The sequence below is a fragment of the Mobula hypostoma genome, chromosome 6, assembly GCF_963921235.1.
Source record: "Mobula hypostoma chromosome 6, sMobHyp1.1, whole genome shotgun sequence".
NCBI lineage: Eukaryota > Metazoa > Chordata > Chondrichthyes > Myliobatiformes > Myliobatidae > Mobula > Mobula hypostoma.
Window position 1 is genome coordinate 73131982 of NC_086102.1, and position 72089 is coordinate 73204070.

At 41.1% G+C, this 72089-nt stretch overlaps 1 protein-coding gene across 4 annotated transcripts; it reads left to right on the forward strand.

Annotated features, from left to right (window-relative positions):
* Positions 1-2677: 2677 nt before the first annotated feature.
* Positions 2678-38616, forward strand: LOC134348110 (male-specific lethal 3 homolog). 4 transcript variants are annotated; one of them, XM_063050996.1, is made up of 13 exons: positions 2678-3090; positions 11951-12033; positions 17651-17746; positions 18713-18813; positions 20755-20882; positions 24092-24214; positions 25738-25898; positions 26264-26419; positions 28695-28960; positions 33932-34032; positions 34260-34359; positions 37379-37463; positions 37898-38616. In XM_063050996.1, the coding sequence occupies exons 1-13, from the start codon at positions 2992-2994 to the stop codon at positions 37995-37997; spliced, it is 1599 nt and encodes a 532-aa protein (XP_062907066.1). In that variant the 5' UTR covers positions 2678-2991; the 3' UTR covers positions 37998-38616. The 4 variants fall into 4 exon arrangements, with proteins under 4 accessions (XP_062907066.1, XP_062907067.1, XP_062907068.1 ...); XM_063050997.1 differs by lacking the exon at positions 2678-3090 and adding an exon at positions 3310-3359; XM_063050998.1 differs by lacking the exon at positions 2678-3090 and having other exon boundaries at positions 11962-12033; positions 17651-17766.
* The last annotated feature ends 33473 nt before the right edge of the window (positions 38617-72089 follow it).

The following is a 72089-nucleotide window of genomic DNA, read 5'->3' on the forward strand; positions in this document are numbered from 1 at the left end:
TTCATCATTACCAAAACAAAACATACTGTACAGTCCTTATCACAATGCAATTCATCTGCACTTGTTGCACATCAGGTCTGTGTTCCACTTCTCTGTTTCTGGGCTGGCCTCATCTCAAAAGTACACCATTAGCTTAGGAGTGTTTTGGGACATTGAGAGGTTGTGAATTTAAATCTTTTTTTAAAAATCCTTTCTGTGAGAATGATTCTGGGGAGTTTACTCTTACTAGCTCTTTTTTCAGTTAGTCCTGACAAAGGGTCTCGGCCCGAAACGTCGACTGTACCTCTTCCTAGAGATGCTGCCTGGCCTGCTGTGTTCACCAGCAACTTTGATGTGTGTTGCTTGAATTTCCAGCATCTACAGAATTCCTCGTGTTTGCCTTTTTAAACAGTAGGTCAGATCATTACACAGTGCCTTGAGGTAGTTCAAGGGAAAACAGTAACAGGATGCAGAATGAGGAACACACACACATACTGCTGGAGGAACTCGGCAGGTCAGTCAGCACATGAGGAGAGGAATGAGCAGTCAACGAATCAGGCTGAAATCTGTCATCAGTCCACGTCTTGGCACAAAAAAAAAGACTCTTTATTCCTCTCCAGGGATGCTGTCTTGCCTGTTGGCACTTTGTGTGTTTTCCTCAAGATTTGCAGCATCTGCAGAATTTCTCGTGTTTACAGAATGCAGGAGAAAATGTAACAGCTATAGAAAAAGTGCAGTGCTGATAAACAGTAAGGTGCAAGATCATAACAAGGTAGATTGTGAGGTGAAGAGTCCAATTTATTGTATGAGATAATCCTTCAATAATCTTTTAAGAGCAGATTTAGAAACTGTCTTTTGTAAAGTGAACATTAGTGTTTCTATTCATTTGTACAGGGGAACTAGATACTAGTAGGCCAGCGCTCATGTTTAACTGACAGATGACTAGGCTGGCATGGACTAGAAGGGCTGAAGGGCTGGTTTCTGTGGTGTACTGCTGCTCTATGACTCTAACAGAAATGAGGAGCAAGTTATTTAGGCAGCGGGTGGTGAACCTGTGGTATTCATTGCCATAAACAGCTATAGAAGCCCAGTCATTGGGTATATTTAAAGTGGAGACTGGGAGGTTCCCCTTTATACTTTATTGTCGCCAAACAATTGATACTAGAGCGTACAATCATCACAGCGATTTTTGATTCTGCGCTTCCCGCTCCCTGGAGTACAAATCGATTTAGTAAGTGTGTCAAAGATGATGTGGGAGAAGGCAGACATCCCACCTTTCCTGGAAGTTCTGGGAGTCTCCCGCTTATTAATAGTGGCTCCCTGATGCCCGCAAATTATATAAAATGTCCCAGGGAGAGAGAGAGAGAGAGAGAGAGATAATGACAGTGTTGCTTACTGCACTGTTTGCAACAGTAACTTTTCTATTGCCCATGGTGGGTTAAGACTGTAAAAGACATGTTGAGGTGAGTTTAACAGGTGTCATTCATTCATTAGCATAGCTAACGTTATTAAGCTAGCTGGCTAGCTGCTAAGGAGCTACTCTGTTGCAGACATCCCACCTCTCCCGGGAGTCTCCTGCAAATTGATAGTGCTACCTCCCTGAAATGAGCTTTTGCAGGTTGGGATGTCTGAGAAAGCAGGAGATTGAGCTTGAGAGGGAAAAGTAAATCAGTCACCATTGATTAGGCCATTCAGTGGGCCAATTGGCCCAGTTCTGCTCCTATATCTAATGATTTTTCAAACTTGAGATGTTAGGTGAAGGAAACATTATATCCATCTTGTTCTGTAGAGCCTCCAGCTGCTCAGGGCTTCCTGTCTGTGGCTCCGTGATGTCTGCTTAGCTCTGTGCTGAACTGGGGCCATGGCTGCAGCCTACTCTGGGCTTTGGCTGTAGATTCACTTTGTGCTGAGTACTATTTGCTTTCTTTTATTGTTTGGATGATTTGCTTTTTTTTCCTCTCTGGGTGTTTGAGTATTTTTTTAATGGGTTATTTTGGGTTTCTGTTTTGTGGCTGTAAGGAGATAAATCTCAAGGTTGTATAATGTATACATACTTTGATAGTAAATGTACTTTGAAGTTTGAGTTATTGACTATTACAGCACAGAAACAGGCTCTTCGGGACATCTAGTCTGTGCTGAACTATTAATCTGCTCATAATTGATAACAAGTGGCTGAGCAACTCCCGGGTTGATAATCGGTTTCTTATTGTCCCATGTCCGAAGTACAGTGACTTGCCATCTGTACCAATCATTTCAGGACATCAATACATCAAGTTTTTACAGGGGGAAAGCAGTAACAGAATATCGCGTTATAGCTACAGAGGAAGTGCTGTATAGGTAGACGATACTCAAGTGTCCATCTCACCCCGTTACTTTCAAAGAAAGTAAAGCCAATTGCCTTCTTTTGTGATAAGTTTTGTTGTCGAGTTATTGAGATTTGGGGCAACTGTGGTGGAAGCAGCAGTAAGGTGAATTGTTTCTTACTGGGAGGGAGTTCAAGCACTGAACCTCTCCGCCAACAGTTCTGTCAGTACTTTGATGCAGAGGAACGACAAAAGCGCTTCACTAACACGAGGAAGTCCGCAGATGCTGCGTATCCAAAGCAACCGGAACAAAGAGCTGGCGGACACACCGGGGCACTTCGCGGGATCTGGAGGTGGCTGGGTCTCGTCCAATCAGCTTCAAAAGCCAGGAAGACTACAACTCCCAGAACCGCGCGGGCGGCCGCCGTCGCCGCTGCTGTTGGCTAATTTTTTTATACCGAAAACTGCAAATAGCATAACCGGTTGGCCGAATACCGTCTCAAAAGGGAGGCGGAGTGCGTGGGCCGCGGATCGGATTGGCGGAGCAGCCGTGGGATGAGTCGCTGCCGGTGTGAGGCCTGGGGCGGGTCGGCTACGCCTTTGTCTGTCGGACGGTCCCGCTGAGGCAGAGTTGTCCGGTCAGGTGCCGGCCTAGCGCGGCTGTGACGGCAGGGTTAAACGGCTTCACCTCGAGCTTCATCATGACCAAATGAACACACGGGGAATGAAATTTAAATTCCGAAAAGGGGAACGAGTTCTTTGCTTCGAGCCAGACCCGACAAAAGCCAAGGTCCTATATGATGCCAAGGTAGGGGTCCGGCCTCGAACCGCGGCCCCGACCCCGGAGACGGTGGGAGGCCCGGCCCGCGGCCCACGGGGGATCGGGAGAGCCGGCCAAGGGGGCTGAGGTTGGGGGCACACGCAAGCCTGTGGAGAAGCCTGGCGGGGGCTGGAGATGGAAATTTGGCCCGCGTTGTATGCGGGGGGGGGGGTTTAAACGCTGTGGGTTTTGAGCTTCATGCTGTTGGAGTTCAGGATCCCTCTGGGAGATGATTCTCATTCGGGGCCTCAGGCATGGTGAGTGAGGGAAGTGAGTAAAAGGTAATTTGACATTAAGCTTATTGTATGATTTTCGTTGTTTCTGCCCTTGTGCTTTGTTTCCAACGTGACCGGCAATAACACGCAATGATCGTGACTTCGAAGCCTGCCTGTGCAACAGGATTTTGGGTTAAGTATTAGAAAAGGGTTGAAAGAAGATTGAGGTTCCTTGCAAAATTTGCCTCTCAGGCTAATGCCGACAGGATTTGACTTTTAACATATTTATGGCTAAAATACCTTTATCATTGATTAATGATTATTTAAGATCGATGAACGATGAGTCAGCATACAGAGAGGAGGTGCAGCAGCTAACAGACTGGTGCAGAGCCGACAACCTGTCTCTTAATGTGAACAAAACAAAAGCGATGGTTGTTGACTTCAGGAGGACACGGAGCGACCATCCTCTGCTGAACATCGATGACTCCTCTGTAGAGATCGTTAAGACCACCAAATTTCTTGGTGTTCACCTGGCGGAGAATCTCACCTGGTCCCTCGGCACCAGCTTCAGAAGCATAGAAAGCCCAGCAGCGTGTCTCTGCGAAGGCTGAGAAAAGTCCATCCCCCCCCCCCACCCCCACCCCCACCCCCATCCTCACCACATTCTACAGAGGTTGTATTGAGAGCATCCTGAGCAGCTGCATCACTGCCTGGTTTGGAAATTGCACCATCTCAGATTGCAAGACCCTGCAGCGGATAGTGAGGTCAGCTGAGAAGATCATAGGGGTCTCTCTTCCCACCATTACAGACATTTACACCACATGCTGCATCCACAAAGCAAACAGCATTATGAAGGACTACACGCACCCCTCATACAAACTCTTCTCCCTCCTGCCATCTGGCAAAAGGCACCGAAGCATTTGGGCTGTCACGACCAGACAATGTAACAGTTTCTTCCCCCAAGCCATCAGGCTGCTCAATACCCAGAGCCTGGACTGACACCAACCTACTGCCCTCTACTGTGCCTATTGTCTTGTTTATTATTTATTGTAATGCCTGCACTGTTTTGTGCACTTTATGCAGTCCTGGGTAGGTCTATAGTCTAGTGTATTTTTGTGGTGTTTTACGTAGTTCAGTGTAGTTTTTGTATTGTTTCATGTAGCACCATGGTCCTGAAAACCATTGTCTTGTTTTTACTATGTACTGTACCAGCAGTTATGGTTGAAATGACAATAAAAAATGACTTGATTAATAAATTAGTAATAATTATGAAAACATCCCACTGCTTTGTTTAATAAAGAATCCCTACTACATTTGGCAGTGAAGATGGCAATAATATGCCTTTTTATTATGGGTAGGGTGTAATGAGTCGAGGGGTGGCACTGCATGCCATGTGCCAACAGAAGTTTTGTGTTCCATCTTGGGCACACATGCCATAGGTTTGCCAACCTGATTTGTACACTATACCACCGCTACCACCACTTTGGATTTCGATTCCTTTCAGCATCCAGTATGGATGGGAAAGAATTTCCTCCAATTGACCCTAATCATGGTGTTTTTGTTCCCTGTAACGCAGTCCATTTCTTTTGCAGTCATCTCAATTAAAGCCTAATTATTTTTTTTGCGAACCTTTTTTTTTTTACCTATGCTGACCTCCTAATGACACATCTGCTGCATTTGCTTACACAGAACTAAGTTTATCTCCAAGTGTGGCTTTCCAATATCCTGTCACCCTGTGTGACCATGCACTTACCTGTACAATGACTGTGAGCATCTTAGTACTGCCCATATCACATTCACCTTTTGCTCGTACCTTCACCCTCTATTGGTTGGTCTGACAGCTAAATTTTAAAACTCCTTTCTGATCTCACTCTTTATCTTTCTAAACAATGCAATGTGTGGATATTGGTCCTCCTTCGACTCTGGAGCTTGTAATAGTGTGTTTGTTTCGGTGTCAAATGCTGGCCCTTTCAGCTATGTGGCCTGCAGTTTGGAACCAAAGGAATTGGTGCTGAGGTTGTTAAGCCTGGTGAGAGTTTGTGTATTCTTCAGAGGATTTTGTGGAGATTGATTTGGTGGCATCTCTCCAGTGTTTGGACATGTCATGTCATCTGTAGATTATCCATGACAAAAGATGGTGGTCACTGCTGCCTAGTAGAGTGAGCTGTGTAAGAATTGATCAGGCTGTGTGCTAGGGCACTGAAAGTGACAATGAATTTTTATAATTGACATCTGCATTCTCTGAGGGATGACTCCAGAAAAATAGGAGGTGGTTGAAATTTTCAATATCTTGAAAATTTGTCTTGTGAATTACTACTTTTGGTGGAGTACATTGCCCAACTGGTGATCCTTGTTTTCTGAATTAAGCATAAAGCCCATTCTTTTAACTGCTGAAAGAATCTGAAGATGTCGTGGAGCTTGTCCTCTGACTGTGTACATGTTCGAGTCTTGGTGATTCAGTGATTGAAGTTGGGTTGATCTCTGCTCTGGAATGGAGGCAACATGGACTGCGCAGTTTCTCATTTGTTCCACTCCAGTGGGAAGCTCATTGGATGTGTCGTGTAACATTGAAGTGAAAAATATTCTGAAAATTGTTTGCATGGTGATGATATTTAGCTAGATGTCTGCTGTGTGATGGGGTCTATTGTGTGTTGTGATCTTACATGGAGGTGATTTTCTTTGACAACAATGTTTGTGACAGTCTACCAGCCCCTTGGTTTTTGTTTCTGTGATTAGTAAAGGTCATACATGATGGTTTATGGTGCTGCCTGTATTTCCTTTAGAAGTGATGAGCAGTGAATATTGTGCCTGTAGATGGATGGATTCTACACTGATTTGGTGGGCAGCTCTAGGGCTGCAGGGAGAGGATTTTTTTTATTGCTGACTGTACTTTCTTTCATCAGGTAATAGCAGAACTGGCATGAGGAATGTGGAGTGAGAAACAAGCGCATGTTTCAGGGCAGTGCCCCTGTTTCAGACCTGGTCTGATGAAAGAGCACTGAGTAAAGATAGTACTTCTCTCCACTGGTGCTGTTGGAGCATTTTTTTGCTTTTTGCTTTATTTTGTGAATTTGGCCACATTGTGTTTGAGTTTTGAATTCTCCCTCAACCTTTCTGGCCTACTCTATTTCAGATGTTGCTGAAGCCATCCGTTCCCATTTTACTGCTGATGCTTTTGATAATCATGTTGCAGTGGTTTACTTCATTGAAGGCCCAATGAAACTGCATTGTTAGCTTTGTTTTATGATGCACCAAAATACTAAATCAGCAGGCCTTCTTGCTCTCGCTGCCCTGTTGGGAGGTGGGGAGAAGTTAAGTATTGTGGCGATCCACTTTCTGGCACACACGAACCGGCTCACAACAGCGCGCGTAGGCAGAGGGCCGGCCCCAAAAAGGGCGCCAGGCCATCTTCACCAGCAGGGGGAAAATCCCACGCGCGGAAAGGGTCTGGGAATATGCATTCCCCACAGCAGTCCCGCCCCAGGGAGGGCGGGAACGGGAAGGCTTTAAAGCAGGCCGCGAAGATTGAATAAATCTCTTTCATCGCAACTCTAACTCACTGACTCTGTGTGGTTATTTTAGCGCTGTGTGTAGCACACCGCTACAATTGGTGACCCCGACGGCCCAAACGATATTTGGACCAGAGATGACCGACGCTGCATCTGTTCACACAGTTTTGTTAAAACTGCCAAGCTTCTGGACGCTGTGATCCCAATTATGGTTCAAACAAGCAGAAGCACAATTCCACATTCGGCAGATAACCTCGGAGTCCACTCGCTACTACTACGTGCTGAGCTCCCTTGACCAGGAGACTGCTGTACAAGTTGAGGAGTTTATACAGTCGCCCCCGGAGGACGGCAAATACACAGCATTCAAAGCCCTGCTCATAAGGACTTTCGGACTCTCACGGCGCGAATGAGCACGCCGCTTAATGCACCTGGATGGTTTGGGAGACAGGCCGCCGTCAGCATTAATGAACGAGATGCTGGCCCTGGCTGAAGGACACAAACCCTGCCTCATGTTTGAGCAGGCGTTCCTAGAGCAACTGCCCGAGGACATATGCCTGCTGCTGTCCGACGCAGATTTCACCAACCCCCGGGAGGTGGCGGCCCGAGCAGATGTGCTGTGGAATGCCAGGAAAGAGAGAGAGGGGCATCCGTCGCACAGTTCACCAAGCCGCGTCCCCAACGACAGACCAGACCAGGCCCGGCAGCAGAGCCTACAAAACCCGGCAACGGGAGTGAAGAGCCCAATGAACAATGGTGTTTCTACCACCAGCGGTGGGGCACAGAGGCCCACCGCTGCAGACCACCCTGCAAATTCCCAGGAAACGCCAGGGCCAGCCACCGCTGATGGCTACGGCGGCTGGCCATCAGGACAGCCTCCTATACATCTGGGACAAGCAGTCGGGACGCCGCTTTTTGGTCGACACCGGAGCGGAGATCAGCGTCTTACCTCCAACGAGTTATGACACCCGCAACAGAGAACTGGGACCCACCCTGAGGGCCGCTAATGGCAGCACAATACGAACCTACGGCACCCGCACGGTGCGGCTACAGTTCAGCTCCAGCCAGTTCATGTGGGACTTCACACTGGCCACCGTGGCCCAACCACTGCTGGGGGCAGATTTTCTACGAGCCCACAGCCTGCTGGTCGACCCGCAAGGGAAGCGATTAGTCCACGCTGAGACTTTTCAGACGTTCTCCCTGGGTGAAGCACAGTTGCCAGCCCCACACCTGGACTCCATCACACTGTCCGACGATGAATTCACCAGGGTCCTGGCGGATTTCCCATCAGTGCTGACACCGCAGTTCACGGCAGCCATGCCCAGACACGGAATACAGCACCACATCCCGACCCAGGGACCACCCCTCCACACCCGTGCTCGAAGGCTTCCCCTGGACAAGCTCCGACTGGCGAAGGAGGAGTTCAAGAAGATGGAGGAATTAGGGATCATACGACAGTCCGACAGCCCATGGGCCCCCCTCCTTCACATGGTGCCCAAGGCAACGGGGGGGCTGGAGACCATGCGGTGACTACCGCAGACTGAACGAGGCTACAACGCCAGACCGCTACACGGCGCAAGGATCTTTTCCAAGGTAGACCTCGTCCGGGGATACTATCAAATCCCTGTACATCCGGACGACATCCCCAAAACAGCACTTAATCACCCCGTTCGGACTTTTTGAATTCCTCCGAATGCCGTTTGGTCTAAAGAATGCCGCACAGACTTTCCAGCAGCTAATGGACACAGTGGGACGTGACCTGGACTTTGCATTCATCTATTTGGACGACATCCTCATAGCCAGCAGTAGTCGGCAGGAGCATCTGTCCCACCTCCGCCAGCTCTACTCCCGCCTGAGCGAATTTGACCTTACAATCAATCCAGCCAAATGCCAGTTCGGACTCGACACCATTGACTTCCTGGGCCACAGGATTACTAAAGACGGGGCAACCCTGCTGCCTGCCAAGGTAGACGCGGTCCGCCACTTCCCCCGACCCAACACAATCAAAGGCTTGCAGGAATTCGTGGGTATGGTGAATTTTTACCACCGTTTCCTCCCCTCAGCAGCCCGAACCATGCGCCCCCTGTTCACCCTGATGTCGGGTAAGGGCAAGGACATTACCTGGGACGAAGAGGCTGCAACCGCTGTCGTTAAAACCAAAGAAGCCTTAGCAAACGCCGCGATGCTAGTGCACCCCAGAACGGATGTTCCTACTGCCCTCACGGTGGACGCATCCAACACAGTGGTCGGTGGAGTGCTGGAACAACTCATCGAGGGTCGCTGGCAACCCCTGGCGTTCTTCAGCAAACACCTACGACCACCCGAACTCAAATACAGTGCTTTCGACCGGGAGCTATTGGCACTATACCTGGCAATCCGACATTTCATGTACTTCTTAGAAGGTAGGCCCTTCACCGATTTCACAGACCACAAACCGCTTACCTTTGCGCTCACGAAGGTGTCCGACCCCTGGTCGTCCCGCCAGCAGCGACATCTGTCCTACATCTCCGAGTACACGACGGACATCCGGCATGTCTCTGGAAAGAACAACGTCGTGGCGGACGCACTTTCCAGACCTACCATACAGGCCCTGTCCCAGGGGGTGGACTACGCAGCGCTGGCAGAGGCACAGCAGGGAGACACCGAGATCCCCAGTTACAGGACTGCAGTCTCCGGTTTACAGCTTCAAGACCTCCCTGTAGGCCCAGGTGAGAGAACCCTACTATGTGACGTAGCTACCGGCCAACCCCGCCCCGTCGTCCCAGCAGCCTGGCGCCGGCGAGTTTTCAAGTCCATTCACAACTTAGCGCACCCCTCCATCAGGACAACCATCCGGCTGGTCGCCAACAGGTTCGTGTGGCATGGACTGCGTAAACAGATCAGTGAATGGGCCAAAACGTGCATGCAGTGCCAAATGGCCAAGGTGCAGCGGCATACCAAGGCTCCGCCGCAGCGGTTCGAACCCACCCGCCGGAGGTTCGACCACATCCATGTGGATATCATGGGGCCCCTGCCAGTATCGCAAGGAGCACGGTACCTCCTAACTATGATAGACCGGTTCACCAGATGGCCAGAGGCAGTCCCGCTCACCGACACCACCTCCGAATCCTGTGCCCGAGCACTGATCGCAACCTGGGTAGCACGCTTTGGGGTACCGGCCCACATTACCTCCGACAGGGGCGCCCAGTTCACCTCCAGCCTGTGGTCAGATATGGCCAACCTTGTAGGATCGCAGCTACACCACACAACTGCCTACCACCCACAGTCGAACGGACTAGTGGAGTGCTTCCACCGTCACCTGAAATCGGCTCTCATGGCCCACCTGAAGGGGCCTAACTGGGTGGACGAACTTCCCTGGGTCCTGCTCGGAATCTGCACGGCGCCCAAGGAGGATCTGCACACCTCGTCGGCCGAGTTGGTGTACGGCGCGCCCCTGGTCGTCCCAGGAGAGTTCATACCAGCCCCAAGGGGGCAAGAGGAAGAACCCACAGCAGTCCTGGACAGACTACGGGAGAGACTCGGTAACCTGGCCCCCATACCCACTTCACAGCACAGACAGAGCCCGACCTGCGTACCCAAAGACCTGCAGAACTGTAAGTTTCTTTTTGTACGACGGGGCGGACACTGGGCACCGCTACAGCGGCCCTACGAGGGACCGTTAAGGTGATCAGGAACAACGGGTCCACGTTCGTGCTGGACATTGGGGGGAGAGAGGTGGTTTTCACGGTGGACCGACTCAAACCGGCCCATGTGGACTTGGCGCAACCGGTCCAGGCTCAGGCACCGCGGCGCAGGGGCAGACCTCCCAAACAGAGGCCGATCCAGACTGTGGACACTGGGGGAGGTATCGCCGGTTCTGGGGGGCGGTTATGTGGCGATCCACTTTCTGGCACACACGAACCGGCTCACAACAGTGCGCGCAGGCAGAGGGCCGGCCCCAAAAAGGGCGCCAGGCCATCTTCACCAGCAGGGGGAAGATCCCACGCGCGGAAAGGGTCTGGGAATATGCATTCCCCACAGCAATCCCGCCCAAGGAGGGCGGGAATGGGAAGGCTTTAAAGCAGGCCGCGAAGATTGAATAAATCTCTTTCATCGCAACTCTCTCACTGACTCCGTGTGGTTATTCTAGCGCTGTGTGTAGCACACCGCTACAGTATATTAATTATCGTATGCATAACCTAGATTTGAACTTCACTTTTTTTGCCTCTAGGTTTCATTGTATAGACTAGGTGAGCAGTAAGGTATAAACATTGGTTAAAAATTACATATTTAGGCCAGATAATCAGTTATACTATGCAAACTATTCAAAATGGTCAACTATATTTAAACCAATGAAACAGGCTTCTTTTTTAAAGCCAGATGGGTAAAGATTCAAAATATCAATAAAATCAATTCACTAAATGGATAGATTTTTTTGAGTGTATTTTAAGAATTATGTGATAAATGGACAGACTTGATGAGTTGAATGACCTAACTCTGCTCCTATGTCTTATGGTCTTACGGCCTTATGTTCTATTCCACTTATTCCTTCTGACCTTCTTGTTTATCTAACTTCCGCTGAATAACTTGTAAATTTGTATTATGTTCACTCCCACTGCTGTTTTTGCTGTAAACATCCCATAAGGAAATTACTCCCTGGTGCTTTTCTCTGTAAGTGGGTACATGATATTATTTAAATGTTGCAGTTATTTCTAATACATGCTTGTCACTGAATAGTTTCTGTATTGTCCAAATTTGCGGGCAAAGATGGCACTGACCCCAAATTAATTGTTCCAAGGCAAAGTTCTTTTTAAACTATTATTACATTTTTTACTGGGGGTGATGCTCAGTATGACATAGTTCTGTCTTTTAGTTTCTTTGCAGATTATTTTGAATCATTTGCTGAGCTTTTTCTTCCTGGTTGAACTTCTCTTTAAACTTCCATCAAAGAAGTATCTAACCATTGGGTCATTGAGAACTGAAATCTGAAAATTCAGCATGGAGCATCAGCAGATCTATTGTGACTTTTTAAAAAAAAATATTGAAGTGGGGAAATGACCTTTATTATGTATGTGTCTTTTAAAACATATAGAATGGTATTATTTTTTGTTTAAACTGTTTCTGAATATTTTCTGATTTCTCTTACAGATCGTTGATGTTGAAGTTGGTAGAGATGAGAAAGGTCGAAAAATCCCAGAATATCTGATTCATTTCAATGGTTGGAACAGAAGGTAGAAAATTCTTTATTTCTCAAATAAACGTCTTACTATGTGTTTGTGTGAATGAATAAAGGGCTCTGCAAATGTTTCGCCAAATTTCAAAACATATAGAAGCCACAGTACACATCATAAATACATCATGGCATACACAGCCATGGAACTGAACGATTAAACATTCCACAAGTACAAGGGCAAACCAAGTTAATTGTGTAGAATTTCATGGTCTCTTGCTTTTTGACAAAGAAATAATGTAACACAAAAAAATAAGAGCAGGATTTGGCCGTAAGGCCCCTTAATGCAGCTGCATTCAGTATGATCATGCTTGATTTATGTTGGCCTCAGCTCTTCTTCTGTGCTTGTTCATCCATTCCCTGATCTTTATCTATTTATTTATTTATTTATCTAGCTCCACCTTTCATCTGTTTATCTGAAAACCACCACCTGCCGTAGCAGAGAATTCTGGAGTTCTAGAGATGCATTATTCTCTGAGAGAAGACATTTCCACGCGTCACTATTTTATATTGTTGGCCTGTTATTCTGTTGCCGTATCTCCTTATGGTCCTGCTGCAATACTCCCAGGATGTCAACATCAAACCTGTCAAGCTTTCTTTGGATTTTGTTTGTTTCAATAGGGTGGCCCCTTATTTTTCTGAACTGTCCTATGGTATTGTGCCTTTTATCTTCCTCCCTTTTATTTAAACAAGGGAAGCTTGTTAGCAAGTCTTTGGGTAGCCACCTGAAATTTGGAGAGTTTTGAAGGACCAATAGGTCCACGGCCTCTGCAAATACATTCTTAACTCCTTTGCTTTCAGGCTATTTGAATCCTGGCAATTTGCAGAGGTAAATTTGAGTCTCTAAGTTGCCGTTTCCTCCATGTTGTTTGAAATTAGCCCATCTGTTATTTTAAGGGTATTTCCAACCTGCTCCACAGAGAAGACCGATACAAAAGATTAACATGTCTGTGAACATGTTTTATTTCCTGTTATTAATTCATTGGCCTTATTGTCTAGTGTTTCCAAACTTAGCTGCCTTCTTCCTATCTATATAATCATAGAAACTCTTATTGTGTGTTTGATATTACAGCAAGTTTCCTTTCAATCAATTTTCTTCATCTTATCAATTTTAAAAATTTTTGCTCCCAGATTCCAACGTTTTCCAGTCCGTGCCAAATTGTATGCCCCACTTTCCATTTAAATTTATCTGTGACCTTCTTTGTTAATTATAGATTACGCCTCTTTCTCATAGAATCACATTTTCTAATTTCTGCTGAGTGTTATGTACCAACTCTTTGAATATCTTCTACTCTTCATCTACTGACCTGGCTCATTCAAGTTGTTGCATGTAGCGTTCACCCTCAATCTGAAGTTTTATCATATTGTGACCACAAATTCCTAGGAAATTTTTAACCACAATATCTCTTACTAATTTTTCTGCCTTGCTTGCTGTTCTAAGAAGTAATCCTTGATGTACACTGTACAGTTTTCTATGGTACACAAGTGCTTTGTTACTTCAGGATTAAGTTCTTCTGTTACTAAGTGAAGTTTAGAAATTCTAAACAGCCACTTGCTTTATCTCCCTTTTAAAGTAGAAAAAATCTCAAGTTCAGAGAGGGGTGATGAGGGGTAAAAGGAATTTTGAATCAAAGTAAAATAACCATCACAAAGATTCAGGAATAGGGTTTGTAAAAGTAAAAAAGAAACAAATTTAAATAGAAGAGAAAAAGGGATAGGAAAACAAAAGTTGAATAAATTGGCTAATTATCACATTAGCAGCAAGGGAAAACAGTGTCATGGAAGTGAAACAAAGATTACTGGATTAGATTGCTTTTAAACTGTGTGAATTCTGATTGTATACTATAAAATAAATTCTTTATTAGAAGATTTTTTTAAAAAAGTGGTGTGATGTTTTGCAATTGCCTTTTTCTGCTGCATGCATTAGTTTAAAACCTCCTTCCACATCAGTTACCATGTGTTGCATTTGATGAAACTTCACCAGATGGTTTACATTGCTGGTTATATGTGTCTGGTGTTGTTGAGTTCCAAGATTAACTGTTTCTTAGCCATTTTGGAAATGCCCTGGATGATTGTAGTGGCAGCAAATCCCTATTACCTGCAATGTGATGTCTTAACAGTGTATATATAGTTACGCATTAGTAAATATTACTTCCTGGTGCAGATTGCTGGTATTTTCCTGAGCAGTCATTATAATTGCATGATGCATTTTCTCTTTAAGGTTTTATTATCCTTTTGCATAATATAGAGATGTCTTCAAAAAAATAAATATTGTGTACAAGAGGTCTGAGTAAGCAAAAAGGCAACAATTTGAGTAACCTTCTTGTATTGCTGCTTATTAACATTTAACAAAAATCTACCTTGAACTCTTTCTTAATCCAAACTTTTCCTGCTCTACTACTACATTATTTCAGTCTATTTGCTGAAGTGATTCAGCTGATCCTTCTCAGTTTCCACCATTTATTGAAACATGAATTGTGACTTCCTATTTTAGTTTAATTCTGCCTTTCTTTCCTCTGGTAATTTATGAAGAAACTTTGATTTTGTACTTGTCTGATTATTACTGCTTATATAGTAATTTTTTTAATTCGCATTGTCTGTGATGCCTCTGCATCTTTTTATGTGTGTGTCTGTATCTCCTTAGAATTATATATTAAAAAAATGTTAAATGAATCTTGCTGTATTTCAAACATCGCGTATCGCGTTGAGACCAACCAAAATAAAACTGGTATGAATACATTTTATTTGTAGCTGTATTTTTCAGGACTATTGTGATAAGAATTTGGACTTAAAATAGCCAAGGGCTACGTAACATTTGTTTGGCATACTGTTAATCAAATTCCATTGATGACATCTGCTCTTCATTTTTTAAGGGCCTCCAGAAACAATGCATAAAGATGGTGTTTGAATCCCATCTATACATCCATTGTTTATATGTAGCATCTGAACACTTTTTCATATTGAGTCAAACAGTGCTGAGATATGCTTTAACATGTTCACTGGTAACCATCCTTGGTGTATGTTTGAAGCAGAGTTCATAGCTTTTTTTTTGATACATTTTCCAATTTCTTCAGATGTTTCTCTTGTGTTTCAGTTTATCAAAAGCTCAAACTTTTGAGAATAGAAACATATAATCAAATTTTCAGGTTTGTGCCAAAACTTTCCAGCTGTTGAGTCATGAATTGACGATAACTGGACTACTTAACAATTTGAAGAACAAAACTCTTCAGTATATCATCTGTATTGCTGAATTCTCATGTGCTTGGAAATCCCTGAATATGAACTATCTTAATTTCTTTATAATTTTTTTTCATAATTATTTTATAATAAAAGTAAAAAGTTTATAAGCTTGTGGGCTTTTAAACTTCTGTCCTTAAATAGCTTGGTATTATTGTGTACAGATATATTAATGTCACAAATAATTTTGAATCTTGTGAAATTCTAGTTGTCCTGATTAAATTGGGATTGTCATCTCCAGCACTAGCTTGTGAGTTATATTTGCACAGTTCTTTTAAGATTTGTAGATGGCCGAGATTAGGAATTGTGTGTATTTTGGTGATTGAAGTTCATGTAATTGTATCTGGCGTTGTTTATTTTGTTCTTAATTGAAGATGTGTTCCCTTTTTTTGGGTAAATACAGCATTCAATTGACGGTGGGCGGGGGAGGGTTGATTGTAGCTGGTTAATCAATGGATAGTTGAGATTTAAATTGTTTTAAGCATCTGGTCTTGCTGTAAGCAACAGAATTATAATAGCTCTTTACTTCTAATAAGAGGACTTTGTATGAATTCCAATAATTTTAATTTTATGATTATGATGATTAATGGTGTTGCCATTAAAGACTTGCAAACATTTACTTTTTTTGATTGGTTCTGTTTGGCTTAGATTTGTGTGAGTAAGATTTGGAGAATTTGTACCATGAATCTAAAAATATAATGAATTTTTAGACTGATAGAATGACAAATGTTTATAAACTGCAGTTGAATGTTTTCAGTAGATAAATAGATACTTTAATTGAGCCCGAAGGAAATTAGTGTCCTAGTAGCATTACAAGTGCGCAGAATTCAAATATACAAATATTAGAAGTGAAGAAAGAATAAAAATAAGTAGCCTCAAACAGTCTTAACAGGAGGATCATCACTTCTCCGGCTATAGGTTGGACACATTATAGAGCCTAATGGCCATAGGTAAGAATGACCTCATAGAGCGCTCTTTGGAGCAGCTCTGTTTTCTTAGTCTATTACTAAAAGTGCTCTCTGTTCAGCCAACATGGCATGCAGAGGGTGAGGAAACACTGTCCAGAGTTGCCAAGATTTTCCGTAGGCTCCTTTGTTCTACCACAGCCTCCAGTGTGTTCAGTTTGACTCCTATAACAGAGCCAACCTTTCTAATCAGTTTATTGAGCCTGTTGCCATCATCTGTGTTGATGCCATTGCCCCAGCATAGCATAGAAGATTGTACTGGTGACAACAGACTGGTAGGATATGTGAAGGAGAGGCCTACATACTCCAAATTACCTCAGTCTCCTCAGGAAGTAGTGGTGACACTAGCCCTTCCTGTACACAGCCTGTGTTGGTGCTTCATTCAAGTCTGTCATCCAGGTGCACCCCCAGGTACTTGTAGGTTCTCACCACATCCTCGTCCTCACCATCTCCTTTGTCTTACTGGTGTAGAGCTGCAGATGATTCAGCTTACACCATTTGACAAAGTTCTCCACCAGGGCATTGTATTCATCCTCTTGTCTTCACTTCTATACACCCAACTGGACAGAAAATGAATTATTTATCTCAGCCATGTTATACAATTCAAAACTGATATTTAACAAATCTAATCTGGAGATTGTGGTGGCTTTTTATTCAGTAATTTTACTCTAAATAATTTATTTTTAATATTTTACTTTTGGATAAATTTCAGCCATTCAAATTTTGTATTCATTTCGGTGCTTCATTATGATAGGAAATAAGTGGAAATGTCTGATTCGTGTATTTTGTTTGTAAGTTTCCTTAGTGCAGTTTGGTGTTCTTTTCATTAAGCATCTCCAAAATTGTGACTTGGAGTAATGTAACCTTCTAATACACCTGAAAAAAACTAAAAATGATATTATAAACATTGTAAATTAATGAGAATCTGGAACTATTAGTATGGCTGCTTTGAAGGCTAAATGTTATATTGTATTACTAAGAGTACTGCAGGGTTTTGTGTGAACAAGACATTCTGAACTTTTGGCCAAGATTTGTTCTGTTGTGTTATTTTTGAATATCCCATTTGCTTTTATTTGGGATTGTTCCAAGCATACTTTTCAAAATGTTAAATCCAGTGCTTTCCATTTTTCTACACTTGGCTGCACCATGCTAAATTGACATTTTCTTAGTTGTATCGCAAATTTTTTTCCTTCAGAAGTTGCTGTATATTGCTTTAACGTTTTAAACCAAATGATCTGCCCTTTACCTAAAAGCTCTTTTAATCCTTTTACTGACCAATGCAATTTTACATTTGAAAATATACTTGTGCTATTGAATAGGTTAATTACCTTATTTTGCTTTTGTAACTTCCTTTGATTTTTCATTTTGTTTTTTTTTGCCTTTTATTTTTACCTGTCTTTATCCTCCTGTCTTTAGCTGGGATAGATGGGCAGCAGAAGATCATGTACTTCGTGACACGGATGAGAATCGCAGATTACAACGTAAATTGGCCAAGAAAGCTGTGGCTCGCATGTAAGAATAATTTACGTGATGTAAGCATCATTACATACCCCAAAGTATATGCAAAATAATTATATAAAAGTACTTGGCTGCTTGGTCAGATAACTACATAAACCTTTCACCTGAAACCTGGTGTGAAGTTCGGAAGCTCAGTCTCCAGGATAGATGAACTGAAGTTTGAGAAACAAATGAACTATTACGTGCTTATTTCCAGTACAATATGCTGCCAGCCACATAGATAAAGTGCACACTGGACTTGGTCCCCAATAAGTACAGGCTTAAAAGGTGAGTACATGTGCTCTTTGTAGCAACTACAGTTAGTGCAAAGCCACAACAGGAGTTCTCCAAAGTATTTAGTGCACGTTCTTATGTTGATTGTGGCTGAAGGTATTCAAACAAAGAATGCTTTTGGTTATAATTTGTGTTCCAAATTTAATGGTTTAAAAATAGTACAATCAATACAGTGATAGACAGAGACTTCAGTGATACCTTGATTGAAATTGTCTCAGAGATTCCTATCTACAGAGCTGTGAAAAGGGTACCACGGACCACTTGCAACTTTCCCAAAGTTTTCATCACTACTGTGTCCAACAATACAAGTGTTCACCAAAAAGAAATAACATTTATGTAGCTTTCTTTGTGCTGGAATCAAACTGTTGTTAACTGCTAACTATATTAACAAAATTCAAATTGTTGAAAGTAATAGTCTTAACTGCTGTCTTGGAGGGTAAAAACATGGTTTGTATAACAAATGCAGTTTATTCTGAAAAGTTACTGTTTTTTTTAAAAAACAAACTTATTGCCATAAAAGGCTAAGTATTTTGTTATTCAGAGTTGTATTTTTTGTGAGCTTTTCAGTTTCTTTGGAAATATTGTCATAAAAGCTTTTCTCCTTCTGGCGACTTTTCAAATTGTAGCCTAGAAATAAATACATAATGGATTGACTTTTTTTTCAAATGTTAACTTTCATATGATTAGGAAAAACAAAGGGAAAAAGAAACGTCGTTGCCGGCTCCCTGGTGTTGACTCGGTTCTAAAATGTCTTCCTGTTGATGAAAAAGAAGAGAATGATGAAAACTGTGAGTATGTTTGTCAAAAGGTATTCCATTTTCTTGTTTGAATTTAACGAAAGTGTCTTGTGTAGATTATTAGGATGCCTTTCTCAGGAAAGGCTGGGCAAACATGCCCCATGTCTGCTAGAAATTAGTGTGAGTGGATTGAAGTGTAAAAGATTGAGCAGTTTTGACAGGATGGATGTGGAAAGGATGCTTTATCATGAACTAAGGTGATTGTTTATTTTTGAAAAGGGTCACACATTTAATGGGGAGTATCTGCAGGGAGAAAATTAACAAATAACGTTAAGTGAATGACCTACTAGGTGTTTCTTACATTTTCTGTTTTTATTGTGGATGTCCTGTACTGTAGTGTTCTTTGAAATGTTATGGTGTGCATGTACTACTAAATGGAGCGAAGTGCTTAACTGACCAAACGTTTTTGCTAGCTCTCATTATTTGTTGCCAAATTCCTGACTGATGATATGTTTTTTACTTTTATCTGCTGCTTGTACTTTTTCTTCTCCCTACACGGTAAACATTGTAAACTTGGAAACAGAAATTGGAATAGTATGATATCCAACATACTAGAGCTTAATGGAACATTTTTGTATCTATTCATTTCATATCATAAAAATTCTGTGGTGAATTGTTGCACTACTTTGAGAAATATTAAAGTAGCCTTGTAGTTTAGAGAGAGGCAAATGTACATTTACCCCTTGATAGGTATTTGCACATATGAATCAATTTCACAAGCACTATGGATGATGTTTTAGTCAGTTTAAATTAAATCAACCTGTATGCATTTCAGCCAAGTGGCACAACAGCAAAAACATATTTCTTGGAGTTTAATGTTCTGATTTAAATACTGACGGCAACTATGAAAGTGATTAGTTGTTAGTTTCAGTCTCATCGATGCATGTATGATAAAATGGGAGATGCTGATTTAGTGATTAATATGTGTGAATTTCTATTGTCATTTTTTTTCCAAGGGTGGAAATCAACATCTCGTACTACTTGATGAAAATTACAAATCTTGTCACAGCTTTTGTAATAGTGGTGTAAGGATCCAAGAATTTCATGTCTTAAGTATTATAAATTGAAATCACCGTCTCATAACTACAAACATTTAAAGTTGAATCTTTTTTCTAACTAACATCCCTGAGATGAGATAATTGTGTAGAAAATGGTGTTTTCACAATTGACATTGCATCGAAAGATGCTGTCCTATTCTCTTGGTTCTAGCCCTTTCACCTTTATTGCATCAAACCGTTAGGATACAGCAAGGTAAAGGTTCAAAAGCTAATGATTTTTGTTTTAACTCCTGGAGTTAAGGGTTTTTGAAAATCAGTTTCACTCAAAATCACTTCCACTAAGCTGCTGAGAAGTAACTTTTCAAGCATAAATTTAAATACAATGAAGTTGAAGGATAAGTTACTGTGTAAGATTGTGCATTTACTTCAGTGAACTATCAGTGTTTTAAAGTCTATACAGTAAGGAGAATCACATGGAAGTAATATTTCAAATTTTTGGTTCAGTGATCTCTTTCAATGCATACAGTAAGAAGAGGCAGTAACATTGAACTTGTGTGAGGTAGTGGGAGATGAAGGGTTGCTTCTTTGTGTTCTATTAGCACAGTGCTATTCTTTCAACGAAAATGAGGAATGGGCATGTCTAGCAGAAACTTTGTTTATGCAATATAAAGGAATCGTAAATCTGAACTTTAAGTCACTGTTAGAGCATTTCTGAAGAATGAAATGAAATCATTAGCCTTTGTGACCAGTGAATATTTTTCTTTTCATCTTAGTGTTTTTTTCAAAAGGTGCATTTTCTTAAAAGTAGTATTAAGTTTTTAATGTGCAGTTTCTTTGTCATTTTTCAGGTTTTTGTTTGGCTTTGAGCTGGAGTTCACTTACAACATGTTTGCAGTTGCCATTTTCATAAAACTGTTTCTTTTTCCCTTTGAAGCTTTAAGTGCTACTTCTAATGATGACATTGATGACGATGATGATGATGATGAAGATGATGTAGATGGTTCGGATGAAGAGTTATTAGACTGCGAAGATGACAGTGAACCAGAAGAGATAGTAGAAATGGTAAATAAAATAGAAAATACTGAAAACACACAGTAGGTCGTACCATTTCTATGGAATGGGAGACTAAGTAACTAATATGCAGATTTTATCTGTCCCGGAAGGGGTTAAGTTTGGTAGAGTTATGGAGAAAACAAAGCAGAGTTGTCAAGAATTAGATCAAGACCCCGCTCTGGTCTTCTGCCTGCTCTGGATCTCTTTATTGCCAACTGCCGACGGGACATCAACCGTCTCGACTTCACCGCACCTTGTCCCCATTCCAACCTCACTCCTTCGGAACGCTCTGCTCTCCACTCCCTCCGCACTAATCCTAACCTTATTATTAAACCTGCTGATAAAGGGGGTGCTGTTGTAGTCTGGCGTACTGACCTCTACCTTGCCGAGGCACAGCGACAACTCGCGGATACCTCCTCTTATTTACCCCTCGATCGTGACCCCACTAAGGAGCACCAGGCCATTGTCTCCCACACTATCAGCGACTTTATCCGCTCAGGGGATCTCCCATCCACTGCTACCAACCTTATAGTTCCCACACCCCGCACTTCCCGTTTCTACCTCCTACCCAAGATCCACAAACCTGCCTGTCCTGGCCGACCTATTGTCTCAGCTTGCTCCTGCCCCACCGAACTCGTTTCTGCATACCTCGACACTGTTTTATCACCCCTTGTTCAATCCCTTCCGACCTATGTTCGTGACACTTCTCATGCTCTTAAACTTTTCGATGATTTTAAGTTCCCTGGCCCCCACCGCTTTATTTTCACCATGGATGTCCAGTCCTTATATACTTCCATCCCCCATCAGGAAGGTCTCAAAGCTCTACGCTTCTTTTTGGATTCCAGACCTAATCAGTTCCCCTCTACCACCACTCTGCTCCGTCTAGCGGAATTAGTCCTTACTCTTAATAATTTCTCCTTTTGCTCCTCCCATTTCCTCCAAACTAAAGGTATAGCTATGGGCACCTGTATGGGTCCTAGCTATGCCTGCTTTTTTGTTGGGTTTGTGGAACAATCTATGTTCCGTGCCTATTCTGGTATCTGTCCCCCACTTTTCCTTCGCTATATCGACGACTGCATTGGCGCTGCTTCCTGCACGCATGCAGAACTCGTTGACTTTATTAACTTTGCCTCCAACTTTCACCCTGCCCTCAAGTTTACCTGGTCTATTTCCGACACCTCCCTCCCCTTTCTAGATCTTTCTGTCTCTGTCTCTGGAGACAGCTTATCCACTGATATCTACTATAAGCCTACTGACTCTCACAGCTATCTGGACTATTCCTCTTCTCACCCTGTCTCTTGCAAAAACGCCATCCCCTTCTCGCAATTCCTCCGTCTCCGCCGCATCTGCTCTCAGGATGAGGCTTTTCATTCTAGGACGAGGGAGATGTCTTCATTTTTTAAAGAAAGGGGCTTCCCTTCCTCCACTATCAACTCTGCTCTTAAACGCATCTCCTCCATTTCACGTACATCTGCTCTCACTCCATCCTCCCACCACCCCACTAGGAATAGGGTTCCCCTGGTCCTCACCTACCACCCCACCAGCCTCCGGGTCCAACATATTATTCTCCGTAACTTCCGCCACCTCCAACGGGATCCCACCACTAAGCACATCTTTCCCTCCCCCACTCTCTCTGCATTCCGCAGGGATCGCTCCCTACACAACTCCCTTGTCCATTCGTCCCCCCCATCCCTCCCCACTGATCTCCCTCCTGGCACTTATCCGTGTACGCGGAACAAGTGCTACACATGCCCTTACACTTCCTCCCTTACCACCATTCAGGGCCCCAAACAGTCCTTCCAGGTGAGGCATCACTTCACCTGTGAGTCGACTGGGGTGATATAGTGCGTCCGGTGCTCCCGATGTGGCCTTTTATATATTGGTGAGACCCGACGCAGACTGGGAGACCGCTTTGCTGAACATCTACGCTCTGTCCGCCAGAGAAAGCAGGATCTCCCAGTGGCCACACATTTTAATTCCACATCCCATTCCCATTCTGACATGTCTATCCACGGCCTCCTCTACTGTAAAGATGAAGCCACACTCAGGTTGGAGGAACAACACCTTATATTCCGTCTGGGTAGCCTCCAACCTGATGGCATGAACATTGACTTCTCTAACTTCCGCTAGGCCCCACCTCCCCCTCGTACCCCAGCTGTTACTCTTTTTTATGCACACATTCTTTCTCTCACTCTCCTTTTTCTCCCTCTGTCCCTCTGAATATACCTCTTGCCCATCCTCTGGGTCACCCCCCCCCCGTCTTTCTCCCTAGGCCTCCTGTCCCATGATCCTCTCGTATCCCCTTTTGCCTATCACCTGTCCAGCTCTCGGCTCTATCCCTCCCCCTCCTGTCTTCTCCTATCATTTTGCATCTCCCCCTCCCCCTCCAGCTTTCAAATCCCTTACTCACTCTTCCTTCAGTTAGTCCTGACGAAGGGTCTCGGCCTGAAACGTCGACTGCGCCTCTTCCTATAGATGCTGCTTGGCCTGCTGCGTTCACCAGCAACTTTGATGTATGTTGCTTGAATTTCCAGCATCTGCAGAATTCCTGTTGTTTATTGTCAAGAATTAGTAGTTTTTAAAGATTCTTGAATGTTATTGTCAAGTAACATCAGTAGCGAAATGCTTGTTCATTTGTAAAAGATGGTATACTGGAAGTCTATCCACTTCAGAAAACTTCAATATACTTGCAAATTTTATTTTTAATCTCCATATGCATGTTTCTCCATCTGGTTGGAAGTTGTTGAGTGCATTTTTTAAATGTATTTTCGATTACATGCTTGAAAGGGATTCAGTTCTGTAACTTGTGTTATTTTGGTTAAATCCAACACGATCTTACATAGGCAACGCACACAAACTGCTGAAGGAATTCAGCAGGCCAGGTAGCATCGATGGAAAAGGATAAGCAGTCGACGTTTCGGGCAGTGACCCTTTACCCGTCCTGATGAAGACTTTCGGCCTGAAATGTTGATTATATACTCTCTTCCGTAAAAGCTGCTTGGCATGCTGTGTTCCTCCAGCATTTTGTGTGTGTTGCTTGGTTTTCCAGCATCTGCAGATTTTCTCTTGTTTATGATCTTTCATAAATTCTTTTGGCTGTTACCAGTAAACTGAAGCTCAGATACTGATGGAAATCATTGAAATTTTATTACTGTAGTAGTATCATGAAGTTGTGAGAACCCTATTAAAATCATGCAAATTGCTTCTTGATAATCTAGAAGGAAGATCAAGAGACTTGCTCGAAGAAGGAAATGGAAGAGAAAAGTATAAACATAGAAATTCCTGAAATTCTAAAAAAGAAATTAGAGGATGATTGCTATTATATCAACAAAAGGAAAAAGGTGTGACTTGATCTGTAAAATATGGTTTTTATTATTTGCAACTTTTAGATTGAAATGTATCATATTTGTGAATGCTGAAAGTATGTGTTTAAATTGTGGTTTCTTCCTCACTTAGCTGTTATAAGTAAGTGATCTGAGCACTTTCTAAAATGAGAATCACTACCTACTATCCTATATCTAGTTTGAAGTGAGTTTTATGTATACTTGTGCATTGTAAAATAGCTCAAATTCTAGGCTATTTATTTTAAAAAAAAGATGAATTACCAGTTCGAGGGTATTTGCAGGTTGTCCTCTGCAAGATTCTAAAAGAATGCCTCACCTGCTTTTTGACTTCTACCCTATCCCTCTTCCAGGAATGAAGCATTCTTTCCAGAGTGAAATGTTTTACTGGTACTATTTCCATTTTAGTACATTTACATTTGTTGCTGATAATGTAGGCAGATACAAGATAATAAAATCAGCAATTATAATATAATAGAGGCAGGGCAGATACATTTGGGACATTTGAGATAGGCACCTGGTGGAAAAATGGAGAGTTAATTTAGGAGGGAAGGGTTAGATTGATCTTAAGTAGGTTAAAAGGTCAGCACAGCATTGTGTGCTGAAGGGCCTGTACTGCACTCTAATGTTCTCTGTAGTCCCTCTGTTGGGGAAAAATGAATGCAAATGGATCACCATATAACAGAACATTGCTGTTCATTCTAAGCTTAATGCTAAAGTTTTTCTGTCTCTCTGACCTCTGACTTTCACCACCTACATTGTTCTGGTGACACATTGCAAGCTCCTAGATGTACAATTTCAGCTAATTGCTATTTCCAGCACTTATTCTGTTTTGCATCTGCTACTGTTATTCACTTTTCCTCCAACTTGATCTTGTGTTCACTTGCTCTTTTATCATCGGCTTATTTTTCTCCCTCTTCTTTTGTCAATAAATCACACATGCCTCTAATCTGTCAGAGTTGCTCTTGGTTTTTCTTTTAAAATCTTGATGTTCTCAACATATTTATTCATTTTGTTGTCACCTCTTCCAGGTTGGATGAAAAATAATTGACCTGAAACATGAACTCCTCTTCTCCTTTTTAGAGATACTCGTTGACCTGCTGAGAGCATTTGGCATTTTCTATTTTTTTAAATTTCAGATTTGCAGTACCTTCAGTGTTTTGTTCTAAAAGGTATAATTGGATAATCAAAAGCATTTAGGATTGTTGATAAATTTGATTTTCAGAAAAATATAAAACTATACTAGCAATAATATATTACAGGTGATTTTCTATCATTTGTGTTGTCCATCTTTTCAGGTTTTTATTCTTTTTGACTTCAAAGTTAACAGCTAGTGAATCCAGAACCTTGCATAAGGGGCATGTAGACATGTCGTGTATTTTGATTGGTGTATTGTTAAAATCAAAATCGATTTTGTGGTAATATATTTTCAAGCTGTGAACTTGCATCTACATTTGTTTGCATTTTCAAGAACTTGAGTTCTGCATTTCATTAGAATAAAACAAATGGTATTGTTTTGACAGCTGGTGAAACTTCCATGCAAGACAAACATTATTAATATTTTGGAATCCTACGTGAAACATTTTGCAATTAATGCAGCTTTCTCAGCCAACGAAAGATCTCGACATCATCAGAGCAACTCGCAGATTCCAATGAATCCTCATTACATTCCACCTGAGAAGAAGTAAGTTTTTGCAGATGATGTTTGAAATCGATCTGTGGTGGATTTTATTTTTCTGTCATGAAAGAATAGTGCTAGCCGTTCATTGCCCTTAACTTGTCCAGTCTTCAAATGGGCTTTTGCATTGAAGGTTTTGTTTAGAAATCCAAACCAATGTATCACCCTGTATGGTATTAGAGTAGAATAACCAACTCTGCATCGTGTTCACTAGTCAAACTTGTGAAACCATTCTAAGGTATATGGAATCTGATACAGAAACTGAGTTAGATTAATTTAGTATCAGATTAAAAAAAAGTAATGGATCTGTGACCATTGTATAAGTCAGACCCTTAAGTCATTTACACATTTTTCTTTCTTCCCCCATATAGTGTTGAACTTTGTAAAGAAATGGTGGATGGTTTAAGAATTACATTTGACTTTACTTTGCCTATGATTTTGCTCTATCAGTATGAGCATGCCCAGTTCAAGAAGATAACTTCATCCAAATTTTTTGTTCCAATCAAAGAAACATTGTCACATATTAGGTAAGGAAAATAGATTACATCTCTAGTTGATGCTCTTACTAAAACCATCCTTTCTTTTCCCAAAGCTATCTAGAGTAAATTAACTTTGTACGTATAGTGCCTTGGAACAGTATTCAGACCCCGCAACTATTTTCATGTTTTACTGTCTCATTTTCAAAATTGAAAATGTATTGCTTTAGGATTTTTTTGAACTACTCTACAAAATGTTATGCATCATGTCAAATCAGAAGAAAAATTCCAAAACCTGTCAACACTTTACTGGAAATCAAAAACCAAAATTATGAAGCTGAAAAAATGTTATTCGCTGCGCTGACATTCCCAGGGTGCAATGTATTGCCTTAACAACTCACCCAATTTGTTGATGTAGGAAATTGGAGGATCACCTGTTTTCAATGAATTCATGAGAATAAATAATCCCCTCTCTCTATAAGGTCCAAAAGTATGGTAGAGTTTCAACAGACCAAGTTAAAATGAAGACAAAAGAGCATTCTTGATAGTCGGGAAAATTATAGTAGAGAAGCACTAACCTGAGGAAGAATACAAGATCACCTCAAAGGCACTGAAGATATTTCAGAGCTCAGTGTAGTCCGTCGTGAAAAAGTGGAAATAGGAAGCTATAGCCACACTGCCTAGATCAGTCTTCCCTTCTAAACTTAGTCAGTGGAGAAGAATGACACTCAAAAAAGAGGCTATTGTGACGCTAATAGTCACTGAGTGAGCTGTAGAAGTCAGTGGCTCTACTGTGAAAAAAGGAGCATATGATTCAAAATTTAAAAAAATGTAGTTAAAATGATTAAAACCTGTGGTGGTAATATTTGTGAACAAAGGTTTGGGAGTTGAATACTTTTCCAAGGTATTATAGAATCAATGTCCAGCATTTATATTTGAGCTACATTCCAAGGTTTCCTGGGGAAAATACTATATATATTTAAAAAAAGGAAGGGCTTTACTTGTATATTTTCTCTTTAAAATACTTTACAGTTGGCCATCTGATCCTCTCCATGTTGTTTTGTTTCATAATTCCATGATCTGCAGTATTGGTATACAAAAATGTGTTACAGAATGAAATACAGCAGCATGGAAAAATACAAATAAGATTAATTTGTGCAGCCAAGTGTAGAAGTGGTATCACTTGCAGTCTGCATAAGTGTTCATTCACTTTCGGTGAAAGTAAACGATTAATGTGGCAAATATGTTGAAATTTGCCACTGGCATAATCATAGACTTTATAGAAAAGCTTGACATCGCTCTTTAAAAGAGTCAAGAAGCCATAGACAATGAAAGATACTGATGAATGGAAGAACTTAGGCATAATTATCTGCAGATGCAAAAAAAATCAACATTCAAGGGTATATTCTTCTTTAGATTTAATGACCGAGACATGTCAAATATGGTATAATTATGGTTATTAAGCAATATTTCATTCGAAGACAAAATGTAGAACGTTTTATTCAAAGTGAAATATTTTGTTAACGTGTGTAGGACGCATTGGTTTTTCTGTTTAGGCTGACCATGAGAAGGACTCTTTAACATTTTTAAAAAAGATGCCCATCTTCTGATTGTTTGAGAGTTGTATGTTCTATTACACTAGCTCAAACAAAAATTGTCAGATTGTTTAAGAGAAAATTGCATAAATATTTCAAGCTAGGAAGCAGTAGAATTTCTAGAGTAAGAGGTAGGGCAGCAGAAATATTAAGTTCTGATTAGCAGGAACTGGCATGATTTGTTGTTAGACTTGTGTTTACGGTGTATGTATTTATATTATGTTAAATTCAAAATTATTTTCAAGTTTATTTTTTAAACCGGGTTAAACCATGCTGGGATTAGTATGACCAGTTATAGCAATTTTGTTTTAAAAGCTGGATACTTAGGTTCGTAGTTTAATGGATTTAGAGGGGAAGTGGATGAGTTTAAGCATTGAAAATCTCTAACCCTGTAATTGGATGTTGGAGAGAGGGCCAGTATCAAAGGTCAGAATTGGAGAATACTGATGCAAATTCAATAGGTTAACAGTTATTCTGCCTATTGGTAATCCATTTTTAGTATGGTTTAGATAAAGAACAATGGTTCTTTAATCCTGTACCTTTTTCTGAACTCTTCAGATATTGAATAGTTCCTTGTCTGGATTACTTTGGATAACTACGATCAAGTGCAGTTCATTTGTTCACTTTCAATATTAATATGTACACCTTTTTTATTTTGTACTTGGTGAGTTTTTAATTATTGATATTTACAAAGAATTGTAAATAATTTACTATTTGTTAATTTTTAATAGACCTCATAAGGAACATTCACCAAGTCCTCCTCCTCTTCTGAACCCATCAACCCCTCAGTCCACAGACAGCCAGCCATTGTCAGGTGACCCTTCAACACCGAAGCGACGTAGGATTGATCCTGAATCCGTTCAATCGTTGAGGCGGTCTATGCGGCATGTGTCAGGCTGTGATAGATTATCTGAAAGCAATGCATCTCCTCAGTCAAAGCGCCGGTTTTATGAAACTGCCACCCAAATGCCCAAGTTACTTTTACACTTGGAGAAAAGTAAGTGTTTGAATTCCCATTGAACAAATCCTTTTCTGGGTTGCATTGAACACTGCACATCAGTACAAGCCCTTTGGCCCTCAGTAATGTGCCGACCTTTTACCCTACTCCAAGATCAATCTAACCCTTCCTTCACACTTAGCCTTCCTTTTGTCTTTCATCTATATGCCTCTCAAAGGCTCTTAAATGCCCTTAATGTATTTGCTTCTACCAGCACCCATGGCAGTACGTTCTATGCAGTTATTGTCCTTTGTGTTTTTAAAAATAAAATTATATTTTACATCACCCCTTATTTTCTTGCCTTAAAATTATGTCCTCTCATATTAGCCATGGCCATCCTGTGAAAAAGGCACTGGCGGTTCACTCTTTTCAAAACCTCTTATAATCTTGTTTAACTCCTTTATTAAGTCATCTCTCATCATCCTCCACTCTAAAGGGTAAATCTTGTCTGCACCCTCTCTGAAGCTTCCATATCCTTCCGATAATGAGGTGACCAGAACTGAACATGAATACTCGGTGTAGTCTAACCAGAGTTTTGTAGTGCTGCAACATTTCTCACAGCTCTTGAAGTCAGTACCCTGACTGATGAAGGCCAGTGCATCATATACTCTTTTTAGCGACAACTTTGAGGGATCTCTATGGATGTGGACCCCAAGATCCCTCTGTTCCTCTGCACTGCTGAGAATCCTGCCATTAACCTTGTACTCTGCCTTCAAGTTCAACGTTCCACTTCTCATTTTACAAGATTGAGCTCCGTCTGCCACTTCTCAGCCCAGTTCTGCATCCTAAAAGTGTCCCGTTGTAACCTGCAATAATCTATATTATCTACAACACCAGCAACCATCATGTCATCTGCACTGTAACAGAGGGACATTTTTCTGTTAGCCAAAGATTGCAATTTTAACTATGAAATGTTGCCATTGGTGCCAGGGGCGTAATGATATTAAAATCTGAAGCATTGTAATGAGTTACTGTTTTAGGCTGGGTCACATCCAAACAATAGAATTAGTGAATTGGAATCAGACTGATGCAAGCACAACTGCTATTTCTGTTGTAGAACTCTGAATTAAAGTCTGCTTGATTACTTAAGACTGGCATTGTCCCAGGGCACTATATTGATGATAAATCTTAATTGGGATGGTTTTCCAAAAGTATCTCAAATTTTCAGATAAGAGCTTTTCAGTTGTAACAGCCAGAGCAGTAAAGGGGAGGAACCCGCAGCTTTTTTTGAAAGTTATTTCTGAATCGTTGAATCATTAATGGAAGATAGGGTAAAGGATTGGGGCAGTGTAAGAATGGGAAGCTGATGCTTTGGCTTGAGGCTTTAGAACTGAGGCACAGATGAAGAGCAGATTTTTAAAAATTTTCCTGTTAATCTGTGACCTTTTGACCTGGTGAAGATAAATTGGTTGTCAAAGCAGAGGAATGCACCTCTTGCTAGATATGGGAAGTTTAAAAAAAGACTTCGTACTCTCTGACTACATCTGAGGGAAATGCACACAGCTGAGCATCTGACAGACCAGGTCAAGGAATTGCAGGCACATTTGGATGTACCCTGGATCATTTGTGGAAGCTGTGGGTTTCAGTCAGGCACCCAAGGTCCAGGCCAATAGGTGACCACCAGGAAAAGTAAAGTGGGGGTGCCAGATAGTATTGTTCTCCTGTGGCCCATTCCTCTGATTAACAGGTCTACACCTTTGGAAACTTGAGGGCATTGCTCTTTCCGAGGCTGGCAGCAGTGGCCAGGTCAGTGGCACCATGCCCGATTCTAAGGCAAAGAGGAAAACGGTGAAGTCAAGCAGAATGATAATGATAAGGGCACCATAGCAGGAGGTGAAAATAAGTATTTCTGTGGCTGCATGTTGCCTCCCTGGTGCTAGGGTCGAGGGTGTCTTGCAGTGGGTACAGCACATGCTGAGGGAGGGGAGTGAGCAGCCAGAGGTCTTACTCCATGTAGGTATCAATGGCCTAGGCAGGAGCAGAGTTGAAGTCCTGCCAAGTGATTTTACAAGCTAGGTAGAAAATACAAAAAGAACTTCCAGGGTTGTAATCCCAGGGTTACCACCCATGCCATGTGCTAGTGAGATGAGAAATAAACATCCAGTACATGGCTAAGCAATGATGCAGAAAGGAGGCCTTCAAACTTTATGGATCATTGGTCATTCCAGGCAGTTGGGACCTGTGCAAAGGAGAGAGTTTGCCTCTGAACTGGAAGGGAACATATCCTCACTGGGCAATTTACTAGTGATACTTGGAATGGTGTAAAATTAAGTGGCAGGAGGATGGGAACCACAACAGTAGAGCAATAACCGGTAGGATTGAAGGTAAGAAAGATGGTATGACAAGTAAGACTAAAAGGGATAGGCTGATAAACCTGATGAGGCTGATGGGCTGAAATGTATTTCATTGCTGGTTGTAATAGGGGTAAGGAGAATGAACTTAAAGTCTGGATCAGTACATGGAATTATGGTGCTGTTGCTATTAGTGACCTGGTTAAATAAGGGACAGAACTGGTGGCTGAACATTCCTGGGTTCTTTCGTTTTAAAAGTCATAGAGAAGATGGAAAAAGATTGAGGGGTTGCACGACTATTAAGGGAGAACGTCACAGGACACACTGGAAGGCTCATCCACAGAGGAACTCAGAAATAAGAAAGATGAAATTACGCTGGTAGATTTATTCTATAGGCTCCCCAATAGCTACCAAGAGGTGTTGGAACAAATTGTAATCAGATTATGGGAAGGTAGATAAACAAGAGGGCTGCCCTAATTGTGGACATTGCCTTCCCTAGTGTTAATTGGAACTACCTAATAAGTTTAGATGGGATAGGGTTAGACCATCCAAGAGGGATTCTTGAAATAGATAGTGAACCATCCAGATAGATAAGAATTTACCAGAACTGGTTTTGGGAAATGAGCAAGGCCAGGTGACAAACTATAGTGGGTGAATACTTTGGGAATAATGAGTTTTAAGATGGTTATGAGTAATGGTACAATTGTGTTTTGTGGGAAAGTAATGAATTGGGGGAGTGCAAATTATGACAGGATAAAACAGGAACTAAGGGGTGTTGAGTGGGAGCAGCTTCTGTTGGGCAAGTCCACATCTGACATGTTGTGTTCGATGAGTTAATTAAGAACCAGCTGTTCAGAGTTCAGGATCAGCATGTTCTGTTAAGGAGTAAGGATAGGACAAGCATAGTAGGGTAAGGGAACCTTTTGTGACCTGAGAGGTAGTGCAGGATCTTCTGAAAACCACTTAAAGTGGATAAGTTCCCAGGGCCTGAATGGCATGTCTCAGAATATTGATAGCAGTAAGTGAGGAGGCTGCTGAGACTTTGATAAAGGTCTTTGTGTCCTCGCAAGCACAGGCAAGGTTCAAAAGGACTGGTGAGTAGCAGATGTGCCTCTTTGAAATGGTAGTTATAGGCCAGTGAGCTTCATTTCAATGATAGGGAATACTGGGTGCTAGGATTTATGCATATTCAGAAAAGCTTGGCCTGCTTAAGGACAGCCAGCATGGCTTTGTGCAGGCCAGCTCATATTATACAGACTTAAGTGTTCTTGAGGTGCCAAAGGAACTTGATGAAGGTAAGGCAGTGGACATTATCTACATGGACCTTAGTAGTACATTTGATATGGTTCGTAATCGTTTGTTAATCAGAAGATAAAGATGCATGGGATCCAAGGTGAATTTGAAGTTTGGATTTGCAAGTGACTTGTCCTTAGAAGACGAACAGTAGAAGACTGTTATTCTGGCTGGGGAGCTGTGAGGATGGATGCTGCCGCTCCTCTTGTTTGTGATATTGTCAATGATTTGGATGAAAATGTAAATGGGTGTATTGGAAGTTTGTGGATGACATCATAGTTGGAGTTGTGGACCGCATGAGGACTATCAAATGATACAGCAGGATATAGATCTATTACGGATATGGTCAGAAAAGTGGCAGATAGCGATTAATCCAGGCAACTGTAAGGTGCTGCCCTTTGGGAGGTCAAATGGAAGGAGAAAGAATGCATTTAAAGGTAGGCTCTATAATAGCATTAAGGTTCAGAGGAATCTTGGGGTCGGGTCCATGGCTCACTGAAATTAGCTTTGAGAGTGGATATGGTGGCAAGGAAGGCATATGGAATGCTTGCTTCTATTGGTAGGGGTGTTGAGTGTAAGTGTAAAGAGATTATGCTGGAGCTATATGAAAATTCAGGCAGACCACACTTGGGTTATTGCACGGAGCTCTGGTTGCCCATCGTACTACGACAAGAATGTGGGAAGCGTGGAGAGGTTGCTGCCTGGATTACTGCATGTGAGTCATAAAGAAAGATTGGACAGACCTGTGTTGTTCTCCCTAGTGGAGTTCTTGTAGAGGTCTTAAAATTGAGCAGCATAGTTGGGGTAGACAGGATCTACTTCCCAGGGTAGAAATGTCATACACCAGAGATGCTTTTTAAATTAGCGGGGGACGTTTAAAGGCAACTTCAGGGGATAGTTTTAAGCAGAGAATGGTGGTGCCTGGAATGGGTTACCAAGTGTAGTCGTGGAAGCAGGCAGTTGATGGCTTTTAGATAAATGAACATAAAGGGAATGAAGGGATATAGATAATCCACAGTATGAGGACATTTGGTATAAATTGGCACTAAGATCGGCAGAATATCGTGGGTTGAATGGCCTCTCCGGTGCTATACTATTATGTTCCATAAATGCACTTTATATTGTGACTATTAAGTTCTGTTTTAATTACTTACAAGTATGACAATTTCATTTAATACCAGAGAAATTGTATTTTGTGATTGTCATTTTTTTTTAATGTAATGTAATTATGGATTGGTACACAAACCATCAGTTATTTAAGGTGTTAAGTAACTGATGGGTTGTACATGAAAATAACCCTTCATGTTTTTTTTCCCTTAGTATCTTATTAATGTTTTCTGCCTCTGAACACTGATTTACACTTGTGTCACGTGAATATATTTTTCAGAAACACCTGTCCATAGTGGGAGTTCTTCTCCTGTTGCCCTCACACCTAGTAAAGAAGGGGTTGCAGTATTTGATAGTAGAAGGAACAATGAACTAAGTGAGGTAGGAATCACGAACCTCTTTCTCAACTTAGATGATAGACAATATTTCAAGTTAAAATTCTACCAATAAATGTCAACATTGCCTGTGATGTCCATGTCTTTTGAATAAAAGAAAAAATATTGGTTATGATTGTAGGAAATAAAACTGACATGGTTTTGTCACTGTTTTTTCATTTTAAGTCGGCAAATGCTTGTGACTAAGAACTTGTTTTGTATTGGGTTTAATAGGTATTATCTTGGAAAATGATGCCAGATAATTATCCATTAACTGAACAGCCTCCTGCGCCTTCTTACATCTATGGAGCTCAGCATCTGTTGCGACTGTTCGGTAAGCTCTTGTAAACTTTATTTTCATGATGAATACTGGCTGAAGAGAAAGTGTCTTGTTCCTCATTTCAAATGGATGCTGCATGTTTGCTTAAAATAGAAGAAAAAAGAATAATAATGGTAAGTTTCATAATAGAAATCCAATCAATCTGTGGAATTCCACCTTTATTATAACCCTCCAAAATATATATTGTGGAAAACAGCAGAAAAATAGCATGATTTAAATAGTGTTTTTTAAGCAACCATTGAAAGTGCCGTGGGCTTCAGTCAAGGTACCGTTTCCGTTTCTATAAAGCATAAGTTCATCTTGTAATAACTAACTTGAAAATATATTTTATTAAGCGTTCAAAGCCAATTAGAGTAACAAACATTATATAAAAATATCAAAATCTTGCAGGAATGTTCTGTAAGGTATTCTTTGCATTCAAATAAATTGTATTTGTCACACAGCATTATAATATCTGGAATTTTGAATTTGCTGTATAATTATGATCAAAGTAAACCTTTAAAAGATATCACCCAATATCTATCTATCTCGCTCTCTCGCTCTCTCTCTCCCTCCCTCCACTCACACTCACACACTCTCTCTCTCTGTCTCTGTCTCACCTACACTTTATCCTCCCCTCTTTGGCCATCCTAGGACCCTATTCCTGCTTATTCGTCATATCCTATAAAAAGAACCCTGTACCCGTTAAGAAAGCTAAAAATACCCTGACCTGTGCTCTCTCACCTATGCCCAGCAACCCTTTTAATATGAATTCCTGCACCCCCAATTCCCTTAGATTAATTCTCATCTCTCTCTGTATCCCATACTTCCTGCAACTTAGAACTACATGTTAGTGTTAGTGATTATTTAAATATTAAAATAAAAAATTAGTATTTATCATATTACTCATTTTTTTTCTGATGAAGACAATTGATGTTTGTAAGTGAAGGGTATTTTTGAAACAATTCCGGTATTGACTTAGGAAGTTAACCATCCAATGAAGGATTGATTATGCTAGTTTAGATTTTGGTGGTATTGTGCTTTAAGATTAGGGTGGCATCCTTACCCCAAAGCACAATTTGGCAGTTAAGATGGTTAGGACGGCACTGTGGTGTAACACAGCGATCCCCAACCACCAGGCCGCAAAGCGTGTCTTACTGGGCCGCAAGGAAATGATATGAGTCAGCTGGACCTTTCCTCGTTCCCTGTCACACACTGTTGAACTAGAAAGTAGGGTTGCCAACTGTCCCGTATATTGGGCTAAATTGGTTTGTTCCATACGGGACCGCCCTTGTCCCTTATTTTCTTCCGCTAAGGTAGAGTGTTCCTGTGAAACCTTTTGTGCCAAAATGACGTAAAGCGAAGAAGCAATTACCATTAATTCATATGGGAAAAATTTTTGAGTATTCCCAGACCCAAAAAATAACCTACCAAATCACCCAAAACCTAAAATAACACTAACATATAGTAAAAGCAGGAATGATAGGATAAATACACAGCCTATATAAAGTAGAAATAATGTATGTACAGTGTATCGGGAAGATTAAGCCAAAAACAATTTGTGAAAAAAAAATCGGCACATACGCACATGCACAAATCACATGTGCAAGTCACGCATGTGCACACAGGTGCCCGCGCAAGGCTTCATGGTCATGGTAGTCTTTCACGGGGTAAACACAAGTGTCCCGTGTTTGAACAACAGGAATTCTGCAGATGCTGGAAGTCCGAGCAACACACATCAAAGTTGCTGGTGAACGCAGCAGGCCAGGCAGCATCTCTAGGAAGAGGTACAGTCGACGTTTCAGGCCGAGACCCTTCGTCAGGACAAATCTCTTACTAACTCTTCCTTCAGTTAGTCCTGACGAAGGGTCTCGGCCTGAAACGTCGACTGTACCTCTTCCTAGAGATGCTGCCTGGCCTGCTGCATTCACCAGCAACTTTGATGTGTGTTGTCCCGTATTTGACTACTTTTGTCCCTTATTTGGGAGTGAGAAAGTTGGTAACCCTAACTGTAAAAGACATGTTGAGGTGAGTTTAACCCTACTTGAACACCCCTCCCCCTCCCCTCCCCGCCCCCCCGGGTCGGTGGGTCAGCAAGAATATTTCCGATATTGAACTGGTCCGCGGTGCAAAAAAGGTTGGGGACCCCTGATGTAACAGTTAGTACAACACTTTAGAGCGCCAGCAATCAGTGATCAATGTTCATTTTACGCCAATGTGGACAAGGAGTTTGTATGCTTTCCCTATAACTACGCCAGTTTCCTCCCACATTCCAAAAGATGCATGAGTTAGGGTTAGTAAGTTCTGGGCGTGCTATTGTTGTGCCAGAAGCATGGTGATATTTGCAGGCTGTCTCAAGCACATTTTCATACTATGTTTTGATGTACATGTGACAAATAAAGCTAATTGTTAAATGCTAGCATCACTTCTAGCAAATGTTAATTGACCAAAGGGTGCAGGAGGGAAGGAAGAAATAGACTGAAATATAAAGGAATGTTCTGATGAGCATAGAAAGCAACTCCTTTTTGGTCATAAGCCTACAGGTGTGTAGGTTCATAGAGAAATCATTCCTCCACTCATTTTCCCTATAGTCTATTCCCTACATTCTCATCAACTCCAATGCTCCACTTGCCCCAGGGGCTAGCGATCATCTTTCTATATACCTGCAGTTCAGAGGGACCAAATCTTGTCTCAATATATAAGTGTTCAGAGATGTGGGAGGAAAGCAAAGCAATGGGTGAAACCTACACAGTCACATGGAGAATGTACAAACCTACACGGACTGCATTGGAAATCAGGACTGAATTCTGGCTGCTGGTACTCAGTAGCTCTTGTTGCGCTACTGACACCCCAGCACTTCTATAAATACTGCAAATGCATGTTATGCTATGGAGTTCTAGGTAAGTATCTGAAAATTAAAAATTTTCATTTATTGGTGTTCCTCGGCAAGATATGGAATTAATAAAGCATGAATATGATTACTGTTTATTTTCATTATAAATTGATTGTATGGCCTTGATCTGTTTTATAATAGTGAAGCTGCCAGAGCTCTTGGGCAAAATGCAAATTACTGACAGGAACGTCAAAGTCTTGGTAAAACATCTCGAGTTGTTTCTAAGGTAAGGTTTTAAAATGTGCTCAGAACTTTATGGAATTCATGTTCATCAGCTGAGCGGTGGAATCTTACACTCTGAAGCGGATTGTGCCATCTTAATCTGTGGAAGACTAATCGTTAGTACTGTCTCAGATCTTATGACCACAAAATGTAGGAACAGAATTGGCCATTTGACCTGTCCAATCTGCTCTGCCGTTCGCACGTGGCTGATTTATTATCCCTCGCAACCCCATTCTCCTGCCTTCTCCCCGTAACCTTTGATACCCTTATTAATCAAGAACCTCTAAATATACTCAAAGGACATGCAGATAAATAAAAATTGGCACTTATCAGAAGAGAGACAAAGTCTGTAATAATAAACATCTTCCTGCATTTTTCAGCCTCACTTGGACAATCTTTTAATGAATTACAGCTTACTTTGTATATTTTTATCTGTAGGTTTTTAGCTGAATACCAAGAAGACTTTTTTCCAGAATCTGCATATGTAGCTGCATCTGAAGCTTACTATTCTACAAAACGTCCTCAGGCTGTCTATTGAAGAACTAGCAGAACTGTAAATTAACCCACATTGTTACTTTTAGCCTTGTGGTTATAGTCTGAAGAAAGTAAATTATCTTCAGCAGCTGAGAAGAAAGGAGGGCTTGTGTTCTCTTAAGTGGTGCTGCTTGCTGGAAATCTGTTGACTACATTGTGGAGATGGACCACATTGTGCTTGAACTTGCTACTTTGCTTTCGTCTCTGCTTGTTGCCCTGAGCACATCCCGTTCTTCTTTGATGAAGCAAATGACTGCCTGTAGAAGTTCCTTCTGCAAATGGACAAAATGCATTCTGAAATGCAAGTTGCATTTATTGAGCAAGACTTAATTTCTGTACAAAATTATTTGAACATCCATCTTAAAGTATTGACTAACCATGTTTTAAGGTGAGATTCTGAAATGACGCAATTGAAGAAAAAGTAATGTCATTTGCAGTAGTGTTTGCTATCAGAAATAAATTTTTGCTATATGGTAAGACTTTTTAATGTTATTTTATTTACTTAGCAATACAGCATGAAGTAGGCCCTCTGGCCCTTCGAGCCATGTCATCCCTGCAACCCCAATTAAATTAACCCTGACCTAACTACACAACAGTTTACAATGACCCAGTATATCTTTGGACTGTGGGGGAAACGGGAGCACCGGGGGGGGGGGAACCCACGCATTCCATGGGGAGAAAGTATAGGGACTCCTTACAGAATGGCACCAGAATTGAACTCCAAACTCCGGAATGCCCCGAGCTATAATAGCACCATGCTAACCTCTACACTACTGTGGTGCCCATGATACCACTATGTTCCTATTTAAATATCAGTGGTCCTGTGCTTTTGTGAGTGTTAATTGAGTGGAGTACCACTACTTGTATACTATTAGGATAATATCGTTGAAACTATTATCAAAAAAGCTCTTAATTTTATTCCTTGGAACCACACTTACTTTGTTTATTCTAGCAAGCATATGGATTGCTTTTATGTGGTTGTGTGATTATGGAAGGGAAACTTAATTTGGTAGGGTGAAATATGGTTCTAGTTACTTGAAACATTCCAGGGACAGTCTTCCATCCACCATGCAGTCCAGCATAATGACAATCTACCACTTCAACCTGTATAATGTGTAATACTTGGCAGGAAATTCAAAAAGTTATGAAAAATTGGTATTTTTCCATGTGCAGTTCTTGGTTGATCATGTCATAATTGTGATAGGTGGGTGGGGACTTAGTTCAGCAGTAATGCCTGTGATAAATATTAATAATATTTTAGCTGGAAAGTACAGATTGAACTTTAGTTGTGTAGTGGCAGAGCATTTATCAGTGGCACAGCTCCTAGATTCATTGCCCCATAGCACAAAGTTCAGTCCAGACTTTGGGTGCTGTTGCGTGGAGTTTGCAAATTCTCCCATCGACCACCATTTCCTCCAGGTACTTTGATTTTCTCCCACATCCCAAAGACTTGCTGTTTGGGAGGTAAATTGACGACTGTAAATTGCCTCTCGTGTGTACGTGAATAGTAGAATCTGAGAGAGATGACAGGAACGTAGGAAAAATAATAATAAAAAGGATTAACCATAAAATGAATATAAATTGGTGGTTGGTGTGGATTCGGGTGGAAGGACCTGTCTCTGTACTGTGTATTTCTTAGGTTCTTACCCATTTAGTAAACCAGAGTAAGATGAAAACAATGTTGCTTCAGCTTCTGAATATATCCTGATAACTGTGAAGAAAGAAACAATTAACATTTTGATTCAGTGACCTCTCTGTTCCTCTTTCTACAGAATGTTGCCTAACTCGAGTTTTTCTAGTACTTCATTATTGGACTTAAAACATAGACATTTTTTCTTTTGATTAATAATTCAGAGGCCTGTAACTAACGATCCTGGAACTAGAGTTTAGTTTGTAGCCGGCTAGATTTGGAAAATATATTAAATTAATAATCTGGAACTTGACACAACTATTGTCAGTACTGATTTCAAAAGCAATCAGGTTGTCATTAAAAACCCATCTAATTTACTGGGATGGAAACCTGTCTTTGCCTGATCTGTTGACACCTAGCTCCATCCATGTGGTTGATTTAAAAATACTCTTGTCCTAGCAAGTCTCTTGGTTCTCACTGTATTCTCAAGGGGTAATTAATTATAGGCAGATGTTACAAAAGTTGCCCTGGACAGCAATACCCAGGGGTGTGGGGTGGAGACATAATTTGCCTGAACCCATATCATTTTTTTTTTATTTTTGTCCTTTTATTTGCAGAAGTTCCAAAACAAATGACTATGGAAAAGTTACATGAATTGTATTGTTATTATTAACACTTGAAGTCAAAATATCTGAAAGCCTATTATTAGTTGCCCATCTGAACTGATTCTCTTCTTTCTCCTCACCCCCCCCCCACCTCAAGGTATGATATCTGCATAAAACACGTGGGTATTCATATTAATTTGACAGATAGGCAGTGGGAACTATAAGTCTCTTAAAAGAAAGTCACTTCTGTTCAGCTTTAATCCAACTTTAATACTGTACAACTTCTCTTAGTTAAAAATATTGGTGTGAGTAACTTGTATTTTTTTTTAAAAGCTTTTCTACACCATATTGCATCAGTAAGAGCTTTCCTGATAACAGGGACTACATTTGTATCTGTCTTTCATAGAGCAAAATCACCCCAGAGAAATTTGTCTTCAGGTGACCCACATAGGCAGACTTGCAACAGCTGGATTTTCAGGAATCACTTATAAAAGTAGAAATTTGGGGATAAAGCTCTGGAGCTTGGTGTATTTATTTATGGTGCGCTATCAAAAGTAGGAGTGTAATGCAGTCATTTCCAGATACAGGGTTATGTGAGACTGGTTGTGCTTCACTTGTTGCTTTCTGGCAACTTACTTCTATCTCCTCTCCTGTTCCCGCCTAAGTCACCTGTAGTGGAGCAATGGCAAGTCGATTGTTACCTGGTTGTGGTAATAAAATGGGTGTTTTCCCTCTGCTTTATTTTAACACTCCCATATGGCGTTGTAACTTGTTAATCAACTTATTCTGTTTCTCTTGACCATTGCTTCCCAGTGCTAATCTTCTGTTCACGCCCCTCCTGAGAAAAGAAACCTTTAATCCTACTTCTCAGTTGAAATTAATTTTCACTAAGGTTCTAAGTGTTTACTGGAAATATATGGCCAATTGTGTAAAAACAGATGCTAAAATTTAAAAAAATGTACAATTTTTTTTAATCGGCAGAGTTATAAAACCATTAACTAATTCTTAGGCTTCTCTTATTTAATTCTACTGCCATCATTTTGAGCTCAAAGGATATCAGACTGTGCTGAATTAATACTATGGATTTTTCCCACTGGAATCTGATTTATCATATTTTTCACTTGTAATCCTTGGATTATAAGGTTCTTTTCTGCTAAATTTGTCAGTTAATCATTCCACAAATCATCTCATTCTAGAATATTGAATTAAAAGTGTTAAGAAACATCTTCAATTATGCATTTATGTGACTGCTTAATTAGTTGTAGATTAAAATTGAGCTTGTAGACCAAAGTTTCTAAACTATTATTGAACTGAAATATTTTACGGAAAGTCATTACTGAGAATTCATAAGGAAAAATTACTTTGTTGTACTAATTAGATCAGTAAGTGATATTCTATTAATATTAAACATTTATTTGCTTGGACCACCAGCTACCTTGGATATTGAGAATTTACAACTTTGAAGTTTACATGAACTATTTCATCAATTGTCAATTGATACTATGTAATATGTTTGAGGCTTGTTTGATATGTTTGATGTTTGAAGTTGGTGTAGGTGTTTATTTGTTTAAATGCAACCAAATAATTATGATTGATTTTAAAAAAGTAATCCACAACAAAGGAGCTAAGACCACTCAATTACAAAGAGCAAGCTGCATATTTTAGTTGCTCTGGCATCTGTTTCATCTGTGCTCGTAGTATCAATACTTAGACAGTATTTGAATTTAGCTTGTAAAATATTCTAGTGAGTTTCTTTTGCTACTTGTTTTGAGAATTGAAGCATTATTTTTAAACTGTTTATAAATCCTCATTGGTAAATCTAGCAGACAGTGTTGATGCTGATTTGAATTAAGAATGTTAACTAAAATACTAGGAAAGTTTTCCTGTCTTTCAAGAGAGATTTTACTAAGAGTAAATCAGATTCTGTTTGGTGTCCCACAGAATGATTGGCACCCTCATGTACAAGTTTCTATGTTGCTTCATGTTGTTCTTGTGCCGTGCAAGGGGATGTTGAGTTTAATGTGGGCAGGGGAGAAGAGTGTTTGAAGTTGTTCAGTGATTCTTGTGTCATTACTGCTGAAGAAATCTCCTTAGGAAAAATTCTTAACAAAGGAACCATCTCAAGGTTATTTTGGCCCGGTGAAATTGTTAAATAGGCCAGTTTGGAAAAGGTATGAAGTGTGTTTTCCTGGAGAAATTTTAAAAAATCTGCAAAATAATGACAGGAACAAGGCAAGGACGGTGAACAAGTAGGCCAAACAAATGTCTTTGTTTTTGCCATGTGGTAAAAGAGCTGTCCTTTTTTTTTTTAAAACGTATTTGTGTGCTCACCATCTTGAACTCATTTTCTGGATTGAAATAATTGAAAATGGATATTTAGAAATTATCTCTGATCGAGTAAATCAGAGATAATTTCCAAATAAGTTATTTGTTGCATGCCCATTGATGAGGTAGAAGAATCAATGCATCTTTCTAAGAAGAGTAGTCTGTGTCCATGAACTGAAATAACCTGAGTCCAGTGTCTGGATGCAACTGTTTGAAATGGACTGGTTTGGGGGGTGGGGGGGATCCTTTCCTTATTTGGGAGAGGAGCAATGATGTAATGCTACCTGTAATCTTTGGGCTAAAGCTAATGAAAAGTGGACACAGGCTAGTCTGATAAATCTGAACCAACTGAATTGAAGTATAATGGTGCAAAACTGATGAGGAAAAAGAATAATAATGAAAAGTTTCAGAGGTGGAGCAGCGATAACTTGGAGCTAACTATTGCAAGAAAGACCCCAATGCCTGGGATAGGGAGAGGTCCCCTATTTCAGTGGTGTATGTGGGAAAAGTAGTTTCGGGTGAGTACTGTTAACATTCAGCAATTGTTAACCCCAGGTCAACATTACTTGTATGGATACAGTATTTGCACTTGATATAATAAAATTAATACAATAAAGTTGCAAGTAGTCTGAATTACTTAGGGTTTGTGTTGTCTTTTACCTAACCTATGTTAGTTGACCATGGTAAGGATCAACAGGTAAATAAGGAATTGAAGTGAGCGTATTCCCCAAGTCTGATTCATGATTCATTAAGTCCACTGTTCACCTTTTTTGCAGATTTTGACCCTCGTAAGAAGCTATAGTATTTGGTGCACAATGACAATACAAAAATTGTAATGAAACAGTAAAGAATTGTTTCAACAAGAGTATGGAATTCAAGCTTGCATTAAGGTTTTCTTTAGAAAATGGAAAGTGTGAGTGATAGCTTGTACTTCGAAGTTCCACTACATTGAGTGCACAGTGGTAGCAGTTCATTCCTTGTGACTGACCTGCCAACAGAGGGTATTGAGGTAATAATGGTAAAAAGTAAATTTAGTCTTTAAATATTTGTTCTTTGTGTTGGATAGTGAACTTTTGATATGAAAGCAATGACTGTTTTCTCTGGTGAATAGCTGGAACTTGATGGAGGAATAAAGCAATGACTGCTCTCGGCCACGAGGTGGAGTGGGGTGGGGAGAAACAAGTAAAGAAGCCACAAAGCTGAAATGCACTTGTGCTCCGCAGCTAAAACTGGTTGTGTACAGAAAGTGGTGGGGAGGAAGTGTTCAAAAATGTGAAGGTTAAAGGTAGAATATGTTGGAACTACTCAGAGTATAGAGTAGTTCCAACATATTGGAACTATGGAGAGAGAAACAGTTAAAATTTCAGATTTAACTCTCTTTCATCAGAACTTCCAAAAGTTAGAAATCAAACATGTTTCCAATTACTTTACCACATTATACTGGTAAAGTATTTCCCCTCTATCCTTTAGTACAGATGAAGAGCCTGAAATTGGACTGCTGTATTTGGAGAAGACCTAATTCTGGAGGACTAAGTGTTATTTTGCTGGAACAATTCTATTCCCTGAAGTACTGATAAACATGGATATGGATAAAATAGATACTGGGTTGGTTGCTCCAGAGTAACAGATGAATGCTCTGATTTCTGATGTACAATGTGACTAGATTAACAAAGTCATGTTACTTAATCAACAACAAACTAGTAGTATTTTTTGGGTGGCACTCATTGTTTTTGCCACGGCAATTTAATAGTGGCTTACCTGAGATCCGGGTTTTCTTTTTTTCTTTACTGCTTTCATGCAAAAGGCTTAGAGATCAACCTTCTGAGGATGAAAGCTACGCTTGTACAATTTCGTTAAAGCTTCAGAATTTTTATGGCATGTTAGAGAAGTTTTTTAAAAAATTAGTTTTCTTGCCTCTAGCAAAAGAAAAACTAAAACTAATCCTATAGTACCCAAGTCCATTAACTTGTGCCTTGGCATAGGGAAAAGTGGCACATTTCTCTGCATTTAGAGGGGAAGACTGGTTTGAACAAGCTGAGCCATCACTATCACTACCTTACATGTGCTAACAGCCAAATAATTTGTGAATAAGTTTTATAAACATCTGCACCCTCATCAATACCTCAAAAAATGTCTTCAACTATATGCATTGTAGTGCTGTCCAACCAAGGTCTGATGTAGGTTTAGTATAACTTCAACAGTTCAGTTAAAATCTTTCTCTGCCCAGGAAGAGCAGGGTGAACTGCCTTATGACTATCGTCCAGTAGCACTCAGATCTATGGTGACAAAGTGCTTTGTTTATGGCTAGAAACAACTCCTATCTCAGCAAGGAGTTGCACCCATCGCCGTAGACCCATTGTGGTGGTAGGCAAATTGCAGTGTGATCTTATTGGCTCTTCATGTGGTCTAGGATCACCTGGTCAGTACTAATATCTATGTCAGGATGCTGTTTATTGACTACAGCTCAGTACTTGATCAAAAAGTTCCAAAGCCTGGACCTCTGCGCCTCCCTTTGAAGCTGCATCCTCAACTTCCTAACTGGATCTTTTACTCCAAATCGGAAGCCCACAATCTGTGTGGATCAGAAATAACATCTTCAACTTTCTGATACTCGACACCGGCACACTTTAGGGGCGTGTGCTTCGCCCACTGCTCTACTCTCTACACCACTGACTGCAGAGTGACAACCATGACAAATGCCATCTATAAATTTGCTGACAGAGCAACTATTGACAATTTCAGATGGTGAGAGTGTGTACAGGAGGGAAATGTATCAGCTAGATGAGTGGTGTTGCAGTCACAAACTTGTATTCAGTATCAGTAAGACCAAAGAACTAATTGTGGATTTCAGAAAGGGTAAGATGAGGGAACTTACACCAGTCCCCAGGGATCAGAAGTAGAAAGGGTGAGCAGTCTCAAGTTCCTGGGTGTCAGTATCTCTGAGGATCTAGCTTGGGCCCAACAGTTGCTACAGTTACAAAGAAGGCAGGACAGCGACTAGATTTCATTAGGAGTTGGAGGAGATCTGGTATGGCAGGAAAGACACTCATAAATTTCCACAGATGTACTGTGGAGAGCATTCTAAATGGCTGCATCACCATGTGGTACAAGAGCAGAATTGGGCTATTTGGCCCATTGAGTCTGCTCCACCATTTCATCAGCTGATCCAATTTTGCCCTCTTGGCCCAATCTCTTGCCTTCTCGCCATATCCTTCCATGCCCTGACCAATCAAGAATCTATCAGTCTCTGTCTTAAATATACATAAAGACTTGGCCTCCACAGCTGCCTGTAGCAAAGATTTCCACTTTTCACCACTCTCTGGCTGAAGAAATTCCTCCTCATCTCCATTCTAAAAGCACACCCCTTTATTCTGAGGCTGTGTTCTCTGATCTTAGGCTCTCCCACCATTTGGAAACATCCTCTCCACATCCACTCTAACAAGACTTTTCGCCATTTGATAGGTTTCAATGAGGTCACCTCTCATAGTTCTGAATTCTGGTGAATACAGGCCCAGAGCCATCAAACGCTCTTCATATGATAAACCATTCAATCCTGGAATAATTTTCGTGAACCTCCTTTGAACACTATAGTTTCTGCACATCCTTTCTAAGATGAGGGGCCCAAACCTGCTCACAATAGTCCCAAGTGAGGCCTCACCAGTGCTTTATAAAGTCTCAACATTATAGATTTTTTTTTGGATTTTCTTCATTTTTAGAAAATAGTATAGAATATGCACATCAGGAATCAAAGACAGGTAGTTGGGGCAAATATGGAAAAGGAAGGTAACTAGGTTATGATATAATGTTTGGAGGTTGATTTGTGATCTTGGTCTTTGATAGTTATCTGGAAAATATAAACCAAAGGCTATGCTGGTGCATTAGAGGCAGTGTTAATAGGATACATTGAAAAGAATGAATGCATTCATGCTGTTGACAATGTTCTTTCAATGTATGGAAGACAACATTTACCATGAGCTTAGCCTTCATCCTAGCTGAAGGACTTGACCTTTATTATATCAGAACAATAAGAAGTTCTAACTACAAACTTTTGATTGGTTCAGGTGTTGCCCCATTCTTGAAAATGTAACTAAAGGGAGTTATGGTGCCGAAGATGAACTTTGCTGATAGAGTATCTTGAGATACAGATATGGCAACTGTCAAATATTGTGAAGGCTTCATCAAAAACACTTAAAGAAGCTATTTTACATGTCACTAGACTCTAATTTCTCATTATGATGGGTAGCTTGTTGCAGCTGTGGTTTGGCATTTTCAGGTATAAATCTCTGGAATTCAGAGAATGGTGCAAAAAACAAAAACTGCATTGTTGAATCCTGAAGTGGAAGACCATGCATGTGCATTCGGTGGCCTCTTTATTAGGTACAGGAGATATCTAATAATCTGGCCACTGAGTGCATAGCAAAGAAGGTAGCTATGTCTCCAGTCCTGAAATGTTAGGATCAAAAGTGATGTTACTAATGAGAAGGAATACAAATGGGTTAGCAGCTCCCAGTTAACTTACAATTAACTATCTTGATGAATTTTAAATCTATGCAGCACAGCACACACTTGCAAGTAAATGCAATTAAAATGTTTAAATCTGCATTTTTCAAGTTTTAAAGACCTGGTAAGGAGAAGTAACCTCAGCATCACAGGACTGTTTTGGAAATATGGATTGGCACATGTTTAGGGAGGTGGCTACCTACAACCATTACCTTAACATCAATGAGTATACCGGTTCTGTGGCTGGCTATATAGAGATGTGCACTGAGGACATCACCATTATTAAACACACCTGTGAAGGCACATCAGAAGCCTTTGTTGATAGCGGAAGTCTGGGCACTGCTGAGATATCTGGATGCTGTCTTCAGTTCGAGGAATAAGAGCTGCACTTTCCTGTTGCAAAATGAAATTATTCCCAGATATTTACAGCCATTTCTGTGACACCCAAGATACGAGACGCTTGTGGCAGGGCATTTAGACTATTAAGGTCTACGTATTCACCCTGCCTGATAACAACAGTGAGACCTCTTCCTGATAGTCTCAATATCTTTTATACACAGTTTGATGCATGGAACGATATGTGGATGAAGAAGCCCCCCCCCCCCACCTTCCCCAAGAACTCTGTCTGGTTGCAGCTGGTGTGAGGGAGACCTTGGTCAAGGCCAACCCACTTAAAGCTGCAGGGCCTGGTAACGTGCCTAGTCAAGAGCTGAGGGACTATGCAGCCCAGTTAACTAAACTTCTAACAGACATCTTCGACATCTCTTTGGATCAATCCACGGTCCCTGCAGGCTCCAAGAGGGCTATGGTAACCTGCTTTATTAATTACTGTCCAGTGGCAGTGATGTCAACAATAAAGAAGTGCTTGGAGTAGTTGGTTATTGACCACATTAAATCCCATCTCCCTGCTACATCAGATCCTTTCCACTTCACTTATTGCTCAAATCGGTCCTCTGACGATGCCATAGCCTCTGCCCTCCACTCTGTCCTGTCCTACCAGGAAAATGGTGTCTCATGCAGCAGGATGCTGTTCATCAACTTCAGCTCGGTGATTTATTCAATCACCCCTTGGAAGCTGGTGGGTAAACTGTCCTGGGTGGGTCTCAGTACCCTTGTCTGTAAATGGACCTTGGACATCTTGACAGAAAGACCACAGTTAATCCAGCACTGATCCCTGTGGCCACCACTAGTCACAGGCCTCCAGTCAGAGAGGCAACCATCTACTACCACTCTCTAGCTTCTAAAAAAGCCAAAGTCTAATCCAAATTAACTATCTCATATTGAATGCTGAGTGACTGAACCTTTTTGACCATCCTCCCATGTGGGACCTCATCAAATGCCTTGCTAAAGTCCATGTAGACAACATTCACTCCCTTACCTTCATCTATTTTCCTGTTAACTTCCTTGGAAAAACTCTATAAGATTGGTTAGACATGACCTACCATGCACACAGCCGTACTGACTATCCTTGATCAGCCCATGTCTATCCAAATGCTCATGTATCCAACCCTTTCGAATATTCTCTTGCTTTAAAATTTCTGGCCACTCTCTCCTACTTAAACTTTGCAGATAACTCTCAGTACTGCAAATCGTTTTGTTCTCTTGTGACACTTCTACTCTGAATTTGAGTTTGGAATTCTGTAAACAAGCCAGATGTTTAAATTTAGTTTGAGCTGATTTCTAGAAACTAATGGATTGGAAACTACAGATGGACTTCAAGATGGTGCTGGTGAACCACAGTAATGCTCTATGGACTATGTCCAATACTTCTAAATATACCTCTTTTGAATTATTCTCACTGTGATGTTCAGTATGTAATTTAAGCCAAGTATTCTTAAATCAACTTGACGTACTACAAGTTCCACAATCTTCAAAAGGACTTGGTGGATTTGACTCTCAAGCAAGCAGGAATGGTACTTTTAAGTGAATGAAGTTTCATTGTCAAGGCTGAAAGCAAGGTAGGAGGGAAGGGCTACAGAGCAGCCTGAAACACAGATGACTGAGGCCCCTCTACCCAGCATCATGCCAGCAAATGTGCAGTCACTGGAGAACACAATTGACGACCTGAGGACAAGATTGGTGTATTGAAGGAAAATGAAAAATTGTTGTGTTCTGTGTTTTACCAAGATGTGGCTTACCTATAATACACCTGATATGGTGATCAGAACTGAAGGCTTCTTGATATGCAGGAAGGACCGAATTTTTGGAAAAGACAAAAGGTGGAAGTGTGTGTTTCATGATGATCTCTCTGAGGTGCTCTGATGTGTTGGTTTTGTCAAACTCGTGTTCCTCTGACCTTGAACACCTAACAATCAAATGCCAACCATCCAATTTACCAAGGGAGTTCTCCTCTGTAATCCTAAATATGGTTTACATAGCACTAGTGGTCCACACTAATCAAGCTCCTGAGATGCTCCATGATGCCATCACCAAACAAGAAATAGTCCACCCAACGCATTTCATATTATAGTCAGGGATTTCAATCGGGCTTGTTTGAAGAAATCCTTGCCCAGTTAACATCAGCAGCAGAGGTCCAACACACTGGACCACTGTAATTCTAAGACGAGGAATGCTTACCATTCCATGCCTAGACCATATTTTGATAAATCTGATCACTTGGCCGTCCTTCTACCTGCGTAAAGGTAGAGGCTAAATGGCAAAGCTCCAGAGATGAGGGCAACAAGGAGATGGTCGTGGAATGCAGAGTGACAGCTACTGGATTGCTTTGAGTTAGTGGGTTGGGCTCTGTTCAAGGACTTGTCTCTGGATCTGAATGAATGCACCACAGTTGTCATGGACTTTATTAAAACAGTTGTGGTAGAAGGGTGGGTTGGCAATTTTGCAGACAACGCAAAGGTTGGTGGTGTAGTGGATAGTGTAGAGGATTGTCGAAGATTGCAGAGAGACATTGATAGGATGCAAAAATGGGCTGAGAAGTGGCAGATGGAGTTCAACCCGGAGAAGTGTGAGGTGATACACTTTGGGAGGACAAACTCCAAGGCAGAGTATAAAGTAAATGGCAGAATACTTGGTAGTGTGGAGGAGCAGAAGGATCTGGGGGTACAAGTCCATAGATCCCTGAAAGTTGCCTCACAGGTAGATAGGGTAGTTAAGAAAGCTTATGGGGTGTTAGCTTTCATAAGTCGAGGGAGAGAGTTTAAGAGTCGCGATGTAATAATGCAGCTCTATAAAACTCTGGTTAGGCCACACTTGGAGTACTGTGTCCAGTTCTGGTCACCTCACTATAGGAAGGATGTAGAAGCATTGGAAAAGGTACAGAGGAGATTTACCAGGATGCTGCCTGGTTTAGAGAGTATGCATTATGATCAGAGATTAAGGGAGTTAGGGCTTTACTCTTTGGAGAGAAGGAGGATGAGAGGAGACATAATAGAGGTGTACAAGATATTAGGAGGAATAGATAGAGTGGATAGCCAGTGCCTCTTCCCCAGGGCACCACTGCTCAGTACAAGAGGACATGGCTTTAGAGTAAGGGGTAGGAAGTTCAGGGGGAATATTAGAGGAAGGTTTTTTACTCAAAGCGGTTGGTGTGTGGAATGCACTGCCTGAGCCAGTGGTGAGGGAGATACACTAGTGAAATGTAAGAGACTGCTAGACGGGTATATGGAGGAAATTAAGGTGGGGGGTTATATGGGAGGCAGGGTTTAAGGGTCGGCACAACACTGTGGGCCAAAGGGCTTGTACTGTGCTGTACTATTCTATGTTGTAGGCGAGACTATCCCCACAAAATCATTCAGAGTCTTCCCCAACCAGAAGCCTTGGGTTAACCATGAGATCTACAATCTGCTAAGGACCAGAACAGAGGCATTCAAGTCTGGTGACCAAGTAAGATACAAGAGGGCCAGTACAATCTCTAGAAAGCTATCTCACAGGTAAAGTAGCAATTCCAGACTAAACTTGAATCAGGGCTTCAATGCTATCACTTCTTACAAAGTGAAGTCAAGCAACATAGGCAGCAACAGGGCATTGCTTCCAGATTAGCTCAATGCCTTCTATGCTTCCTTCGACTGTCAAAACATGGGGAAATCATCACCAACTAAAACTACCACCAATGATCCTGTCATTTCAGATTCTGAGGCCAACATGCAAGCATCATTCATGATGAAGAACCCATGAAAAGCGTTCAGCCTCGACAGGATACCTGGCCGAGTACCGCAGACCTGTGCTGATCAACTGGCTGCAATGCTCACTGAGGCCCTTAACCTCTCACTTCAGCAGTCTGAGGTACCCACCTGCTTCAGGCATGTTGCAATTATACCGATGCCGAAGGAGAATGTGGCTCAGTGACTATCGTTCAGTAGTACTTGTGTACACCCACAATGTTTTGAGAGTTTGGTGATGAAGCATATCAACTCCAGCCTGAGAAGTGACTTGGATCTGCTCCGACTTGCAGTGAGCGCAACTGGTCCACATTGGATGCCATTTCACTGGCTCTTCTCTCAACCCTGGAACATCTGGACAGCAAAGGTGCATACATCGGGATTCTCCTTATCAACTACAGCTTTGCATTCAATACCTTCATCCCTCAATAAGCTTCAAGACCTTGGCCTCAATACCTCCTTGTGCAATTGGGTCCTTGATTTCCTCACTTGCAGACCCAGTCAGTTCGTATGGGCAACATCTCCACAATCTCCATCGGCACAGGTACGCCACAAGCCTGTGTGCTTAGCCCCTGCTTTACTCAGTTTACACTTATGATTCACACAACAGCACTGTCGCAGGCCATATCAAAGATGCTGAGGAATCAGCATACAGGAGGGAGTTTGAAAAATCTGGCTGAGTGGGGCCTCCAGCGACAACCTCTTACTCAATGTTAGCAAGACCAAGGAATGGATTATTGACTCCAGGAGGAGGAAACCAGAGGTCCATGAGCCAGTCCTCATTGAGAAATCATAGGCAGAGAATTTCAACAACTTTAAGTTCCTTGGCGTTATCCTTTCAGAAGACCTGCCCTGGGTCCAGCATGTAAGTGCAATTATGAAGAAAGCACAGCAATGCCTCTACTTCATTAGGAGTTATCGAAGATCTGGGATGAGATCTAAAACTTTGACAAACCTCTTAGATGTGTGGTGGAGAGTATATCGACTGGCTGCATCATGGCTGCTGTGGAAGCACCAATGCTCCTGAATGTAAAATCCACAAAAGGTAGTGGATATGGCCCATTCTGTCGGGGGTAAGGCCCTCCCAGCTGTTGACCACATATACACGGAGCATTGTCACAGGAAAGCAGCATACATCATCAGGAACCCCCACCACTCAGATCATGAAGAAGATGCAGGAGTCTTGGGACTCACCACCACCGGAATCAGGGACAGTTGTTACCCCTCAACTATCAGGCTCCTGAACCAAAGGAGATAACTTCACTTGCTCCATCACTGAAATGTTCCCACATCCTATGGATTTGCGTTCAAGTACTCTTCATCTTACGTTCTTGCTATTTATTTATTGTTATGATGTGTTTTTATTTTTTTCTCAGCTCAAGCTGGTAAAACCTGAGGTACGGGCATAGCCAAGCAAACTCATTTCTCAGTTGCTAGGAACTTTCAAACTATTCTAGTGGTGTTTAGTATTGTGGCATTCTGGAGATTTACATAAATATTGCTGTGTAGGCCTAATTGTTTAACACTCTTGGGTAGTGACTTTGCGATGATACAAGTTGTAGATATTAGTACTGGGACAATGAATACCCCATTCATGTTCCATAGTCTTTCAATTTCCTCTTTTAATTCAGCATATTTCTGGTGCTTTTTTCACTTATTGATTTATGTATATTGTATCTATTAACTAAGTTGTTCTTGCTTGTTTATCCTGTAATATTATATCAGGACAGTTATTATGAATTGTCCTCTCTGTAATAATAGCCGGTCATAATATAATTTGTAAGACTCTGACTTTATTTATTGTAAGGTATGGGGTCTTTAATGAGTTTGTATTTTAAAGCAAAATTTTAGTGAATGATGTTTGCCACTTAATTGTGTCTGAGTAAGTAATCAGATTGAGTTAAACTGCTACAGGATCCTGTAATGTGTTGGATTGTTTCTGGCTTCTCTTGGCATTTTCTGCATTTATTGTCTTTATTATGTATTTTGATTGTTTTTTTTGTATTAACCACCTGGTCCTGTATAGCTACAAGGAACCCCTCTGTTGCTGGAGAGAGGACTCCAGCTCTAAGCCAGGTATTTGATGTTTCTTTGTCGACATCTAGTGCCCTCAGATCACCGGGCTATCTTCTATGAAGGTTCATACCTTCCATTGATTAACTTCTTCTGTAGTGACAATTACTTCATTTTTATGGATCGTGCTTTCACTTACGTTTAGTTGTGCGTACTACTTATCAGAATTGCGTATGCTCGTGTAAAGCAGCGAATCCTGTTTTTGTTGATGAAAATATATCCTCAGAAGTTTTCGGACTGTTGTGTAATTTTTTTTGTCTATTATTTTTCCTCCTGTCCTAGGTAGTGTTTATCAAAGTGCATTCAAGTGTATATAGTGTTTTCTAAAGTTTGTCATTTCAGTTCTTATTTTTCTTTGTAAATTTTCCAGCTTGGTTTCAGACCAAGATATACATTAATAATTTCATATGGGAAAAGTGAAAGTGTTTATTGCCTTTGGTGTATTTTTACTATTGAGCTCTGTTTGGTAGATTATCATAAGCCTTGAAGTAAATTCTGTTTCAGGTTTTCCCGTCATTGCACTATGATCTATTTTCTTTGCTTCTTGATATCTCAGATACTTGTGTTTCATATTCATCCATTGGTTGTATTGTACCCTGCTGCTCTGTTTTATATTCTACTAGCTCTATTGCATCTGTCTAAATATTTAATGTTCTGCACTTACTGTCTATAGTCCAAAATTCATGTTTTTATCTTTAGAAAATAGTTTTACTATTTGAATTAATTGCTTCAGCTTTATTGATGAAGACGAATATAATTTGAAATTGTCTATGTACAGGAAGTGTGTCAAGGTATAATTCATTTAGTTGTCTCTGATTTGATATCCTATTTTCATCTGATTCAGTAAATGAGAGAGCAGGTTTAAAGCTAGACAAAACCATAGTGGGCTTAGTTGCCCTGGAAAATGCCTTGGTTTATTTTGATAACTATTGTTGTTAATAGATAGGGAGATTATAGTATGCCAATGCTTGGTCAGATGGTGTCAGAATTTCATACATATTGGTTTACATATATTAACAGCTTCTATTAACCATGAGTGTGGGGCAGAATCAAATGCTTTTTGGTAGTCAATATAACAACGTGAAAGATTTCTGCTTTTCTGCTGAACTTGATTTAGAATTACAGAATCTATTACTAATTGTTCTTTATATCTTTTCACACACCTTAAGGCATAATTTCTACTCTTCTGTAAGTATATTGTGGTTATCTAATTGAGTGGTGATTAGTTGTGAGAGGCATGATGTGACAATTTTATACATGGTTTGTAAACAAGTTATAAGATGATATTTCAATGGGTCATTTGTGATTTCTCCTTTAGGTAAGAAATGTTTCTACATTCTGTCAAAAATCCATGCACTTCTTCATGATTTTTAAGAAAATCGCTGTTATGTATTTTCACAACAAGTTTTGAATTTTTTTTTCCTGAAAACTTGAGCTTAAAGAAAATTTGCAGCTTGCTTCTCAACAGTCTGACTTCATCTCCAGCTTGTCCACCAGCAGCCACCATTTGGAATTGAGTTACTCTGTTGTTGCATACCATCTATAGTGGTGATGAGAATGGTTGGTGCCAGCCAGTTTGAGACTGAATGTGGTTGAGAATAAGTCTTCAATTCACTGCCTATTACAGTACTTTAATCTGAGCTGCAACCTGGACTTGTTGCCTGACTGAACATTTTTCAAATCCAGCTCTCCATTAGTCAATATCTGAAGCATCCATGTCACTGGTGTAGGTTTATTTAAAAGTTGATTTAAAAGTTCCTTGTATCATAGACCCGACTCTGTAGGGGATGCTTGAGGAGGGGAGGGGGTTACAATGAGTCTGAGGGAGTCCTGACTGGGCAAATTGCAGAAGCTGTTGTGAAAAGTGAAGAGAAGGCTGTGGATATCTGTCCAGCTTTATTCCAACATTTTGCGTAAAAGCAGCAAGTTAATTGTATTACACGGATTCACCCCCAATAATAATGACCAGATAGGCCCAGGGGATCTTTATTTACTGACATACCTTAATTGGCTCAGTTCACCAGCATGTGAATTTACACAACTGAATACTTGTGCACACAGTCAATAGGTTTCCCTGACCCTCCATGAACAGTAAAGGAAGAGAAAGGGTAATACCCAGGAAAAGGAATCTACACTGGCCAGTGATCTCCTTGATCCCTATGTATTTCCATGTTTCCGATGTGGGGTCATCCACTTCTGCAATGGTTGTTCTCGACAGTGTCGTGACTGTCTGTGCTCCCAAAATCTTCCATTCTTACTCTTTTCCTTATTGGATCAACCTATCATCTTTCAGTTTCATTGGCTTAAGATTATCTGAGTGACTTGTGTCAGTTTCTCATGGATCTGACCCACGGCTACAATCAGTCTTGCCTTGCAGCCCTTCTTCCCCAGACCTGTGCCCTAAGTCAGTGGTCCCCAACCACTGGCTGTAAAGCATGTGCTACCGGGCCGCGAGGAAATTATATGATTTGGCGATATGAGTCAGCTGCACCTTTCCTCGTTCCCTGTCACGCCCACTGTTGAACTTGAACATACGTGAGGTCATTACCCACGTGTCATCCATGTCAGCGCGGGAAGATCAACTCCTCAAGCTTGCAAATAACGGTGGGCTGAAAAGTATGTTTGACATAACACCTCTGCCGGCATTCTGGATCAAAGTCAAGGCTACATATCCTGAGATAGCCACGAAAGCACTGAAAACATTGCTTCCATTTCCAACATATCTCTGCGAAGCAGAGTTTTCTGCAATAAATGCAATGAAAACTAAATGGCGGAATAGACTGGACATAAGGAACCCCCTTCGAGTATCGCTGTCTCCCATCACACCTCGATGGCACCATCTCGTTGCAGGGAAACAAGCCCAGGGCTCCCACTGATTCAGCGATGTTGGTGTGTTGCAATGATTTTATATGTTCATATGGGGAAAATATGTGCTGTGTGTTTAGTATCCAAAAGTTACTTAAAATGTTATGATGCTATTGACTTATAAGTGACTTATAATTGACTTATCACTATATTCATGCGCTGTGTTACATAAAACCTAAAATAACACTAACATATAATAAAAGCAGGAATGATGTGATAAATACACAGCCTATATAAAGTAGAAATAATGTATGTACAGTGTAGTTTCACTGAACAGAATTGCCAAAAATGCATGCGCATATCGGTGCCCGTGCAAGGCTTCATGGTCATTGTAGTCTCTCCCGGGGTAAACACAACGTATTTGATTGCTGCTGTTGTCTGTTGGCAACCCTACCCACCCCCCCCCCCCCGGTTGGCCAGTCCGCAAGAATATTGTCAATAATAAACCGGTCCGCAGTGCAAAAACGGTTGGGGACCCCTGCCCTAAGTAATTCCTTTTGTTATTTCCAACTCAGACTGGTGCGAACCAGTTCAACTATGTCAGCCAAACACTAGCCCCAACAGACCAGATGACAGGCTGCTCCTTCGACATGCCTTCATTTTACATAATAATAGGCTTCTACCTGGAAATGATCTCAGCAGGGAACTCATTACGTCCATGTTCAGTTGCTCTGATTCAGTTATCCTGGAGCAAAAATCAGTTTAACAAACAGTTCACAAAATGGTTGCCTCCAAAATGGTGGCAACCACATGGTAAGAAAAAGACTTTTGTCGGTTTCCGGTGCTCTTTCCTCATTCCTGTTTGCTGATTTGTATATTGCGGTTCTTTCAGACCAACAGTTGTAAACCCCTGTTAAAATATCTTAGTTTAAATTATGGAGCTATTTTAACTAGTTTGAAAAATGATAGATAATCACATGGCGATTAAAGTTAGGGTAACAAAAGTTGCTGCACATTAATATTAATATTTGGCACATTCGCTGTTGCTTGGGTGTATTTGTTTTTAGTTTCATTTGACTACCCTTCCCATGTAACAGCTTTTCGTTTTAAAGTGCAAAGCAGTTTGCAAGACAATGGTAAAAACTTAACAGTGAAACAAGAAATTAAGCATATTTTGATGTGACTTTATATTTGTGGGATATTTAATTGAGATTTCCAGGGAACAGATCATTGCTTCAACACTCCTGACAAAATGTGCAAATTTAGGTATAAAAGAATATTATAGGCTGGTGAGTCTGACATTACTTGTGGAAAAGTTATTGGAAAGTATTCCAATGGACCAGATATATAAATATTGGGATAGACATGGACTGATTAAGGATAGTCAGCATGGATTTGTGCATGTTAAGTTGTGTCTAACCAAACCTATAGAGTTTTTTGAGGAACTTACCAGGAAAGTTGATAAAGGCAAGGCAGTGGATGTTGTCTATATGGACTTTAGTAAGACATTTGACAAGGTCCCGCATGGGAGTCTGATCAAGAAGGTTCAGTTCCTCGGCATTCAGGATGAGGTAGTAAACTGGATTAGACATTGGCTTTGTGGGAGAAGCCAGAGAGTGGTAGTAGAGGGTTGCTCTCTGACTGGAGGCCAGACCTCTGAGTGGTGTACAGCAGAGATCGGTGCTGGGTCCTTTGTTGTTTGTCATCTATATCAATGATCTGGATGATAATATGTTTAACTGGATCAGCAAATTTGCGGATGACACCAAGATTGGGGGTGTATTGGATAGTGAGGAAGGCTGTCATGGCTTGCAGAGGGATCTGCATCAGCTGAAAAAATGGGCTGAAAAATAACAGATTAAATTTAATGCAGACAAGTGTGAGGCTTTGCTCTTCAGTGAGAATAACCAGGGTATGTCTTAAACAGTAGGGCACTTAGGAGTGTGGTAGAACAAAGGGCTCTGGGAATACAGGTCCATAATTTGTTTAAAGTGGTCTCACAGGTAGATGGTCATAGAGAAAGCTTTTGGCTCATTGGCTTTCATAAATCAATATATTGAGTACGGGAGATGGGATGTTATGTTGAAGCTGTGTAAGATGCTAATTTGGAGTATTGAGTGCAGTTTTGATTACTTACCTACAAGAAAGCTGTAAACAAGGTTGAAAAATTGCAGAGACAATTTACAACGATGTTGCCGGGTCTGGAGGACTTGAGTTATAAAGAAAGATTGAATAGGTGGAAAAGATTGGATTCTTTTGAACATAGAAGACTGAGAGGAGATTTGATAGAGGTATACAGAATTATGAGAGGTATAGGCAGGGTAAATGCAAGCAGGCTTTTTCCACTGAGGTTGAGTGAGACTACAAATAGAGGACATGGGTTAAAGTTGAAAGGGTGGAAGGGAAACATGAGGGAAAACTTCACTCAGAGGGTCATGAAAGTGTGGAATGAGCTGGTAGTACAAGTGGTCCATGCAAGCTTAATTTCAATGATTAAACAAAGTTTGGATATCACTATCCATGGATAATAGTGGTATGGAGCAGCGATCCCCAACCACTGGGCCGTGGACCGGTACCGAGCCGCAAGGCAAGCGCTACCGGGCCGCGAGGAAACGATATGATTTGGGGATATGAGTCAGCTGCACCTTTCCTCATTCCCTGTCACTTCCACTGCTGAGCTTGAATGCACACGAGATCATTATGTGCGTGTCATCCATGTCAGCGCGGGAAGGAGATCAACTCCTCAAATTTGCAAATGACGGCGGGCTGAAAAGTATGTTTGACATAACATCTCTGCCGGCATTCTGGATCAAAGTCAAGGGTGAATATCCTGAGATAGCCACAGAAGCACTGAAAACGTTGTTTCCATTTCCAACATATCTCTGCAATGAATGCAGCGAAAACCAAATTGCGGAATAGACTGGACATAAGGAACCCATTCGAGTATCGCTGTCTCCCATCACCCCTCGATGGGACCATCTTGTTGCAGGAAAACAAGCTCAGGGCTCCCACTGATTCAGCGATATTGGTATGTTGCAATGATTTTATATGTTCATACGGGGAAAATATGTGCTGTGTGTTTAATATCCAAACGTTACTTAAAATGTTATGATGCTACTGACTTACTTACATAACCATATAACAACTACAGCACGGAAACAGGCCATTTCTGCCCTTCTAGTCTGTGCCACACGCTACCCTCACCTCGTCCCACCGACCTGCACTCAGCCCATAACCCTCCATTCCTTTCCTGTCCATATAGCTATCCAATTTAACTTTAAATGATAATATCGAATCTGCTTCTGCCACTTCTACTGGAAGTTCGTTCAACACTTACTTCAAGCTCTCATGTCCTCCCCGATAACTGACTTATCACTATGTTCATGCGAGGAAAATATGCGCTGTGTGTTTAGCATTAAATTCGTTAGATAAACCCTTTTAGGAATGAAATTGAGTGTATTAGCCACTTATCACCGATATTCCGGTCGTGATTAACTACCCCACTCCCCGCGAACAGAATCGCCAAAAACGATTTGTAAAAAAAAATTCGGCACGTGCAAGTCACGCATGCGCCCTGGTGCCCGCGCAAGGCTTCATGGTCACTGTAGTCTTTTCGGGGTAAACGCAATGTATTTGACTGCTACTCTTGTCCGTTGGCAACCACCCCTCCCCCCCCCACCCCGGTCGGCCGGTCCGCAAAAATATTGTCAATATGAAACCGGTCCGCAGTGCAGAAAAGGTTGGGGACCCCTGGTATGGAGGACTATGGACCTGGTGCAGGTCGATGGGAGTAGGCAGTTTAAATGGTTTCAGCATGGACTAGATGGGCCAAAGGGCCTGTTTCTGTGATGTACTTCGCTATGACTCTATCGCAAATACTGAACTGATTATTTTGTCCATGAAGCTTGCCGCAAACGAACGAATGCCAAATTATTTTTGCTATCACCAGTTGAAACGTCTGTGATATTATCTTCTTGGAACACAAATGTGAAAGTACAGCACATTTCTCTGCGTGACAGACTGAACCTGCTTACTTTGACATATTTCACCAAAGTTTGCTTTAAATTCAGCAAGTTGGGATGAAACCTAAAATTTCACAGCAGTGTGTGTATTGTGCTGTGAAACTGCACGCCTTTGAATCCTTAGATAAAGATGTGTTGGTGTATGAGCATGCTACTCTGTCCTGTGCTTTGAAAATTCTATTTCATTGGAATGAAGTTTTTTCAGAACTGGTAGAGAACAGATTGTGTTTGTCACTTTAGCTGCTGCTTCAAGCCTTCAACTTCCAGACCTAATCTCTCTCATATCCTACCCCTTACCATTATAAGCTAATATGACCGCAGCTATTCCTAACAACACCTAGGTTTCCTTCCATTAATGCCCAGAACCTCAACCACACTTAATTGAGTTAAATACATTAAGACCATCTCACTGGTACAAGCAACAACTAGACTGGGTGCAGGATGAAGTCCCTGCTTCTGAAATACCCCAGCAGCCTTTGATATAAGGCAAAACTGTGGGTGGAGGTCCGTCTTCAGCTAACACTGACATTGATCAGCAAATTTGCATGTGACACCTAGACAGGTGGACAGCAAGGAAGACTATCAAAGCTGGCAGCAGGACCTGGACAAGCTGGAAAATGGATTTTAAAAAAGGCAGATGGGATTTAATGTAGATGGGTGTAATGCCCTGATTAAGATTTCTACTGCTGTTCTGTAAGGAATTTCAGTTTAGTAGTTTTCTGTAAAAGCAGTGTTTCCTGCTGGTAAAATGTTTTGGTTTTGGCTAATGATAAGGAGCCATATTGTTCAACTTAGGAATGTTATGTCAGCCAGTCAGGATGGTGGAACTGGGAGAAGGTTCTAGAGAGAGCTGGGCAGAGAGAGATTTGTGATGAAGAGTGGTGGAGTTTGTGGTTTTTGGTCTGAAGATGTGGAGAAGCGAAGATCAGAGAGACGACTGTAGGATTCGATCCGATGGGAAGATGCTTTTGCAAGGAGTGCTTCGCGAGATAAGGGAGACCAAGGTGGAAAGTTCTGCCAGTGATTGGTGTTGAAAATTCAGTGCCCTAACAGTTATACTCAACTTTTGGAAGAAATGAGCTCCAATAGTCATGTTTACATTTGTACTGTTCTAACTGTAATTGACCATTTTATTTTTCTTTCTCATCATAACTGTTTTATAAAGCTGAAATTGGTAAATATGCTTTCGTTATAATTTTATCCAGTTGTAAGATTTATTTCTTGGCGACCAGTTGTTCTGTATGGGCAGTATATACACAGCATTCATTTAAATCGAAGTTCCATTAATCAGAATATCCAACTTTCCTGTTTGGTTGAATCCCAAATCATACCAACCCTAGACATATTTTGTTATAAAGGAGGCCTTCTCACCGGTGAGTCACATGGCTGTTAGCAGAGTTAGTTAACGAGCCGTTTGTATACAAGCCCCAGTGAGAGGGTTACACAAGCGTGAGGTGTTGCCCTTCAGGAGGATAGACCAAGATAGATTTTATATGGTGAGAGGGAGGGCACTATAACATTGGATCAAGTTCACAGGTCTGGTGAGTGAGACAGAAAACACTGACTGCGAATAAGTATATTAGTCATTTAGTTATAAACAGTAAAAATTCGACCAACCATTCATGTTCCCCAAGTTACAGAAACGACAAAGCTGAATATTCAACAAACATACTTAGTTAAAAGTGCGTGCAGAGCATACCTTCCCAATGGTCATGTGCACCGCTTGCCTTAAACAAAGTAAGAGAGAGCAAGCCCCTTCAACTTGCTATTTTTTATCCAGGATATTTGAAACTGGACACCAGGCAGCTAACCAATGGGAAGCAGCTGCAGTTTCTAAACTACCCAGCTTTCGACGAGCAGAAAAGCCATGGTCCCCAGCACGGACATTGAGCACTGTTATAGAATAGAGGGATCTGACAATACAGGTGGATCTGAGAATACAGATCTATAATTCCTTGAAAATGCCATCACAAGTAGTAAAGAGAGCTTTTGACACATTGGCCTTTATAAATCAGCATATTGAGTACTGGAGTTGGGATGTTATATTGAAGTTGTAAAAGATGTTGCTGAGGCCTAATTTAGGAGTATTGAGTGCAATTCTGGTCACCCACCTATAGGAAAGGTGTCAATAGGATTGGAAAATTGCAGAGAAAATTTACAAGGATTCTGCCAGGATTTGAGGACCTGGGTTTTAGGGACCGGTGATAGGTTAGGATTTTATTCAACAGAGCATAGGAGAATGAAAGGAAAATCGATAGAGGTATACAAAATAATGAGGGATATAGATAGGATAAACATAAGCAGGTTTTTTCCACTGAGGTTGGGTGAAACTAGAGGTTATGGGTGAAAGGTGAAATGTTTAAGGGGATCATGAGGGGGAACTTCACTCAGAGAGTGGTTCAAGACCCTGATGGTTGAAGGGTAGTAAATGGCCTTGAACCTGGTGGTGTGAGTCCTGAGGCTCCTGTATCTCCCTCCTGTTGGCAGCAGCGAGAAGAGAGCATGTCCTGGGTCATGGAGGTTCCTGATGGTTGATGCTGCTTTCCTGTGACAACATTTCACGTAATGTTCTCAAAGGTGGGGAGATCTTTAGCTGTGATAGACTGTGCTGTATCCACTAGTGTTGTACTTCTTTTTCAATATTTAAGGAAAAATCTGGATAGGTTCACGGATGGGAGGGATATGGAGGGCTATGGTCCAGTTGCAGGTCAATGGGATGAGGCAGAATAATGGTTTGGCATGGACTAGATGGGCCAAAGGGCTTGTTTGTGTGTGGTAGTGTACAGTGACTCTGACTTTAACACCTTGAAGATAAAACTAAAAACCATTAAAATCTAAATATTTAAAATACTAGATGTAAATAAAAACACTAGTTAGATGCACTGAAGAAAAACAATAAAAGTAACATATATTCTCTTTGCCTCTTAATTTCAATTTTAAAATCCCTCTTGAAATTATTTAGCTGACAAATGCTGCACCCTGTCCAATCTGCACAGGAGCCAAGAGGTTGTCCAGCGGTTTCAAGGGCTCCGTGTTGACAGATTCAGTCCTCTAAATCTCTAGTCAGTAAAGTTCTTCACTTGACACATACACACAAAAATACATTCAGTACTTGAGTTTAAATGAACAGCAGAACCAACCAACCAACAATGGCAAGATTCTGCTCATTTATCATACATTTAAGTAGTCCAATAGTTTAAATGAGGTAAAATTAAATTGTAGTCTGTTAATTAAGAGTAGGGAGCAAGTAAATTTCTAACACTTCATTCAAGTTTGATACATTTTTGTTTGCTGAATCTAAACATGTCAAGTAAAATTAACTTGCACTCACCCAGGTAATAAATCATGATCTTAACTGCTTAATTAGGACAATTGGTAAATCATATCCAATGTACAATGACACTGGACAGCAATGGATTTTCTCAGCTTCCTCAGAATTTTTCTGTGGTTGTGATAAACGACTTAAACCTAAACACTAATATAAATTCAGACTACTTGTACCACGTAAGGACTTGGAGAAACAAGAAATTAACTTTTATTTAATATAATGTGTTTAATTGTGTAACAATGCTGATGATCTGCAGTCGTTCAACTAAGCTAATTTTTTTTTGTTGATGATTTTCATTTGTACTCAGTGTCAGAGGCTTCTTGCTTAAATGTCCAACAATAATCAGCCAGCATTGATGGATTCCAGTTGCTTGATACTATTTCTCCATGACTGCAATGTCCTGGTGAAACCTTTCATCTTCCTTGTGTCACGTACCCCGTGACGGGAATAAAGAACCAGCAGAGATGGAAAACACTTTGGAGTCCAGTATTGCTATTAACTAATAATATTCATTAGTAACTATGCAGTACAGTAATATAAATGTAGATAAGGCAAATAGGTTAGCAATGATTTTATATAATCATTGCTAACCCGTTTGATTTATTTACATTTATACATATATATATGTAAGTATATTAGTAAGTGTGGAAATATATGTATGGAAAAACCAAGTTTCTCTAAGTCTAGGGGTAAAAAGATACAGTCTTACGATGATGAGTAAAGTTCAGTTCAGTTCGTGGTATTGAGTTGAGTAGTGATGGAGAGAGAGAGAGAGAGGGGGAGAGACTTGAGTCTTCAGGTGAGCTGACGCTGTCAATTTTCTCGTTGTCCTTCAAAATCCTTTTAAAAGTCACCGACTGCGACTTTAACAAAGGGTACTGGTTTTCTGTGGTGGAGCTATCCCCCAGGCGAGGGTGGACACATGGACAACTCCCCACCAGTCAACCCCTTTCCTTTTCACTGCAAGAGCGATGGATTGATCTGCCTGATCGATCCCCCAAAACCAACTTTTTCTGCGGGCACAACAATGGTCATTCAGTGTCCAAAACATATGTCTGAGGTTTATCATCTGACCTCCTATTTTATCTTCCCGTGCTGAGCAACAACTGTCATTCAAGTAACTCCTCCTTCCTCTCCCTGTGTAAAAAAAAACTCAAGCATGCCATGTCCTTGAAGAAAATATCAACACGCTGCCGAAAATTCATGACATCAATTGTCCATTAAATAACCACCCTCGGTTACCATAGCAACTTACGAGCTGCTCGGTGCCATCTCCAATTCCAACTCAGCAGAAACCCAAAAGTTACTTCCAGTGCCTTAAAGTGACAGTCCAACAGTTAGTCTTTGTCTTTCTCTCTCTCTCTCTTTCAAAACAACATGTCGGTGTTAAATAATTCTCTCGCTCTCTCTTTTCAAAAGCACAGTTCATACGGGTAATTTAGGAGCCCATTAAACTTGTCACTGACTGCACCAAGATTTGCAGGAAAGAAGTCCAATGGGAATACTGAAAATGAATCTTTAGTGACATGTTGCAACTGATTTTGTACGTATGAAGTATGTTGTCAACCAGCTGCATGTAGTTTGGTGCTCTGTAGTTACATAGAAACATAGACATCCTACAGCACAATACAGGACCTTCAGCCCACAAAACTGTGCAGAACATTACCTAGGGTTACCCATCGCCCTCTATTTTTCTGAAGTCCATGTACCTGTCTAGGAGTCTCTTAAAAGACCCTATTGTATCTGCCTCCACCACCGTCACTGGCAGCCCATTCCACGCACACACCACTCTCTGTGTGGGGAAAAAAATCTTAACCCTGACATCTCCTTTGTACCTACTTCCAAGCACCTTAAAACCGTGCTAGCCATTTCAGCCCTGGGAAAAAGCCTCTGGCTATCCACATGATCAACGCCTCACATTATCTGTACACCTCTATCAAGTCACCTCTCATCCTCTGTCACTCCAAGGAGAAAAAGCCAAGTTCACTCAACCTATTCTCATAAGGGTGTGTTTTCTCCCCTGATTTATTTAATTTGTACAGTGAAACAATATTACAAAAAATAAGAGACATCTTGGGAATCAAAGTTGGCGGTAAAACATCAATAATTTCAGATATGCAGATGACACTGTGTTAATTGCAAGTACGGAGGAAGAACTACAAAACTTAATTGATATAATTGTTGAAGAAAGTGCAAAAATGGGTCTATTTATCAATTGCAAAATGACAGAATGTATGGTGATATCCAAAACGAAGGAGAATCCTATCTGCAGGCTGAGAATAAATGGGAAGACATAAAACAAGTAAAGAACTTTTGCTACTTAGGAAGCTGGGTGGCATCAAATGGCAGGTGCAACATGGACATCAAAAGAAGAATAGGGATGGCAAAAGACACCTTTACGAGAATGAAAAGTATACTGACCAATACTAAACTAGGCAAGACAACCCGCCTCAGAGTACTGAAATGTTACATTTATCCAGTTACGTTATATGGCTCAGAATATTGGACAATAGCTAGTAACATTAGGAAACGAATTGTAGCAGCAGAGATGTGGTTTTGAGGAGGATCCAAAGAATATCATGGACGAAAGGAATACCTAACGAGGATGTCATGAACAGTGCAAACACAAAAAGAGAAATAATGTATGAGAATCTCCTCTGCGCCCTTTCTATGGTTTCCACATCCTTCCTATAGTGAGGCGACCAGAACTGAGCACAGTTCTCCAAGTGGGGTCTGACCAGGGTCCTGTATAGCTGCAACATTACCTCTCGGCTCCTAAACTCAATCCCATGATTGATAAAGACCAATGCACCATATGTTTTCTTAACCACAGTCAACCTGCGCAGCAGCTTTGAGTGTCCTATGGACTCAGACCCCAAGATCCCACTGATCCTCCACACTGCCAAGAGTCTTACCATTAATGCTATATTCTGTCATCATATTTGACCTACCAAAATGAACCACCTCACACTTATCTGGATGAAATTCCATCTGCCACTTCTCAGCCCAGTTTTTCATCCTGCTGTAACCTCTGACAGCCCTCCACACTATCCACAACACCCCCAACCTTTGTGTCATCAGCAAATTTACTAACCCATAACTCCACTTCCTCATCACGAAGAGTAGGGGTCCCAGAACAGATCCCTGAGGCTCACCAATGGTGACCGACCTCCATGCAGAATATGACCCAAATACAACCACTCTTTGCCTTCTGTGGGCAAGCCGTTTCTGGATCCACAAAGCAATGTCCCCTTGGATTTCATGCCTCTTTACTTTTTCAATAAGCCTTACATGGGCTACCTTGTCAAATGCCTTGCTGAAATCAATATACACTACATCCAAGAAATTTTTAACAACATCCTTGAATGCCTTCCATAGAATTTTCTTCAGCCCCACTAGAAGTTCTTCGAATTGCCTGTCATTGATGATCTGTTTGAGTTGTGGATCAACAAAAATGCCTAACTGAACCTTGGCATCAGTTATTCTGTGAAACATCTGTCTCAAATTTTTAAATCCTTTACGGAAAGTTTTGTGCCTGGTGCCATCCTTGCAGACTTGAACCTAATAATTCTGATTTTGCCTTTGATAAACCCAAATCTCTGACCAGGTCATTTAACTCAGATTGAGTTATCAGATGAGGCTCACTGGATACAAGGGGTTCAAAATCTGTATCAGTATTGGTGTCGATTTCCATTCCTGGCTCGTGCATCGTGGCATCTTGTTCTGCTTCATCTAGACTCCATTTCTCTGGCGGCTTCAATACGATCGTCATGCGGCACAGGTCACGTGGCTGAAGGGAGACTGGAGTAGTCAATGGGTTTCTTGTTTTTAAATGAGAACCCAGACACACAGGTTGGACAGAAGTAGCAGTTTGTCACATGATCCTTTTGTTCTCAGCATATCATCGGGACGGCGAATGGCATTGACTTCCGAGTGCCTCTGAGCCAAGCTCCAAAATTGACAACGCAAGTTGTGTAAAACCAGGGAAGAGCCCATAGTAGATCTCCTAGGCTTTCTTAATAGGGGTCATGCTCCATCTTTGAGAATTAAGTGTATACTCGCCACAAATGCAACAGAAAGTATTGCGGCTGTTGCAACAATGGTGAGACATCTTGCTTTTACAAATACTCCTATTATTTAATCACAATTACTTTATTATAATGGGTACACGTAATATGCTCTGTGTGTAGGTCTTGCGCATCAACGTGATCACAAGCTGATATACATGTGAACACAATACGTAGAACAGTGAGTGTGTGATGATTTTATAGCTTTTCTAAATCTATCTTGCCACGCAGCATCCACCCTGTCTAAATATTCCCAGGCATACCTGGACAAGATAGAAAACTTTTCAGCTCACACTGTGAGTAAAATTTTAATTGACTTGAATTATGAATTGAAATAACAAATGTAGGTGATTTTATTTTATTGGTGTGTGATAGGGAAACTTGATGATGATTCTCATGATCAGCAACTCAAAATCCATAAGATACACACTAATGTATTTAAGAAGCAAAATCTTTGTTGTCCTGTGTAATTGGTGAACTGACTGGAGTCTTGGGACACCTCCAGTCCTCTAGAGGGAGCTATTGCTTTATCTTGCTAAATGATGGTTAAAGTTCTTTTAAGTGAACTTCATTAAAGCCATCAAGTAAATTTTGTCTTTGTTATGTAACTGGTACCTAGCCATTGTTTAGACTTGGTTTATTGGAAGTGAAATATGATGGTTATCAACAGGACTAAAATTCATAGCACCTAGCTAAAGTGGATAGATATATCTTTGGGGGTTAAAAGACATGAAAAGTCAAAAACTTTACTTGCCACATGATTTTCAGTTCTCTATCAAATATTCTCTGTCTATATAAATCTTGAGCAGATCCAAGCTCTCCAGTCTGCTGAATCAAGTCACGAATAGTGAGGATATTAACATGCTGGGACTCATCAAGGATAAAGGTCCCTGGCATATGAGTGCTAAAGACAAGACACAAGAATTCACAACCATGTTCTACCATAAATGTCAGGTGATTAATCTGCCACAGATTCTTCTTGAAGAAGTTGATCTTCAATTAGTTTGCTTTGTTCCATCTGACATGAAGAAACCTCTGAGAGCTCTAGTTATGGCAAAGCCTGTCCTAACAATGACAGCTAACAGTGCTCTGATGGCAGTATTGAATATCTGCACTCCAGAACAGCTGCTCCTCCAACCAAGGTGTCCCATTAATAAGTACAACTTTGGCATCAACTAGATGATGCAGAAAGTTGACAGGGCATGGCTAATTCACACAAAGCAAGACCTGATCTAATCTCAGAAAAAGAGTACAGTTGGTGTTTCAAGCCAAAACCCTTTAGCCCAAAACGTCGACTGTACTCTTTTTCCTAGATGCTGCCTGGCCTGCTGAGTTCCTCCAGCACTTTGTGTGCTGCTTGGATTTCCAGCATCAGCAGATTTCTCTCTTGATCCTGATCTAGTCTGACTAATTGCCACACAATCGGTTTACTTGCAATTAATCACTGGAAGGTGTCATCAAGAATTCTGTTAAACAGCACTTACTTAGCAATATCCCACTCACTAATTCCAAGTTTAGGTTTTGCCAGGCCCACTCTGTCCCAGACTCCATTGCAGTGTTTGTCCAAGTGTGGATCAAACATTTCACCTCCAGAGGTGAGCTGAGAATGGCTGCCCTTGACACCACTGATCATGACAACAAGGAGTCCTGATAAACTAGGCTTAAGGGGCATCAATACCTAAGGATTAGTGAGATTCCAGAAGTTGTTTACAAACATTGGATTTATAATTGTGTGAAGTTTGTTATTTTGTAGCAGCAGTACAGTGCAAGACATGAGAATTACCATAAGTTACAAAAATAATTTAAAAATACAAAACACAGATAATGAGGTAATGCTCGTGAGTTCATTGGTCATTCAGGAATCTAATGACAGGGGAAAAGAACTATTCTTAAAATGTTGAGTATAGATCCTCAGGCTCTCGTACTTCCTTGCTGACGGTAGTAATGTGAACAGGGCATATGTTGCGGACGGTGAGTCTTTAATGATAATGCTGTTTTCTTGATGCACCCACCTAAAGATGTTGTTCCCAGGGATGAAATGGTTAATGTATGAGGAATGTTTGACAGCTCTGGGCTTGTACGTGCTGGAGTTTAAAAGGATGAGAGGGTATCTCATTGAAACCTAACAAATATTGAAAGTCCTGGGACAGCGAGACTTCCAGTAGTGGGAAAGCCTAGGGCCAGAGGGCACTACTTCAGTAGAAGGAAGATCCCACAATATGTTGCCCTCCTCTTTGTGTATCACAAAAATATAGTTGTCAGAGGTCTGGATCATCTCTACTTAGCTTACAACCAGTGTCAAAACCTGAGTGCCGTATATTGTCAATTGATGAAGCTCCTTTGCTGTTTAGCCACTCCAAGGTGACTGGGATAGATGGCCAGTGATGTTGGAGCAACAAAGGGCCGGGACCTTTCCAACAACCTCGGTGCCTAAACCTGGTGTCTTTTGGACTTATAGGTGTCCTTTGATCTCTTTCTTGGAAAACTAATACTTTTTGCAGAAGATCCCTGCTTCTCCCATCGAAGTCAAACATCTTTCCCTTTGTCATGTCAGAATATGCAATGAAAGAGATTCCGGTTGTCCAAGTTTTGATTTACTTTCTGTCTTGGTAGTTTACAAAAAAATCATGGCACTTACTGGGCTATCTCAGTATATTCACTGTCTGACTGACTGATACATTTGTTTTCTACCTCTCATTCTCCTAAGGTTGGCAGGAGGATAGGATCCAAATGAGCAGAGGCGAATGGGATTCTGATCCAAAGCTTGATGTCAGTAAGTTCAGTAGACAAGACATTGAGCAGCATAGCAGGAACAGGGAAAGAATTTCACAACATATGCCAGTGATATTAAACCTGACTCTGTTGTACTAAATGGCATGGTAGGGTACAGTACATGAGCTTGGTTCGTGGTTAGCTGTGTGAAACTGGGATATTGTGGCCATGGCAGAAACGTAGCAAAGAGAGAGAGTGATAGGACTGGTAGATAGAAGTTCCAGGGTACAGGTGTTATAGGTGGATGAAGTTGAGGAGACATGTGATAAATGGGTTTCATTTCAGATTAAGGAGAACATCATTGTAGTAGTCTTAAAATGAAATTGCAGTGAAGCTTTAAGGGTGGAACTGAGAAGAGATGATCACCTTTGTTGAGATTATACTGAAGTCCCCTGGAATAGGTCAATAGAAATTAGGGGAGCAAATGTCTATGGAGATTGCAGAAAGTTATAAGAATAATAGGGCTGTCACAGTAAAGGATTCAAAATTTCTTAATATACTGTAGACTGGTGCTACTATACAATAATGACCATAAGACATAGGAGCAGAATTAGACCATTTGGCCCATCGTGCCTGCTCTGCTATTCAATCATGGTTGATGCTTTCTCCCCCTCTTCAGCACCACTCTGGCCTTCTCCCCGTAATTTTTGATGCTGTGTGCAGCAAAGAATCTATCAAGCTCTGCCTTAAATACTCCCAATGACCTGTCCTCCACAACTGCCTGTGGTAATAAATTCCACAAATTCACCACCCTCTGGCTAAAGAAATTTCTCTGCAACTCTGTTTGAAATGGTTGCCCCTCTATCCTGAGGCTGTGCCCTTTTGTCCTAGACTCCTCCACCATGGGAAACATCCTTTCCACATCTAAGAGGTGCTCAGGAGTTCAAATGTGGTGGGATTTAAGTATGTTCAGAAAGCTTACTTGGGCAGTATACAGAAGGGTGTACTGGGAAGGGTGCAAAAATTGACTATTTGACTTACTCCAGGGGAGAAAAGCGTCAGTGGTGGAGCACTGTCGGACCACTGACCATAGTTCTATTAACTTTAAAAGAGTTCAAAGTTATGGATCATTGGAATCTGTTCTGGGGAAGGTATGACCTGTACAAAAGGGATGGGTTACACCTGAACCTGAAGGGGATCAATATCCTTGTGGGCACGCTTTCTAGAGATGTTGGGGAACGTTTAAACTAATTGAGCAGTGGGATGGGAACCAGAGTGAAGGGGGTGAGGATGGGGCAGCTGGTAAACAACATTAGATGCAGTGTGCAGACAGACTGTCAGGAAGGACAGGGGGATGATAGGACAAAACTGCATCAGTGCGATGCGTTGCAGTGTAACATGGGGACAGAATTAAAAAGAATGACAAATACAGATTGAAGGTGAAGGTGCATGCAGGTGCATGCAGAATACGTAGGGGATTTTATAACAGAAATTGGTAGGTATGATGTTATGGGCATCAGAGTTGTGGCTGAAAGAAGTTCATTGTTAAGAGGTTAACATCCAAGGATGCACATTGTGTTGAAAGGACAGGCAGGTAGGTAAAGGGGGTGGGGTGACTCTGTTGGTTTTAAAAAAAAGAAATCAAATCCTCAGAAAGAAGTGACATAGGATCACAAGATGTAATGGGCAGAGTTAAGAAAATGCAAGGGGAAAAAACCCTGATGTAAATTACATACAGGGCTCTGAAAAGTAGCCAGGCTGTGGACTACAAATTACAATCTGCCATTTCAATACGTAGGTAGATTGGGAAATTCAGGTGGGTGCTGGATCCCAAGAGAGAGAATTTGTAGAATACCTGTGAGATAGCTTTCTAGAGCAGCTTGTGTTGAGCCCACTAGGGGCAAGGCTATT

Coding starts and splice junctions, on each gene's coding strand:
- LOC134348110 (XM_063050996.1), top strand. CDS start 2,992: ATGAACACACGGGGAATGAAATTTAAATTCCGAAAAGGGGAACGAGTT. Junction 18,814..20,754: donor AGAAGAGAATGATGAAAACT/GTGAGTATGTTT, acceptor TTCCCTTTGAAG/CTTTAAGTGCTACTTCTAAT. Junction 25,899..26,263: donor TACATTCCACCTGAGAAGAA/GTAAGTTTTTGC, acceptor TCCCCCATATAG/TGTTGAACTTTGTAAAGAAA.